General features: G+C 29.7%; 2 protein-coding genes and 1 pseudogene across 2 annotated transcripts; 2 read left to right on the plus strand and 1 right to left on the minus strand.

Annotated features, from left to right (window-relative positions):
- Nucleotides 1–28,846: 28,846 nt before the first annotated feature.
- LOC113389629 lies at nucleotides 28,847–52,649 on the plus strand. The gene is made up of 8 exons (XM_026626648.1): nucleotides 28,847–28,926; nucleotides 34,907–35,191; nucleotides 36,528–36,775; nucleotides 38,655–38,913; nucleotides 39,256–39,435; nucleotides 39,862–42,340; nucleotides 46,490–50,279; nucleotides 50,462–52,649. The coding sequence occupies exons 1-8, from the start codon at nucleotides 28,903–28,905 to the stop codon at nucleotides 52,647–52,649; spliced, it is 9,453 nt and encodes a 3,150-aa protein (XP_026482433.1). The 5' UTR covers nucleotides 28,847–28,902.
- A 3,260-nt stretch (nucleotides 52,650–55,909) lies between these two features.
- Nucleotides 55,910–57,037, minus strand: LOC113389630 (zinc finger BED domain-containing protein 4-like). Its single transcript, XM_026626649.1, has one exon. The coding sequence runs from the start codon at nucleotides 57,035–57,037 to the stop codon at nucleotides 55,910–55,912; it is 1,128 nt and encodes a 375-aa protein (XP_026482434.1).
- Nucleotides 57,038–69,547: 12,510 nt separating this feature from the next.
- Nucleotides 69,548–72,089, plus strand: part of LOC113389016 — a 24,183-nt pseudogene continuing 21,641 nt past the window's right edge.

A 72,089-nucleotide genomic window follows, 5' to 3' on the forward strand; every position in this document is an offset into this window, starting at 1 on the left:
AAATATGCAAATGTTTGTGTATGTGGCCCAAAATTTGATCTTTTCTTTTTCTTTTTCCGAGCCTTTTTGAAATTGATTTTGAAAATTTAAAAACCTTTCAAATAATGTCATTTAGGGATCGTGCTGAACGGTTTTTGGTAATGATCAGCCAGACCGTTTTTTTGTAATTGATTTTTGAAGAAAAATTGACGATTTTGATGAGCATTTGTATGGGGAATTATTTTGAATTTTTAGGCGCCAAAATTGAGAAAAATATGCAAATGTTTATGTATGTGGGCTAAAATTTGACCTTTTCTTTTTCTTTTTCCGAGCCGTTTCTTTAAAATTAGCAAAGATGCAAAAATTTTAAAAACCTTTCAAATAATGTCATTTAAGAATCGTGCTAGATAGTTTTTGGTAAAGATCACCCAGACCGTTTCATCGTGATTGATTAAATAAAAAAATATCGATTTTAATGAACATTTGTATGGGGAAAGAGAACCTGGTCTTGATAAACATCAAAAATATTATAGTTCTACGAAAAAGAGTTTAATTATAAAAATTAATTTAAATTTGGATTATTTGACTACGCATGTGTGTGTTTTCGAATAATATTGAATAAAAAAAATTCTACAAATTTGAAAAATCTCACATTATGATGCCATGAAACAACTGGGTATACTTACTACAAATCAATCATAAATTAATACATTATTTTCTTATTGATTAAGATGATTCTTTACACGTGACAAAAAGTTTATGCAACTTGCCTTAAGGCAAAATGATTGTTTTACTTGTTATTATTATTATTATTTTATCATTATTATTACCTTGATGGGTACCGGAACTTTGTGCTCCACATGCACGGGCACCGGAACCCCCACATGTTTGATAATAGTCCTCAACGGAGCCTCTCCAGACCGACCTCCAAAGCCCCCGTGAAAACTTCCAGAATAAACGCCACTAAAACTTCCCGCCGAATTAAAACCTCCTCCTCCACCTCCGCCACTGCCATATGATGATGATGGTCTATTCATATCTCCATGAGAATTGCTGTAACCAGAAGGCCCAGAGGAAAAACTGTGACCTGAAGAGTAACTTTGGCCGCCTCCTGAATGGAAACCGTGATCCGATGATGGAAAACTGTGACCTGAGGAGAAACTATTGCCGCCTCCTGAATGGTGGTCTGATGATGGAAAACTGTGGCTGGAGGAGGAGAAGCCTGAAGGCTGATAACTGTGAGATCCTGATGAAAATCCTTGGTTTGAGGATGGGAAGTTGTGGCCGCCTGAGGAGAAGCTGTGGTCGCCTGAGGAAAAGCTGTGGCCGCCTCCGAAACTTGGAGTGGAACCTGAGCTAAAACCATGACCTAAAAAAAGACAGAAGTATTATATGTAAGGGCTTATTCTCGTAAAATATAGAATAGAGAAAAGAGAAGTTTGTTTTTGTTACAAAATTTGATTTGCCAATTTTATGTTTTCTCGACGTTTAAAGTCATGTATGTCAAGTGTGTATGTATTACAGTATAGGAGGCAGCAACGTTTTCGAGAAAGCATTGTAACCAGGCTGGTTTTTAACCAGGTAGTAATTGATGCTATTGGAGAACTGACAATAATCATTATTTTTGTTGTACGCAAATATTTTTTCATCGCTAAGTTAACTGAGTCGAATGACTTCATTTTACATGGTACTTAGCTTCAGCAGCAACTAATTGTAACTCATACCTTATACTTAATACTGGTAATACTAGTTTTGCTACCTTATCAGTTACCCTTACTACTACCCCTAGAATGGAGTCTTAACATCCTAGTATATATATACAATATATATTATACAGCAAACAGTCTCCACTCTGTTTTCATTCAGCTTTTAGCTGCAAGTTGAGCAATGTTTTTTAAAAAACGAAGCGTATTTAATAATTCAAAAATTCAAATGGGATCATTTTAGATCAATATGTATCACTATATAATGATTGTTATTTGACCTAGGTCTCTTAAATCAAGATTATAATTAGGAATGTCGTTTATTCGTCTTATGGCTTCATAATATAGTAATGTAGCTACAGTTTGTCTTCTCATATGTTGGTACTAGAAACTGGCACAATTATTTAATATGATAAAACTGTTTAAGGGGCACAACTAGTGAAACCGCCTAAAAAAGATGATTTTTGGAAATTTATATTAAAAAAACTACTTTATCAATCATTTCAGAATTTTAGGAATATATTTATACATGTTTTAAGAATACATAGTAAAATTTTTGAAGAAAAAAATTAAATATTTTTTAAGTTATCGTCGATCTCCAACGGCGCGACAAAAAAAGACCCTTCACTTCTGCAGTGATTCCGGCGTTCTACGTGGATAAAATTAAGAAAAAAAATTCTTGTTGAACTAGATAATATTGTCTGTAAAATGAACTACGATAAAGAAAAAAAATCAAAAATTGACAAAATGACGGCGTTTTTTTAAAGAAAAGTGGAATTTTACTCAAAATTTTGGTCGTTTTTGAGTAAAATTCCATTTGGTCGCCAAAATTCGATTTTTGATCCGATCAAAAAATCGATGGTTTATTTTACAGAGAACTATATAAAGAACATGTAAAAAAAATTTGGTAGTTATCGGATTATTTGTTTTTGAGTAATCGCTGCAGCAAATTCGGAAAATGCTGTTTCGAGAAAAACGCGTTTATAGATAAAATGATCGTTATACTATAATCTATATATATACTTTTAAATGGCTGTGACTCAAAAACTATTTAGGATATCGGCTTAAGATTTTGGTATGTTATTTTTAAAGGTATAACCTATCGAAATATGGAAAAATTGAAAATTCGATTTTTTGAAAGTTTCACACTAGTTGTGCCCTTTAAACACTTTGATTTATACATAATTATTTTGTTTAATTTCTTCAAAACAATCAGGTATGCGACCCTCCCACACTGGTGCAATAATACTACAATGTGATATATTATGTGAAAAGACTCATTAAACTCATCTATCCAACACAAATCAATGGATTCTTATTTTTCACTCATAATTCACTTTCGATGATGTATAAAGGCTGAATATTATGAGGAATATGAATTTTTTAACTTTTCAGATGGCAATTTGTCAGAAACGGTGATTCTAAAGAAAAATGGTATAAACACAATTTTGCCGAAAAGTTTATAATAAAGACATCTGTCTAACATAGCTAATTGATTTTTCTTATGGTTTTCTGGCTAGTATACGTAATGTGCTCTTACGAGTTTAAATCCATCCATCTGTTTTTGAGAAAACGCCGACGAGAAGTAAAAAATCAGCTCACATACACACACACACATTCTTTTTCCAAATTCGGTCTCGATTCAGAATGACTTGATGAGAAAACACATAATTAGCAATTCGGACTTCTCTTTCGGAAAGTTAATAGTTCTTTCTTTGCGCTAACTCGCGTTTCAAAGTACCGCACAAGTTTCTATACTCGTGGCAAAAACAAGTGTTATATTAAATCCAATTGTAAAAACGCACGCACCTAGTGCATTTTTTGGAGCCCGTATGCTTTCAAAGCAAGGGTCAAAATTCATCATAAAAATAAATATTATATATTGATATAGGGTAGAGCGGGTCTTTACTTATTTTTGAATTATTGAGATATTGAGATCTACCCTAAAACAAACTAGTGGTGTATGGCATCGTGCCTTATGGCAAATTGCTGGAACTTCCCGTACCGTAATGAAATATTCGAGTAATTTTAAACGTTTTCAAATATATTATTACAAATACTGTAACTATCATTATTTTTGCTATCTTGTTATATCTGAGCAAATCAGATGTAAATCATAAATCAAATAATCTCCAGAAACATTAACAATCTTCATTTCATTTCGAATTCAATTTAAAAAAATAGTTGCCTAATTTACGCGAAAGTGAAAAAGTGTTCCAATAAAGTCACAGTCTAAACGCATTTGCAAATCATTCTGTGCGGCATTTTCACTTATGCTGTGCTTAACTTGGCGGCATTTTCACATTTTTTAATGGTTTTCACAAAATTGGAAAAGTGCTCCACATAAACAGTCTAAACGCACTTTGGTGAACATTTTGTGCCAGAGTAGCGCTTAGACTGTCCCTAGTCTGGGTAATTTTTAAAGTTTTTAATTTAAAATTACAAAAATATTTTATGGAAAATAAGCCTCTGAACTCCGTTCGCTCATTTGGGCTGGCATTATCTGAGAATTAAAATATTATCGTAAAATTTATTTTGGGTGTCCCAGAACTTAACGCCGAAATATAAGTTTGGAAATTATGAGCTTTTAAGAGCGACCTAGAGCTTTGATGTAATTGTGACTACTTTTTAGGTTATTGGGGCTAATTTGTATTAATTTTGTTCATTCAAACTTTGAAACCGTAACCGTGAATAACATTTTTAGGGCCACAGTAGAAAATAATAGTGCAATTGCACAGAAGTTTTAAGATTTAAGAGTTCTTGTTGAACTTTAAATACTTAAAAAAAAGTAAAAAGATGTAATGATTTTTTATCCTCAAAAGCAATTGTTTTGTCAAAAGCAGAAAGTTTTTTAGATCATTCAAAACGAACGCCTTAGTTCACTCAAAAACTACTATTTTTTGCACATTTAGCTCTGTATCTTCGAAATGGCGGGACCTGTCTTTGTCAAAAACTAATCACCTCTTCTTCCAATCATTACAAATGCAATGTGTTTTAAATCATTCAAATCGGATACTCCGTTTTCTCAAAAACTCGATTTGTATTTTCTGCACTCTTTGCTCCGTATCTCCGTAACGGCTGGACCTACCTTTGCCAAAAACTAATCAGCACATCTCCCTATCAATAGGGATCGAAAGTTTTTTAAACCATTCAAATCGGTTGATCCGTGCGCCCGGAAACGTGGACAAAAAAATGCGGACTTACAAAACACATACACACACGCACACACATCCATTTTTTCTGAGGTAGGCCAAAATGTTCAGAAACCTTCAAAACGTCGAGAAATGCAAAAAAATTCATTTGAGATTTTCGGCCCATTACTATAACTACCCTACGGGAAGTTAAATATGTAACCAAGAATACCTATTACGCTTATAGTAACATTTTGAACCAAATAAATGTTTTCTCGCCTTAGGAAGTGTAACCAAAAATACACCATTTAATTAAAAACTATACTTTATTTATTCCTTACCTTCTCCACTACCAAAACCAGAATCATGTCCTCCAAATCCTCCTCCGTACCCTTGTCCAGAACCTCCAGAATGCATGCCACCTCCGTAACTTCCACCGCCACTACTGAACGACGAATCGTGAATTATTGATGGACTGTAACTACTTGATAAATCACCTCCACCATGGCCGGAACCTCCACTGAAACTGGTGGTTGCAGGGGCACTAGATTTGAAATTATAGCTTGAACCGCCACTGGATAAGGCGGAGCTGGCGGACCGACCGTCGAATGCACCATAGTCGGAGGAATAGTCTGATGAGAGCCCTGTGTGACCTAAATCTAAGAAGAAAAAGAATTATGAGAAACAAAATTATTGTTTTTTCTAAGATATGCCTAAATGTTCATAAAATTTTTGAGACTCAGAAATATGCAAGTATTTCAGACTAGATGACCCGGCAAACGTTGTTTTGCTAAGTAAGGTATATTCTAAACAATATCTAGAGAATCAAAAATATTAATACTTGAGGTGTATAAGGATGTGTTGTTTCAATGCTATATACAATGAGGTATTATAAAAACAATAAAGCCCATTAGTTTGTCTATATTTTGTCTGGAAGTTTTATACACTTTCTATCGAAAACATGGTATAATCCATCCAAGTCTTTTTTGGCCTTTCGACTTATTGATTACGTTTCAAGTCTTTCAGATTCTTTTTGGATTCTGGATTTTGTATATAATTGTAAATAATACTACTGAGCTTATACAAAATTTTCAAATTTTTGCGAGGAGAGATAGAAAATGAATTAAGTATTTCTTCTTTGACCTGCTTTTTAAAAAGTTTCACGTAACATTCGATGAATTAAAGTAAATTTTATAAAAAGTATATATGTAGAGCAGGGCGAGGCACAAAGGTCCAATTTGACTTTGAGCAAATATTTTTTTTTTTTTTATTTTATTTTCATTCTGCAATCTATAAAAATAATTATATTTAGCAGAGAATGCTGACAAGTGTTTACAATTGGTTGTTTACAAATTAGTACATACGCCCAGTGGTGTATCTACTATAGTTAACATATAAAAAGAAAAAACTAAAGACAAATATAGAGAGAGAAAAAAAATATATATATATAAAAATAAACTATAATAAATCTCGAGGTATTTTCCTTTTAAGCCTGGTCGGCTGGCCTTCCTGGTATAAGTTGCATGCTAGTTGGTTTGGATGTGCGTCAATTCTATTCTTACAATTACAGGCAAACATTGATATATGTTCTTGAATTGTAGGTATACCCGAGCAAATATAAACTATATTGTGAAAACCAAATCAACTGTATCACAACAAAAAACACATTTCAAACGAACAATTATCTGACTACGTTCAATAAAACTGCCAGCTACTTCATTATTGTAGAAATGTGCTTTTTTGATGTCTTTCAAAAGTTTGTTATCTAGACCTTTTTACCCTATAGGCGGGGTAACTTGGAACGGCCGGTTGTCAAACTGGTGTAATGTTTTATTATTTTAATTTTAAAGGTATTTTACAAAATAATTACATTTTTAACTATATATATTTTATTTTATATATATAAATATTCAAAGATTACCGTTTATCTCCCGATAGCAGAGTCATAAGAATCAAGGTTGTACATTTTTTTCCCTCTACTTTCAAATATTGTTGTTAAACAATGCTTAACTTTACTAGTTTTTGACACATCGGTGGCGGATCTTTTTAACCCTGGATCTTCATATATTACAATCTATTCTACGATAAATTCTGGGAAATTATAACTGGGAAAATGTTATTCGACAAAATGTCCCTTTGATCGATACCAAATTTAGGTTCTGAATTTAAATAACATAAATAAAAAATAATATAATTTAGAAAATGTTTTATAAATGCGAAAGAGTATATAATTATACAAATGAGATCTTTCAGAGCACCGCGTTTGAGAAAAATTTGCCAAAAAGTGCATTTTCATATTAACATTTCAAAAAAGTTGATATTTTGTGTTTATAGTAACAGTTGCGATCCGTTTAATAACGTTTTTGTGTGTAAATAAAACTATAAACAAAACTACTTACTATAACTTAATCATAATTAAATAATATTCACGTAAAACATTGTATTAAACGTAATTAAAAAACGTTTGACATTTGACGTATTAGCCACCGTCCATTGTTTTATTCAAATTGCGCTTCTACAAAGATTTTCAAATTAAAAATGTAAAGTTTCTACGCGATTTTGAAATAATATCTCACCTTTCCGACCACCTACTGATTAGCACAAATTTTTCAAGACTAAAACTGACCAAATCGGTTTAGCCGTTTTCGAGTTTTGGCGGATCATTTTATCGAGAGCTCCATTTTATATATAAGATTTTATTAAAAAAAAATTAAAATTAGACCTGTTTGTCCCTTGGCTTTCCCATTTTACTCCGCTTATGATGTAAAAAGGACTAAGTTAAAAGAAAAATTTAAAGTATGCCAAAATGTTCAGAAACCTCTACAAGGTGAAGATATGCAAAAATTTCGTTTTACGATTTTTGGACGATTACTATAACTTACTATACTGGAAGTTGAAAAGTTAGTAATCAAACTTTAGAAGAGCAATAAATTAAAGTGCAACTATCACTAAAACAACTAGATACACAATAATGGATGTAAAAAAATACTTCAACATTGAACAAATTGACCGAGAATAATTGACCACCAATAATAAATAGTTGACCACATTTTTAGCTTCTAATTATCACTTTGTCATTTATTATTAATTAATAGTTGACCACATTTTTAGCATCTAATTACCACTGTGTCATTTATTATTAATTAATAGTTGACTAAATTTTTTATTAAATTATCTCCATCATTTATCTCTTACCAGTTAATCCATAATCTGGTAAAGTGGAGTATGACAGTGCAGCAAAACCATAAGTGCCTCTTTTATAAACGGGATGATCATGCAAATTTTCATAAAAAGCTTTGTGATTCCCAAAATATAGTCTTATTGGTTCCTCCTGGGTCCAAGCCTCGGTTCGAGGAACATCTGTGATATTTTCTGGTTCAGCCTCTGAACTTCTTTCGCTCATTTGGGCTGGCATTATCTGAAAATTATAAAAGAATTATCAAAAAAATATTTTGGGTGTCTCAGAAATTATCGTGAAAAAAATAGAAAAATAATTATCTCACGTTGTTTGGAAATTGTGAGCTTTTAAGTGCGAGTGTATCATTATTCATAAATCATCATTAATTGCACAACATTATATTGTATGAAGAAGTTTTAGATAATTTAGTTAGCTATAAAATTGTCTAAGATAGTATACACATCTTACATCTAATTTCGGAATTATCAAGAATTTTTCAACCAAAACCACTATATTTGCAAATTATTATTAAACAAAGTGCAGTATATGCTGTGTCAAATGCAATTTATTAATATAAATATTAATTTCACAACACTTTATTATGAGACAATATATATTAGAGCTTTGGTGATTTTATGACAAATTTTTTGGTTATTATGGTTAATTTTTAGAAATTTTGGTCATTTAAACTTTGGAACCGTATCTGTGAATAACATTTCTAAGATCACAGTCAAAAATAATGACACCACAATTGCCTTGAGTTTTCAAGAAATGAGACTTTTTGTTAATCTATGAATTTAACAAAAATAACAAAAATTATTTACAATATCCGAAACATGGTCACGAAAGCATAAAAGTTTTCCAAATTTATTTCCTAATTTTTTTACGATTATCTAGTTTCGGCTTGACTTTGAGTTCTGGGGTACACTTTTTAAGTACTGCTCAAAAATTAATATTTTTTATACTAATTTTTATACAAACAGTTTGATGTAATTTAAATATTTTTAGTTAAATTTAATACAAATATAAATAAAAATAAAAAAGACCAAATAACATTTTCCAAACTGATAGACTTTTAGAACTCTTTGTTTAAAAAAAGTACTAAAGTGTGTTGGCAAGTTTTATCTAAAGTTGGCACATTTAATCAGGAATATAAAATGATAAAATATTAGACAAGTTTAATCTATGAGTTTAGTATTGAAAAATTTTAAGTAAAACTTGTATTATAGCTTTCCGCAGTAGATGACACCACAATATATTTTAGTAAAGCACACAACCGTAATGTTTTTAAAAGTAAGATAAGGCGGGGAACAATGGTCCAATTTGACTTTTAACAATTATATTAGAACAAAATCAAAGTAATTATATCACAATAAATAACACATATAAAATTAACTATCGAATTATGTTCAGTAAAATTCCCAACTAATACATCATTATTGGCAAAGGTTTTTTTCACTATTTCTAAAATTTGTCATCAGGTCCTTTTTATCCCATGGGCAGAGTAAAGAGAGACCCAGAAGGAAAAACATCCACATTTTTTTTTAAACGGCATACATCATCACGTGATAGTTCATTTATGTTATTATTTTTGTATTACTGTTTTTATTTTATTTTTATTTTAACTTTTTTCATTTTATATTCAATTTATTGTATTTGTTTGTATTTTTTCTTTTTTTGCATATATCAATTTTGAAAATAAGTCATTATTAAAGTCTTGATTAACAAAAATAAATTATAACAAAAAATATATATATTTTATTAATTTCAAAGAGGTTTTAGGTTTTTAGAGATTTGGAATAATAACTGCACTATTTATTCTATTTAATTTATATATAATCTACCTGTTTACCTGTTTATGTGTCTACTTATATGCCAAACTATCTACCTTACGTGTTTATTTCTTTACTTTCCTACCTATTTACCTATTTACCTATTTGCCCGTCTATATGTCCACAAGTTTACCTGTCTACCTATCCAGTTATTTACTTGTCTACTTTTCAAACTATTTACCTGTCTATGTGTTTATCCTTTTACCTATCTACTTGTCAACCTATTTACCTGTCTATGTGTTTATCCTTTTACCTATCTACTTGTCAACCTATTTACCTGTCTACCTGTTTATCTTTTTACCTATCTACTTCTTCACTAACCTATCTATCTATCAGTTTATTAGTCTACAAGAATATCAATCTACCTGTCTACCAGTTATAACCAGCCAACTTGCTTGCCTGTCTTCTTTTTTTCTGTCTATTTGTTCTATTTGTATATGAATCAACAATAATGATTTGTAAAGATCACATTTGACCAACAAATGTCAATTTTTTTCAAAAAAATCTGTCTTTTCAAAACCTGCCTTTGCAGTAATCAATACAAGTAAAATATTTTTTGAATCATTCAATTCGGATGCCACGTTTTGTCAAAAACTGTAATTTTTAGCAGTTTTTACTCAATATCTCTGAAAAATCTGAACATGTCTTTGCCAAAAACAAATCAGCATGTCTTCCCATCTAAAAGAACTGAATGTTTTTTTGAATTATTCAAATCTGTTGCTCCGGGCTCTCCAAATCGTCGACAAAATTTTGTAACCGCACACACACACATCAATTTTTTCTAAGATATGCCAAAATGTTCAGAAACTTTCGAAACCTAAAGATGCATATTATATTTAACTTCCCGTAGTAATCTAAAATGAATCTTTGTATATATCTTTACGTTTCAAAGGTTTCTGAACATCTTGGCATACCTTAGAAAAAATGGTATTTTTGTTACAAATGTTCGTCGACGATTTTGGGAACACCAATCAACCGATTTGAATTATTCAAAAAACATTCAATTTGTATTAATAAGGAGACGTTCTGATTAGTTTTTCGTAGAGGCAAGTCTAGCCGTTCCGTAGATACGGGGCAAAAAGTGCCAAAAACAGTAACTCAATTTTTAAGAGAACGGTATGTTCGATTTGAATAATTCAAAAAACATTTTACTTGTATTGACAATATAAAGAATTGATTAAATTTTTGGGAAGGCAGGTCCAGCGGTTATGGACTCTCAATAAAAATAAGTTTAAAAAAATGACATTTGGCGGTCCAAAATGTTTATTGGACATATGTACATCAAATTATCATATATTTTATGGAGATTTTAATTGTGTGTACACATTTTGTGTAAAATTTTTTTGGGTTCCGTACCAAGATTTTTAATTACTTTTTGCCTTAAGTCACGATGCCATGCACCCCACTAAGTTTTGGATAGTTACTATAACTTACCCTATGAAAAGTCAATAAAAATATTTCTTTTACATATATTTTACAAAATCTTTTCTTTTCCCGCTTACCACCTTGACGGGTTCGCCGTCCCCGTAAGGACCGCGGCTCGGTTTGAATTTGCCTGGTTCCATTACCGGGTTCAACACGTTGTCCGGCAGAATTTTCGGCTTCTTCGGCTTCTCCGGAAGACCCTTCTCGGTGTTGAACAGTCTTTCGCTGAAAACCTTCCCTCTGGTGTAACCGTTCTCGGTCGGGGGCGCATTTCGCCAGATCTGGTCGTAGGACAACCTCAGGTGTTCGGGGTTGACGAGGGTGTTGGACTGGTCGGGGACCAGGATGTCTATGCTACGCCTAGGGAAAAGGAAATATGAAAATTAATAATTATACTTCATATGTGGAATTGACATATTATAAAACTAGGTGCAAGTGTCATTTTGCTTTAAGGCAAGTTGTACGAACTTGCAATGCAATTTCATATAAGCTTGAATTTTGAATTGTTGGTTATGTCATTATTTTTGAATGTGGTCCTAGAAATGTTACTCACAGTTATAGTTACAAAGATTGAAATGAACAAAAATGATAAAAGTTAACCACGATAAACAAAATTTCAAAATTCAAGCTTATATGAAATTACATTGCAAGTTCGTACAACTTAATTATATAATTAATTATATAATTTTCCAAAAGTTTTCAATTGTCATGACTTTTTCACTTAATTAATTCCAAATGTAATTTAGCAGGATTTTTAATTAAAAAAATGAAGCATTTATTACAGAGATATTTGTATTATAAATTTAATTTTTTAATTAGTCCATTTTGAAAGGCTTTCATTGAATGTTTGCCAACTTTTGATTCAACTTTAGTGAGCTTTTTCAAGTCGATCAATTTCGAGAATTTTAAATTCATTGTTCAACAAAAAAGTCTTAAATCCTTGGGGAAATTATTCTTGACTGTGGTTCTAAAAATGCTATTCACGGTTACAGTTCCAGAACTTACAAAAATTACAAAAATTAATCACAATAACCGAGAAATGGTCACCTGTCATTAAATGACAATTAAAATCTCATAATATTCAATATGTATTTCCTAATTTTTTCACGTTTCCCCAGTTTCGGCTTGACATTGAGTCTGGGACACCCTGTTCAAATATTACTTAAAAATTCTAATTTTATACTGATTTTTATACAAACAATTTGTTGTAATTTAAATATCGTTTTAGTTAAATTTAATACAAATTTAAATATAAATAAATAGGTTTCAGGTTGACTTAAAAAAAAAAAAAAATCCAGAAAATATTTAGCTTCTGAACAAATAATTTACATTTTAAAATTTATTTTATTTTGATAAATTAATTTACCCAAATATTTAAAAAAACGTTTTACCTTTCTGGTGATTGTAGAGAGGCACCCATAGACAAGAAAATACTGCAGATGAAATTCTGAAAAAAATATGAATAATTAATATAATTTAATCACACATATATAATATATTTTAGATGGTTAAATATATCTAATTACAATCAAAAACATGTTTTAACAGGTATATATTTAGCAAATATATTTAAAAAAATATAATAATAATCGTAAACTTTTAAAATAAAATTGGTTGTAATTTAAAAAAAATAATATTAGAAATCATCATCAATATTTAAAACAAATTAATTTAATATATATAATACAATTCAAAAAAATGTTTCAACAAGGATATTTTTAGCAAATATGTACAACGCATACGATTGGTAATTACATACAGGGTGTCCCAGAACTCAACAGTGTGAAACCAAAACGAGGTGACCTAGAAAATGGACCTAAGTCTTAAAAAAAAATTAAAAAGAAATTATCTCACGTTATTTGACAATTATAAGTGCAACCTAGAGCTTAAATGAAATTTTTGGTTAATGTTGATAATAAAAATTATGTTTCCTGGTTTTTATTTAACAATTATGACTATTTTTTTAACCATGACCATTTTTATTAAATTGTGACCAGTTTTTGGTTATTGTTGTTAATAAAAATTATGTTTTTTCATTATTCTTTCAATAATAAAGATTTTTTAATTGAATTAATTTATCAAAACCTGTTCATATGTGCACTATTTAATCTACGATTTACTAAATTGGTGCAGTAAACGGAGGGAAAAAAGGGTGTAACCTGTAAAGTTTTTTTACTGCGCTCCAATTTACATGATATTTTTGAATCTCTTGAACCGAGTTTCTACATGAAATACAATTAATTTTAATTTTGGTGGAAACGGCACTCATGAAAATATTTGATGTTCATTAATCACGTGAAGTGATAATCTTACAAATTTTTCTCGTAACTTTTGAGCACTATAAAACCCTGTCCGCCAGTTTTTGATGAAACTTCCCACACCAATTTTTCGACCAATTTTGAAAATTTTAAACACATAGATCAACAAAAAGGGTCAGATCCTAAAACTAAATTTTGGCAGGACATTTAAGGTCATCACTCTATTTTGGCTTGACGTTGAGTTCTGGGACACTCCGTATAAAGTACTTCATTTACCAAATCCATTTATTAATTACTATATTTGTTACTTATTAAACATAACAATTTATCTATATTTCTAATGGATTTGTTCCATTTTACGTTTTATTACTTGTATCATATAAATAAATAAAACAAAATCGACATATATTTCGCCCAAGGCGCCTGCATCTACTTCAACAAGTGCAATTTTGTAAAAGTGAATCAGATTCAACTTTCATAACTAGTTCAGTTCACTGTCCATTTCACTTGAAATAATGATCTTGATGCTAAACTATAACTTGATTTATTAAAAAGAAAAATCGAAGGAAAAACTTATGATTTATCCACGTGCCTTACATAGAGATACATCAATTTGTAAATGAAACTTGGTAAATTATTAGAGTTTCTCATTTGGAATAGAGATATCCAAAGAGAATGGAGATTCACAGCTAATAAATATTTTAATTATTATTAATTTTGTAAAATAAACTTGGTAAATTATAAAAGTTTCACATTTGGAATATTGAAATTCGTTACAAACTTACAGCAAATATCTAATTTTTGTCTAATTAATATTGGCTATTAATTGCTACTAATATATAGTCAACATTGTACTAATAATAGCTACTAAATTCAATTATTAATTATATAATTATTTACGAAAATTTATAATAAATTAATTATGCATTATCAATACTATTATACACATATTCTGATTAATTTGTTCCAAAAAAATTTTGTGTGTATAAAAAAACTTTTTAATATTATTTATTTTATTTGTCATATTTATTTTTATCAGCTATTTAACCATTTCTTAAAAAATTAAATGCTTTTTCACTTAATTAATTCTGCATGTAACTAATTTTACTTTTAGCAGTATTTTTAATTAAAACAATGATGTATTTATTACAGATATATTTGTTACTTATACAAATTAAATACTTTTTATTTTTTTATTAATTATCATTGGCTAATTATTTTTATTAATTATTATTGGCAATTAATATTAATTGCAATTATATGTAATTTTATATACAAATTTTAAATGTTTAATTTAAACCAAAAATTTCTCGATCAAATAGAAATTAACAATTTTATTATTTTAGATTTTAATTGTATTATATTTTTGTTAGTATCTGCCTTAACATTTTTTGAAAAATTAACTTCTGTTGGTAATTTATTTTTAACGTTAACAGCATTTTTAAGTCAAAAAATGATATTTTTATTATTATTAGATAAAGTATTCGTTGCACGCTTACAAAAATTAGATTTATTTTAATACTTTTTAGTAATTTCAATTGGCTATTAACTGCAGTTAATATAATTGAATAATATGCTAACTTCAAATAATAATCTGCTTGTTTTTAACTAAAAATTTCTTGATAATATAAAAAATAATGTTTTTTTTAAATAATTATTGGCCCTTTAAATTAAATAATTATTAAACAAATTTCTTATAAATCTTCTTCTTAATTGGTTCCAAAAAATTTTGGGTTTTATGTAAATATGACAATTAATATTTTTTTATATTAATTAATCGACTATTAATATTTATAATATTATACAAACTTCAAGTAATCTTCTGCTTGATCGGATTCAAAAAATTCTCATTTTTTTCAAAAATTAACGGATTTTTATTAATTATCATGACTGTTTTATTAATTAGCTATTGATATTATTTTTACTATTACACAAATATTATTTCTTCTATTATACAAATTTTAAATAATTTTTAGCTTAAATTAAGTAAAAAAAATCTTGTTTATTTATAAATTAAGGATTTTTTGTGTTATAGAAAGTGAACATAATACATTTTTATCAGATTTCTTAATAGTAAAAGAAATATATTAATTTTTTAATAGATAATTGTTTCTTAAAGACTTGGCTAATAGTTAATAATATATAATTTTATCTTTTTTTAATTTCCTTATTTAATACAAATAAAAAGATTAAATTCTATTATATTTTATTAATTCATTATTATTTTTATTATCAAAGTTTCTAACTTTAGCAGAATTTTCAATTTAAGAAATTAGTATTTTAAACTTATTGATATTTATTTATTACTTTAATTATAACTTTTATTGTTTATTTATTGTTATCAATATTTTTTGCATTTTTTGTTAATTTTTTTATCATTTTTTTATTAATTTTTTATTAGTTTTTTTCACATATAAACAAGTTAATAAATTCATTAATTTAATTAAAAGTTTTGAACATTTTAACCATTTAGAGAACAAACATAAAATAGCATATAACATTAAAATTGTCCTTAATTGTAAAAAATTAATGGATAAATTTAAAATTACTTTTACCTAATTTTCATAAATATTTAGTGAAAAATAACAGTTTAAATTTTAGTTCATTTTATTTAAAATTTAAATTTCCAAAAAAAAATAAAAATGTAAACACATTTAAAAACATATCAATATACTTTTAAATTAAAGTGTAGTGATTGCAATAAAAATATATTCATTAAGTTGTAATATAATTAGTTGAATTTTTTAACTAACTGATAGTTTAATTCATCATTTTATAAACATATATCAAATCAAAGAATTGAATAATAATTTCTATATGTAAATATCAGAAAATTAAAAATAAAAATATTGTATTGAAAAATTTACAAAATCTTTAATATAGATACATATTTGAAAAAAATTAAATTAGACTTTTAAAAATTACTAAATAATTGATTATTTGTTATTCTCAAAATATGGCAAATACAGAAATACATTTTTTTAGATATGCAAAATAATATTTCGATTTTGATAAGTGAAGTAAAAAAATGTGTGCGCATGAGTTGTTACCCAATTAAATAATTAATTAATTAATTTATCTAAAATTAATATATTTGAATACTCACAAAATGCTTCATCATACAAATGTTTCAACACAACAATATTCAATCAATCAATAAAAATCACATTAATCCACTTCGTACTTTATCCGAATATAACGAAATTTATTCTGAAGCGACTCCGGAGCAATTTTCCGGTTATATAGTCCGGGGAAATTATTTGAACCACCTCTCCGATTCGCATAAATTCTAGGTGAGTGTATTAATATTATTATTATTATTCACTTGCACTTGAAAAGCGAAATGCTTTTACCTTCGAAGGTAAAAAAACAATAAGACATCATAGTCGTAGTCGTCATTCCGAGGCAACTAACTGGTTCGACTGGAATTCGAAAGAAAATTGGAAAAAATATTAAATATTTACATTCTTTGCGACTGGGGTAATATATGTAAATTATAGAGATTTATAAAAAAAATCTAACACATGATTATTTGACAAAAACCGAAAAAATATCTTAAATTTTCTATTTATTGCTAAAGAATGAAATATCGAATTCAAAAGAGTTTTATTTAAAACTTTTATATGGGACTGTATATAAGTGTTTATAAGGATTTGTAGTAAATTTTATCTAGTTTTACCCTATCTAACCAACAAAGGGTGCTTTCATATAAGATTTGTGAGTTATTTGACAAAAGCCAAAAAAATGTCCCGAATTCTATTCTATTTATTGCTAAAAAATGAAATATCAATTTCAAAGTCATTTTCTTCAACACTTTTATATCGGAGTGAATAATTATCTTCTATATATATATAAAAATAAGTCGGGTTTTCCTTCCTGACGAAATAACTCCAGAACGCACGAACCGATTTCGACAATTTTGCATTCGTTGGAAAGGCCTCGGGCTCCGCAAGGTTTATAGCTGGTGGTGCATGGCATCGTGCCTTAATGCAAGCTGCTGGAACTTCACGCACCGTAATTAAAAATTCGAGTAATGACATTAGTGAGAATTATCAGAATTATGCTTCGTTAAGTCAACAAGCAATTCTTGCCGCAAAGAATAATGATGTACGCGCACTGAATTTCACCATTCAATCAAAAATTGCTGGCGATTTGGTGACATACCAATGATTCCGACTGGTCTTCCGTTTGACTTCAAACGATTGCAATTTCCAGCTCGCCTTGCGTTCGCAATAACAAGTCGCAAGGCCAATCGCTTAGTGTTTGCGGGATAAATTTCAAATAGATTATTTAGAAAATCATTGTTTTTCATATGGGCAGTTATACGTTGCCTGTTCACGAGTTGGAAAACCATCCGCTTTGTTTGTGTTAACGTCAGACCACAAAACAAAAAATGTGGTTTACCAAAGAGCACTTCAATGAAACGGATAATTTGCGGATTCCTTTTCATTTACTTAGAGAAGTTCAACTAAAAAACCCTTCATTTTTGTAATCAAAATAAATTCATTACTGTTGTATAATAAAATCAAATTTTTCCTTTTTAAATATAAAACAAACAAAAAATTTCTTCATCTTTCTCACGAAACCATCTGGTGGCGAAACGGAGTTCGTCGGGTTTGCTAGTTATATATATTATTTATAAAAAAATATTATAAAATTTCAAATAACATTATTTTTTGCTGTCTGATGTTTTATAATTTTTATCATAATACCACTCGAGTAAGTTTATTTATCTCATGTTTTTAATTACTGATTCTATATGTATTAGTACAAATTCCATCCCGGCAGGTAGTAATAAATGTGAAATTTTATACAATCGCATTTGTGCGTCTTATCTCATATAGTTTATTATTTAATGTTTAATGTTTACAGCACACGAGTTTATTCGAAATCGGACTTCTTCATGAAGACCATTGTTAAATCGTAAAAACAAAGGATGTGTCGCACTGCAGAAAATATAAACATGATAATGAAATTTTGATTAGATTATAAAATACATAGGAATATCAGAAATAAAGGTCCACCACAAATATCTCAAAAAACAAGTGAAGTTGACAGCAATATTTGAAAGTAGGGGGCAAAGATGTGTAACCACTCAGCATGACTTGATTCTTCAGGACATTTTATTGTTTTTTGTCTAATAACTCACAAATTTTATATGAAAGCATTCTTTTTCAATTAGATAGCGTGAAACTAGATAAAATTTACTACAATTCCATGCCAACAGTTATTACACTCCGATATAAAAGTTTTAAATAGAAAGACTTTGCATTTGATATTTCGTTTTTTAGCAATAAATAGAATAGAATTCGGGACATATTTTCGATTTTTGTCAAATAACTCACAAATTTTATACAAAATTTACTACAAACCTTATAAAAACTTATATACACTCCCATATAAAAGTTTTGAATAAAACGACTTTGAATTTGATATTTCGTTCTATAGCATTAAATAGAATAGAATTAGGGACATCTTTTCGATTTTTGTCAAATAACTCACAAATTTTATATGAAAGCACCCTTTTTTAGTTAGATAGGGTGAAATAGATAAAATTTACTGTAAATCTTTGTAAACACTTATATACACTCCGATATAAAAGTTTTGAATAAAACGACTTTGAATTTGATTTTTGTCCAATAATATATATAAAATTTGCTTTATTGTTTAATAGGTTCTTAAGAAAGTTTTTAAAAAAAATTTTTTTTTTAACTCTCAACATTTTTTTGTCTTAATTTTAATTCTAAAATTCATCAAATTTTCCTTTGTTGCTCAATATTCAATTACATTGATTTAATTTTATTGATATCCTATTTATTTTTCCAAAATTTTTTCATATCAAATACTTTTTTATTTAATTTTCAAATACCGAAACAATTTTTATAAAATTTTCCTAACAGTTCAAAAGGTTTATCTTGCCTTTGTTAAAATTCGATGAATTTTATTTAAATTTTTTATAATATTCAATTAATTTTATTCAATTATTTGCATGTCTTATTTGTTTCCTTTTCATTTGTTTTAATGTTCAATACTTTTTTATTTAATTTGAAAGCTCAACAATATAATTTATCATATTTTCCTAATCGCCTAAGAAAGTTATCTTGATTTTTCTCATGGTTAAATCATTTTATCTTAATAGTTATCATAAAAAATATTTATGTTAATCTTATCATTTTTATTTATGCCTAAATAACTTGTTCTTTCCAAAATTCAAATAGCTTTATATAAATTTTTACTGGGTGTAAATTGTTTTTTCTTAAGTTGTAACTTGATTTTTTTTCCAAATGACAAATTTTGTTTTAATACTAGCACACACACCCACACACACTCTTTTTTCCAAATTTGGTCTCATTCGATTCAGAATGGCTTGAAACGTCAAAAGAACATTCAATTAGCAAATCGGATTTTTTGGCGAAAACAAACTTCTCCTTCGGGAAGCTAATAAGATAAAATTTGTAATATTATCTTATTTTTACTTTTTTATATGATTAATCTACATTTACTAAACAAATTTTGTTTCAAAACTGCTACACACACATGCTTTTTCTAAACTTGGTCTCATTCGATTCAGAATGGCTTGAAACGCCAGGAAAACATTGAATTAGCAAATAGCGATTTTTGACAAAAACAAACTTCTCCTTTACGAAATTAATAAAATAACTTTCACAATTTTATTATACTTATTTTATATGATTATTTTACAATTATTAAATAAGAAAAGTTGATGTTGATTCGCTTAATTCAAATCTGAATTGTCTAGCCTCGGCCGATTCTAGTCTTCTTTGCCTGGTCATCAATCCGGTCATAATTTTCCTATGAGAGTTGACCACCACTGATCCATGAAACATTAAACCTGGGAAAAAATTAAACTTTTGAAACATTTAAAAATATGATGCATTTTAGCTCTAATATTCAAAACAAGTCAAAAAAAGAGTGCGCGTAAGGTTCACACGCGATTGAAGTAAAGGTTATTTGCTACTGTACAAGATAGCATTTAAGTAAAATTAAATACATCATATAACAATTTTGAATAATGTTTATTAGCAATATGATGGTAACACTCGTGATGCACACATTTATTGATGTCAACCATTATACACATTTATGTAATGATAAATTATCAATTATATATTTATAATAGCATTAGAAATATGTATAATATTTAAAAACAATAATGTAATTGAAGTCATACTTCAAATATGACATGATCGGTTTGTCATTATAATTAGCATTCAGAAATGAACCTTCATTAGAGAAATGAAGTAATTGCTGATTAATAAATTCTATAATATTCGTTCACACAGTGAATTATGTTAAACAACGCCTAAACAGATATTGTTTTCGTAACTTCAGTCATCATGTAATAATTGTGTTTAAAGAACTTCATGTAATTAAAATTAAGATACATTCATTGACTGATGGTATTTTTTTTACTTTTTCGCTGGCGATATAAACTCATTCTTTGAACAGCTGTAATATCTGTTTTGCCTTAAAAATATTTTCCATTTCAATAACTTCAAACATTTATACAAACTACTAAATAATTTCTAATCAATAAACTTACATTTAGTACACGGCACAAATGTTTAATTTGTTTTATTATTTTTAAGGAACAGGGTAAATTATTCTTGATTCAGGGATTTTTCAATAAATCAAGATTTGTAATACGATGTAACTTTAAAATGTTTATTTATCTATGCCGATTTCCTTGTTCATTCGGTACGCATACAACGGCAGATCTCTATTCACATATACGGCAACTAATCACAATCGACCCGTATAGAAATGATATCATCGAGAGCAAATGACGAATCATTGGCACTCTTATCTTATCTTATCTTATTTTATCTGCCGTAACGCACTTCCGTTGCATTTGAACGGATTTATACCCTAGTCGTGCTTAAAGAAGTTTTACTTTAATAAGTTATAGATATTGACAATTCGATTGGTACTAAAAATCTGGAGAGCAAATATTGAATGAAGAAGTGCAATGTGCAAATGTTTTTTTAGAGAACCATTTTCTATATATATATTGATCGAGAAAAAATTATTTAGTATTTGGAAAAAGCTAGTTGTATGATTTGTGTGCAAAGATTTTGCATTTGCGCCATACCTATGGAAATTACCAACAATTATTCAAAAAATTTTAAAACTATCATGACTATTAGTTTGATATTCGTGTATTATGAATTCTTGTATTTAATCTTAAAAATATGCACGGTGTCCCAGAAATCAACTAGATGATAGTATTGATAACAACTGTCCTAAAAAAATAGAAAAAATTGAAAAAAAATATCTCAAGTTGTTTGAAAATTAGGAACTTCTAGGTGCAACCTAGTACTTGGGTGAAATTGTGCCGATTTTGGCCTGACGTTGAGTTCTGGGATACCCTGTATATATACTAGATGACCCGACAGACGTTGTCCTGTACCCACATCTACGTTTTTTTAATATCCTATACTAATATTTACCGTTCAGTTAGAAATAACAATTATTGTTTTTCGAATTACTATTTACACCATTATATGAGTGATGTTGAATGTAGAATTGTCACAAATAAAATGATAATCCTCAATTCCCACAGTTAACACTCTAATTATCCCTTTAACAAGTATTAAAATGTGTTCAATAAAATTGTATATTAAAAATTATACACTGCAATTTATAGAGCAAATCTATTTCCAATAGCTCAATTTATTTTAATGCCAAAGATTATACAATTTTTCAGTCATACCTGTAGATGTGGATGTATAAATGAATGATTTTTTGTTTATTCACGACTAAAACATTGATTTTCCAAATTTATCACACAAAAAATCATCATCTGCCTTTGTGATTTATAGCATAAGATATACGTATTGGAAGGTATAACAAATTCAGAAAGAATTAAAATATAGCATTCGCGGTAAAGGTACAATATCACCTTGAACTTTTCTACCCAAAATAATTGCTTCAATAATGTTGCCTATAATTTTTATATATTCGTACCATATTTTAACTGGCTTTTACTAATTTTAAAATCTAAATTACATTTTTCTCACTAAAAATTTATTATGCATTATTACTTAAGTTTATATTTGAAGTGATTTAATTTGTCAAATTCTGTTCACATGTGCTCTATTCAACCTACGATCAACAAAATTATTGCAGTAAATGGAGAGGAGAAAAGCTTGTGCTCTGTGAATTTTTTTACTGTGCTCTAATTTACTTGATATTTTGAAAAAAGGGTAAACTTTATCTTAAGTTCAGAAGTGAGAGCATTTTGCACTCCGTCACCACCCACCGCATTAATTGAGTTATTACTCCTTTAATTTTGATTTTATCAGAACTTGTAATACACTATCCGAATCTAAAGGTTTTTAAATGACTCATTCCTATTTGATATTTCATGACTCACCAAGTTGACCTTGTACAGAGGTTTTAGTCGCCAACAATTCGTATGGCACGTGTATTTAGTAAAAACAAAAAGTTGGAACTGTTAACACATAATTATCATATTTTAGATTTTATTGTTCATATTTCTAAATTAATATATATATATATATATATATATATATATATATCTTCTATATATATAAAAATAAGTCGGGTTTTCCTTCCTGACGAAATAACTCCAGAATGCACGAACCGATTTCGACAATTTTGCATTCGTTGGAAAGGTCTCGGGCTCCGCAAGGTTTATAGCTAAGAAAATTAGTGGTGCATCGTGCCCTAATGCAAATTGCTGGAACTTCACGCACCGTAATTAAAAATTCGAGTAATGACATTAGTGAGAATTAGCAGAATTATGCTTGGTTAAGTCAACGAGCAATTCTTGCCGCAAAGAATAATGATGTACACGCACTGAATTTCACCATTCAATCAAAAATTGCTGGCGATTTGGTGACATACCAATGATTCCGACTGGTCTTCCGCTTGACTTCAAACGATTGCAATTTTCATTTCGCCTTGTGTTCGCAATAACAAGTCTCAAGGCCAATCGCTTAGTGTTTGCGGGATAAATTTCAAATAGATTATTTAGAAAATCATTGTTTTTCACATGGGCAGTTATACGTTGCCTGTTCACGATTCGGAAAACCATCCGCTTTGTTTGTGTTAACGTCAGACCAAAAAACAAAAAATGTGGTTTACCAAATAACACTACAATGAAACGGATAATTTGCGGATTCACTTTCATTTACTTAGAGAAGTTCAACTAAAAAACACTTCATTTTTGTAATAGAAATAAATTCATTACTGTTGTAAATTTCTGCATCTTTCTCACGAAATCATCTGGTGGCGAAACGGAGTTCGTCGGGTTTGCTAGTATATATATATATATATATATATATATATATATATATATTTAAATAAGTTATTTACCCCACATGCTGAGGGCAACAACTGAATTCCCAAAAGTGATGCCCTGCTCCGCTCTGACAGCAGACGCCGTCAATATCATTATATGATAAATGAATTTGACGCTCAAGAAGAATATCATTACTATTGAAAAAATCAACATCCATCTCACTTTTTTCTGTAAAAAATAATAACAAGGTAATTATTTAATAGAGTAACTGTGGCTTAACACATTTGCGGACATAAAAGATTCAGCAAGGTAAAAAACACTGATTATAAGGGTAGTCAGATTATATTGGATGAATGCTCTTTTTTTTTAATTACAATATTTATTACAACTGTTAAATAATTTAACATCTAGTAATAATAATGAACAATTTAAATAAAAAAGAGTACAAAATAAAGGATAGTATTTACATTAAAATGATATCCGTAGTATAATGATTTAATATAAAATAAAAGCAAACTAGCTGTTAGTGGAATTCTGTCTTGAGGCAATTATGGCATCGTGCCTTAAAGCAAATTGCTAGAACTTCCCGTACCGTAACGAAATGTTCGAGGAATACTGAATGTTTTCAAATAGATTATTATAAATATTGTAACATTGTCTAATATTTATGAGAATTATATAAACTGAATTGCAGCGTTAAAATTATTTGTAAAGTATATTAGAACTATAGTCAGAAATAAAAATAAAATCTGGAATATTTTCGATATACAAAAAACTAAAAAAAAAAAAAAAAGTTGGAACAAAATTTTTTTTCCAAAATCAATTATTCTGTTAAGACAAGCAGAAAGTTCTTTGAATCATTTAAATCGGACGCTTAGTTCTCTCAAAAATTGCCATTTTTTACATATTTAGCTCCGTATCTTCAAAATTGCTGGGCCTGCCTTTGCCAAAAACTAATAAACACTTCTCCCAATCATTACTAATTGAATGTTTTTTAGATCATTCAAATCGGATACTCCGTTCTCTCAAAAATTCGATTTCTATTTTCTGCACTCTTTGCTCCATATCTCCGAAACGGCTGGACCTGCCTTTGCCAAAAACTAATCAGCTCTTTTCCCTATCAATAGGAATCGAATGTTTTTTGAACCATTCAAATCGGTTGATCCGTACGCCCGAAAACGTGGGCGAAAATTTGTATCCATACATACATACACACACACACACATACACACACACACACACACACACACACATCCATTTTTTCTGAGGTATGCCAAAACGTTCAGAAACCTTCAAAACGTCGAGAAATGTAAAAATTTTCAATTCCGATTTTCGGCCCATTACAATAACTTACCATACGGAAAGTTAATAAAAGCAAATAACTAGCTGTAAGTGGAATTCTGTCTTAAGGCAATTAGGGCATCGTGCCTTAAGGCAAATTGCTGGAACTTCCCGTACCAAAAATGATTATTTTTTTTAAAAACGATTAACATTTTTGAAAAAAAATTATTTCGAAAAAATAAGATTTTTGAGAAACTATAAATTGGACAAAAAATTACTTTTTTTTGAAAAAAAAAAAATTTTTTTAAAAATTTTTTTTTAAAAAAAATTTTTTTAAATTTTTTTTTTTTGAAAAAAAAATGTTTTTTTTATTTTGACATATTTTGGAAGATCTGAACTTGTTTTTCAAAGCAATCGTACCGCTTTAACTGCATAGAGACAAAATATAAAGCGCGTAAGCGCAGCGTCGCTGTCTAACGGGTAAACATTGGTACGGAACCCATAGGAAAATAAACAAAATTTATACTCATTGTTAAAATCTCTATAAAATATCTGAAAATTTGATGTGCATATGTTTAATGATCATTTTTGACCGCCAAATGGCTCATTTTTTTACTTTTTTCGTTAGATCTCCGAAACCGCTAGACCTGCCTTTATGAAAATTTGATCAATTCTTTATCTTGTCAATACAAGTTGAATGTTTTTTGAATTATTAAAATCGGACGCTCCGTTCTCATAAAAACTGAGTTACCGTTTTCGGCACTTTTTGCCCCGTATCTCCGGAACGGCTAGACCTGCCTTCGCCAAAAACTAATCAGCACGTCTCCTTATCAATACGAATCGAATGTTTTTTGAATTATTCAAATCGGTTGATCCGTGTTCCCGAAATCGTCGACGAAAATTTGTATCCGCACATACATACACACACGCACACACACACACACACACACACACACATACATCCATTTTTTCTAAGGTATGCCAAAATGTTCAGAAACCTCTGAAACGTAAAGATATATAAAAATTTTCATTTTCGATTTTTTTGCGATTACTATAACTTACCCTACGGGAAGTTAATAATAATAATAAAATTAATAAATAAAATAAATAAAATTTTTGAATAATAAAAATAATACTAGAAAAACAATGAAATGGAATAAAAACAATAAGATAATAATAAATATAACAAAATAACAATATTAGAAATAACAAGATCATAATAATAATATTCAAGTTAGCGTTTACAAATGGCTATTTATGAGATTATTGGGATTTTTTGTTTTAGTCTGGTTGGGCGCGCTTCTAAAAATACTATTATTATTATCATATATTTGGATGAATGCTATAGCATCCACGTCAAGAATTTCTCTTCTATTTTACGCAATGTGCTTGCCCAAGCTGATTAGTGAAAAAACTGGACCGAAAATACCTGAAGAATCAGTTAGTCATCACCTTGACAGGTTTAATAATTACAAAAATTTAAGGTTATTTGAACATAAATTCAAAATAATTGACTTCATAGTTTGAATCATAATGAACATAAATGCTATAGCATTCACGTCCGCACACGTGTTAAGAAGTACCTCCTAAACCTGAAGGATATGATGCTGTAATATTAAGTGGAATTAAATTAAAAGAAAATCTTTGGGGTTTACTTAGCATTTATTTAGTTGACTTATGATAAGCCAGTAAATTATATGTGTTGTCCGTAAACTGGTAGACATAATGGAAAAAAATTAATATTTTTACCACATGTGTGGAACTAATTGCGAATCCTAATTGCGACATTTTTATTATTTTGTGAGAAATTTGGAAATGCTATCTGAATAAAAGAGATTTGTGTTAAGTTTATTTTGTTTATTTATTATTCTAATATTATAAATAGGCGAAAAAGATCCTTTCTATAATTCGTCGTTTAAATAATTTTGTTTTCGAATTGTAGTACAGTCGGGTTAAAAACGACTATATTATGTTTTAAAGTATTAATGTGGTCCGAAAGCATAGTTTTAAATTGTCTGGGATTTTTTGAATCACTTTTGTGTTGTTGTAAACGTTTTATCAAGTTCTAGCTCGTTTGAAGGAAATTCATGTTCAAACTTTGTTAATTTATATTATATTATATATACATATATATATATATATATGTGTGTGTGTATGTGTGTATGTATATATTACTTACGTATATCATGGCAAAAAATAGAAAAATGTGCGCGATTAAGGCTAGTAACACCAGTGCAGAATAAAGTATAATATACAGCTCGCCCTTTTCTAAAAAGCAAAACAAATTATTAGAAGATGTTTATACAACTTGCCTCAAGGCAAAGTACCACTTACATCTAGTTTTATATATACAATTTATATACATAATATGAAAACATACCCACTTTTGTGTATCCAGATATCTTTATTATATTGATATAAGTTCTTCTTGTGTACATTATCTGTAAAGGATAAAATAAATTTTAATTTATAGGGTATAAAATCATAGCAATTGTTTAAAAATTGAAAATAAAAATTATGGTGCATATTTTAGCCGTTTCAGAGGTTTCTGAACACTTTGGCATACATTAGTAAAAATGAATGTGTGAGAATACAATTTTCGGAAGTGCTGATTGGTTTTTGGCAAAGGCAGGTCCAGCCATTTCGGTTATACAAAGCAGGGTAAATAATAATAGCAATCATCTAAAAATTGTAATTATAAAATGTTGGTGTATATCTTTACGTTTCAGAGGTTTCTGAACATTTTGGCATACAATAGAACAAGTGTATGTGTGTGTGTAGATACAAATTTTCGTTCACGAATTCGAGCGCACGGATCAACCGATTTGATTATTCAAAAAACATTCGATTCGTATTAATAGGGAGATGTGCTGATTGTTTTTGCCAAAGGCAGGCACAGCCGTTTTAGAGGTATGGAGCAAAGAGTGCCGAAAATAGAATCAAACTTTTTGAGAGAACGAAGCATCCGATTTGAATGCTTCAAAAGTCATTCGATTCCTATTGATAGGGAGATGTGGTAATGGGTTTTTAGCAAAGGCAGGTCCAACCGTTTTGGAGATACGGGGCAAAGAGTGCGTAAAATAGAAATCGAGTTTTTGAGAGAACGGAGCATCCGATTTGAATGATTCAAAAATTATTCGATTACTATTGATGGTAAGACGTGCTGATTGATTTTTCGCAAAGACAGGCCTAGCTGTCTCGGAGATAGAAAGCAAAAAATGGGAACTTCGTTTTTTCGAGAACGGAGCATCCGATTTGAATGATTCAAAAAACATTGCACTTGTATTGAAAATTTAAAATTTCACATATGGTAGTGGTAGCATTTAGCTATACACCACTAGTTTTTTATATTTTCTGTGGATGAATCATATCATTATCAAGTATCATTTCCGCGAATATTGTAAACAATCTCGTGTTCGACAATCGTGTTTAATTACCAAGATACGAATGCGAATTGTTTTGATGGTATTTTCAAACAATATCGATTGTGGCAATGAAAACAAGCTTTGTTTTAACCAATGAATGTGGTAGAAAACAAATTTTGTTTAAATTCGAATCATTATCTTTGCAGAAATGTTTCACCTTTTTGCAGCAATTGCTCATTCCGAGTCGAGAGTTTGAGGTGTTAGGACATACTGTTTTAGTATTTAGTATTAAAGTGTTTTATTATTTATTGAAATAAATAAATTTGTTTAAATATTAAATAACAAATATTAATTATTGTAGGTTTAGGAAAAGTGGTTGAATTATAAAAAAAATCATTAAAGATGCTGCGCCCTTCGGGCATAGATCGTGTATATAACGATCTGTATTTTACCTTGTGCAAAATGGATTTAGATTTCTTCAAAAAAGTAAGTACTAGTACAATTATATTATATATTAATTACATAATATTATATTATACCTCAATTACATTGACTTACTTACCATTACCAATTACATTAAAATATTTTGATATTTTGCCTCAAGGTAAATTTAACCTTAGAAATTGGTAGTGCCTGACATCATCCCTTAAGGCAAATAAAATATTTAACAGAGGTTTGAAATTTTTTGAAAACCGACAAATTTGGCTCGTTTTTACTTTTTTTATTGGATCTTAGCATAGACTTGACCTGTTTCTCCAAAAATCAATGTTTTTTGAATCATAGAAATTGGTCGCACGTTCTCTCAAAATCTGAATTATCATTTCTGGCACTTTTTGCCCCGATTTAATCAACAAGACTCCCCTTCAATACGAATCGAATGTTTTTTCGAAATCGTCGACGAAAATTTGTATCCGCACATCCCAGTAAACCATAAACGTTCAATTAAGTTGAAAATAACGTAGCACAAAAAAAACGTTCGCTGGTTACGTTAATAAAATGCAAATGTTGCGTAATAGGCCTCAACGTAGATACTTCCTTTTTTTTCATTACGTAACTGTTACGTTACATGGTTTCATAGATTTATCATACAAAATGGACAAATTGTTTTCTTTTTTCATTGAATCTCAGAAAAAACTAGACCTGTCTTTGCAAATATCAGTTCTTCATTTTGTCGATACAAATGGCAACGTTTTCTCAAAAACTGAATTGCCATTTTTTGCACTAACTGCCCCGAATAAAAATTATTCAACAAGTCTCTCCTTCAATACGAATCGAACATTTTTCATTCGTCGACCAAAATTTATATCCGCACATACATACACACATGCATATACATAAACACAAACACAACAATTTTTTTAAGTTATGCCAAAATGTTCAGAAGGTTTTGAAACGTGAAGTTATATAAATATTTCCATTTTTGATTTTTTGCGATTGCTAGAACTTACCCTACGGTAAGGGGGCGTCCATTAAACACGTGTTTGATTTTTAAAAGATTTTTGGGTTATGATATTTAAAATTAACCCCCTTTCCTCACCAAACAACACATGTATTAAATATTTCGGAAGAATGTTTCGAATTTATAAAAAAATCGTATTTTTTTTTGAAGATGCTTGGATTGAATTTGATTTTTTTGAAATTCAGGTAAAAAATAAATACACGTGATATCTTCCTAGGCCCCTCTCTCCCCTCACATGATGTTTTGTAATTTTTTGTCAAACACCCCGTCACCCTAGAAGTCTCACGTGATTAATGGACGCCTCCTGAGATAAAAATGTATGTGTGTAGGTATGTGCGGATATAAATTTTCTTCGTCGATTTTGAGAGCGCGGATGAACCGATTTGAATGATTGAAAAAATAATTGCTTCCTATTGGCAGGCAGATGTGCTGATTAGTTTTTGGCAAAGGCATTTTCGGAGATATGGAGCAAAAAGTGCAGAAAATAGAAATCGAGTTTTTGAGGCATTTGACTTGAATGATGCAAAAAACATTCGATTACTAATGTTAGGGAGATGTACTGATTAGTTTTGGCAAAGGCAGGTCCATCCGTAATAATTTAGAATTGAATTTTAATTCTGGCTAAAGTTCTAAAGCTCACTTATAGACTCTAAATAAACTTTATAATTCAGTTTATACAACTCTTATAAATATTTACAATGTGGCAGTATTTATAACAATATATTTGAAAACATTTAATAATCCTTGAACATTTCGTTATGGTACGGAAAATTCCAGCAATTTGCCTCAAGGCACGATGCCTTACACAACTAGTTTATTATTTTAAATAATAATGTAAATATTCATACTCTCTATTTTACTTACTGTTAGGAAAATTATATACGTATAAATCCCTGCCGTCATATTTATTATACAGCAACATTTTTCTACGTCCCTTATACACATTTTGTAATCAAATTATTTTCAAATTGTTTTCAAAAATCAATTTTCAATTATTCAAAACACATATGTCAATACATCTGAATTTGGCGCGTTTTGTGTCCGAACCTAACGTCATGTTGGTGCTCCTGAATCCTAAATGCCACCGCGAATGCCACTTCAGGCAAAACATAAGAAATTGATCGGACTGGAGACAAATTAATAATGTTTTACCTTAATGCGTATTTATGTTTATTATAAATGTGTTTATGTGATAAGTTTTAATGCAATGAGTTTTAAAAATGTTTTGGTGGTGACATTTTAGTGTGTGGCTGTTAAAATATGATGTGCAAAACGATACAAAAATAAATGTAAGTCTATCCGCCATTTTCAGACACATTATTGAGATAGCGTAAACATTCGTGAAATTGTACGATAAGTAGATATTTATCTGTTTTTGTCGTATTATGTCAAGATATTTAGTAGTAATATGTAATACTTTGATGCAGTAGTCATAATTCACTTATTTGCACACAAAACTGTTGTGTACTTTTCCACTTTACTTGTGGTTGCTTCCTAAAAATGTAAATATCTGACTTAGGCTTGTCTTTTACAGGACACATTGATAATAATATAAATCAACGTAAGCACAGAGAGTCTTCTAAAAGCTTATCTTTCATATTTTTAGTCACATTTAATATTGGGGCTTTTCACCTTTACTTACTGAAATTGTTCGATAAGCTGGTATTTATCTGTTTTTGTCGTATTAAGACACGATATTTAGTAGTAATATGTAATACTTTGAAGCAGAAGTCATAATTTACTTATTTGCACACAAAACTGTTGTGTACTTTTCCACTTTACTTGTGGTTGCTTCCTAAAGATGTAAATATCTGACTTAGTTTGTCTTTTACAGAACACATTGATAAAAATATAAATCAACATAAGAACAGAGAGTCTTCTAAGAGCTTATTATTCATATTTTTAGTCATATTTAATTTTGGGGCATTTCACCTTTACTTACACCAGTATTTATATGTATTAGATGTACAATTTACAATTTTCTAAGATAACAAGCAATCAATATACAATAAAGGTGTGCTAAAATTTATAATTAAGTCTTCGTTTAGACCATCTTCTAAAGTTGAGGTCCTATATATCCATCCACGGCCAATATACAAAATACAATGGAGTGCTAAAATATTGTTGTCGTGTTTTTATGAAACTTGGTATTAAGTCTTCGTTTAGAGCATCTTCTAAAGTTCAGGTCCTGTATATCCATCCACAACCAATATACAAAATACGGTGAAGAAATGCTAAAATAATTTTGTGTCTTGATTTTATGAAACTTGATATTAAGTCTTCATTTAGAGCATCTACAAAACTTGAGATCCTTAATATCCATCCACAACCAATATACAAAATACAATGAAGGAACACTCAAATAATTTTGTCTTGATTTTATGAAACTTGATATTAAGTCTTCGTTTAGAAAGTTGAAGTCCTGTATATCCATCCACAACTAATATACAAAATACAATGAAGGAACGCTAAAGTAATTTTGTGTCTTGATTTTATGAAACTTGATATTAAGTCTTTGTTTAGAGCATCTTTTAAAGTTGAGGTTGTGTATGTCCATCCACAACCAATATACAAAATACAATGAAGCAACGCTCAAATAATTTTGTGTCTTGATTTTTATGAAACTCGATATCAAGTCTTCGTTCAGACTGTTTAGAGCCTTCCAAAGTTGAGGTCCTGAATATCCATTGATTTGCAGGAATTTTTAAGAAGTTTAAAAGGTTTTCTGCAAAAAAAAACAGTATCAGAGATGAAGAAAAATGTTTCACTTAGTTATAGCCAAAAATGGCTGTATTTATAAGACACCACAAATAATTAGTAACAAGTAGTATTTATAAAATAGAGGGGACAGTTCTGTGGTATTTCAATTACTGGAAAAAGAGAATTTCAATTACTAGAAAACTAGAATTATATTTTTCCTGTCATACTCTAAATCTTGTTGACCTTTTTTCCATGAGCACAAGATCCTAACCTTACTTTGCATTTTTCTTCTAATCACCCTTTTGTTACATAAGAAATATATTATTTAAATTCAAATTCAAAAACTAATTATTACTACACAAGACTTATATAAACTTGTTAAAGGTATCTCATTAAAACTCTCTTCCTCATTTAATACTTTGCATTTACTGGGTATAATGCTATTCGACAAATTGCATTTAAGTATTATGGAAGTAGTAAATAAGAACTTTTCTAAATTACCTAATACATTTTTTTAAAGAACTTGTGTTCTACCTTAACCTAAATGAATGGTTATCCTTGCACTTTTTTTCTAATCACGCTTTTTTTCATAAAAAATCATTCCAACATGTTTAATTTAAATTCAATTCCAGAAACTAATTATAATGACACAAGACGTAAAGTTGTTAATGGTCCCACATTAAAAAAAAGGCTTTGAAAAGGTATTCGATAAACTGCCACTGAGTGTTAGAGCATTAGAAAATAAGAAGCTTTTTAAATCACCTAATAAAATTTTGAAAGAATCTTAGTTTTACCTAATCCTAAGTTTGTATTTTTCTCCTGATCACCTGTTGTTTTATAAAAAAATAATTCCAATCTGTTTAATTTAAATTCAAATCCTAAATGTAATTATTACAACTAAAAACATAAGCTTGTTAAGGGTTCCACATTAAAAAGGTATTCGATAAATTGCCATTGAGTATTAGAGAATAATGAAATAAGAAGTTTTTTAAATTACTTGATAGAATTTTGAAAGAACTTGTGTTCTACCTTATACTAACCTTTTCTTACATTTTTCTTCTAATTACTTTTTGTTTTATAAAAAATAACTCTAATGTGTTTGATATAAATTCAAATCCAAAAACTAATTATGACGACTAAGGACATCAACTTATTAAAGGTCCCAGTTTAAAAAAGGCTTCCTCGTTTAATACTTTAGGTGGACTGGATATAATGCTATTCGATAAATTGCTATTAAGTGTTAGAGAAGTAGTTTTCTAAATTGCCGAATTCATTTTTTAAAGATCTTGTGTTTTACCTTATATTAACTGTCCCTTACATTTTTCTCCTTATCACCTTTTGTTTCATAAAAAATAATTCCAATCTGTTTAATTTAAATTCAAATCTAAAAACTAATTATAATGGCACAAGGCATAAAGGTATTCGATAAGTTGCCTTTGAGTGTTAGGAAATAAGAAAGAGGAAATAAGAAGTTTTCTAAATTGACTCATACATTTTTTAAGGATCTTGTGTTTTCCTTATCCTAACTGTTCCTCATATCTTTCTCCTAACCACTCTTTGTTTCATAAGAAATAATTTCAATCTGTTTAATCTAAATTGAAACCCAAAAACTACTTATGATGACATAACCTAACCCATAAGACATAAACTTGTTAAAGGTTCCTCATTGCTCATTTAATACTTTAGATGGACTGGGTGTAATACTATTCAATAAATTACCATAAGCCACTAATTTACTTAATAACGTTTTCCAAGAATTTGTTTTTTACACAATCGAGGAAGATTTGGAATAAATCTTCTCTGACACTATTATTCCAGGTTTACGTCATAGCTAAGATTTTGTTTTATATTTAATTAAAAAATAAACTTTGAATTTTGTTATATACGAGTATATGGCACAGTAAATAGACATTTTTATACATTCATTCGTTAATTTTTTTTTTTTTTATTCATAATCATGAATATATTATATTCTAATATTGTCTAGGCTCATAAGTGAATTGAAATTTTTGGCAGATGACAGTTTTCATTTGTGTTCTATGCCAAACAATGTCTCAAATATATTCAATGTCGTTTAATGCAATTTTTTCCATTTATTTCTACCATATTACTATATTTTTATAATCACATACATTCTACAAAATTTCCTTAACAAACTTCAGAAAGATTTATCAAAACCCAAATAATTGTTCAGGAGGAATATCTTTATATACATCATTACAGAAATATTCTATTTATAAGATATGTTAATTGAATTTATTAATCTATGTGATAAAATAATTACTCTCAATTTGATTTTTATTCTAGATGGAAGTCTGCGAAAATGAGTCCACAGACAGTGTGGAAAGGAAAGAGGATCCGAAAAAGCCAGAAGTGCTCTGGCTAGCAAGTTTTCTAAAATCGCTACAACAAAGCATAGACTCCCCTGAAATATGGAGGTTTGATAAATCTATCAAAGAATTTTGCAGTTACCTGAGAAACGAAATACCAGCAAATATCTCTGGAGGGTTAAAAGTTCGTTCATTTTTTATTATGAAACATGTTCAATACTGTCTGTGCTTCTATTCGAATCTGTATCAAGATGCAGCAGAGGTATGTAATAATAATTTTATAAAATGTTAATCAGAATATACAATAAATTATGTCAGCTGGTTTTTTATGAAGGGAAGAAAATATATATGTGTTTAGCACTTTGTATATTTCTATTGGGGTTCGGTTTAAATTCACTTATATGCAATACTTAAATTAATAGATTCTGCTGCTCAGTTTTTAACATTTATTTGATATGATCCTTATAAAAACCTAATAATTACAGGCAACGTCCATACAATGCGGAAATGAAACTTCTTAAACACATATTTTTTTATTGTAGGAAACGTAGGACTAGTATAAAAATAGGGATTAGGTTAAAAATTTAGAATAAAAATAAATATATACATATAACTTCTCCTAGGGTAAGTTATAATAATAGCAAAAAAATTGAAAAAAAAAAGAGTGCGCGTAATGCGATTGAAGTAAAACTTATTTGCTACTATACAAAGTAGCAAATTCAAGTTAAGTAAAAATAAATACATCACATAACTTTGAATGATGTTTATTAGTAATATGGTAACACTCGTTATGTACACATTTATTAGTGTCGAGCATTATACACATTTATATAATGATGAATTATAAATTATATATTTATGATAGCATTAAAAATATGTATAATATTTAAAAACAATAATGTAATTAAAGTCATACTTCAAATATGACACGATCGGTTTGTCATTGTAATAAGCAGTTTAACAACTTCTAAACAAATATTGTTTTCACAACTTGACATCATGTAATAATTGTGTTTGAAGAACTTCATGTAATTAAAATTAACATACATTCATTAACTGTTTGTATTTTTTTTTACTTTTTTGCTTGCGATATAATCTCATTCTTTGAACAGTTGTAATATCTTGTCTTGCCCAAAAAATATTTTGCATTTTAATAACTTCAAAGATTTATAGAAACTACGAATAATATAGAAATAATTTCTAATCAATAAACTTACGTTTAGTACAAGGCACAAATGTTTAATTTGTTTTATTATTTTTAAGGAACAGGGTAAAATATTTCTCATAGAAGAAACAAACCTTCATTAGAGAAATAAAGTAATTGCTGATTAATAACTTTTATAATATTCGTTCACACAGTGGATTATGTTAAACAACGCCTAAACAAATATTATTTTTGCAAATTAACTCATCCTGTAACAATTGTGTTTGAAGAACATCATGTAGTTTAGGTAGATACTTTGGTATAGGTGGAAATACAAACCCGTTGAATTTACACAAAGTGGGAATTTTACTCGAATTTAATAAGGCCTTAGGGCACGATGCCATGCATACCACTCTAGTTCTTATTCTATTATCATTATGATTATTATTTCTAGGTATTGGATGAGGCGGTTTACAATGTCAGGATGATGGAACTGCTTCCACTGTATTTTGATTTAGAATTGGTAGCTCATGGTGCAACTCAAATGTCGGATGAGGATTCAGCTGAAAGAATAGCAACGATATTGAATATATATCTCCAAAGGAATAAATTGCAAGCTAGTGAGATGCTGTTACATATGACAACGTATTGGTCGCCGCCGCAGTTCGAGAGAATAAAAGACTTACTAGTTTTTTTGTTTAAGTAAGTAACATTTAACATTTATAAGAATTTTTTATTTCAGTTCAAATTTGAATACATTTTTTAAGCATCATGTACATCTATCAAATTGATAATAATGCATTAAATTAAATTATATTTGTACATTCTATACATATTACACATATATACATTCAAAAATTTCAAAATAAACTATCTTTTTCAAGTCTTGGTAAAAAATATTAAAAAAAAGACCAACTCACAAAAAGACCAACTGATTTAAGTAAGTATGACTTTGAAAATGTATAAGGTAAAAAGGTCCATCATCATAGTCTATAATGGTATTTTTTAATGATACTATTTTAAAGTATAAGGGGCAAAAGATGAGCAACCATTCTATGGTCTTAAATTGGGCGTATTTAAGGGGGGAGCTTGCTTTAGAGGCTTCAAAAAATCTATTTTATTTAAAAAAATGTCTTCTAAAACTAGCCAAGAATATATCTCTAAAATTTCATAGACAAATTCAAATTATTTTCGGAATTACAGAAGAAATAGTGAGCAAGCGTCAATTTCTCGGTTTTTAATTTTTTTCGATTCCTCCCAATTGGCGGAAAAGATAGGAAAAATAATAATCGTCCTATCGAAACGAGACAAAATTCATTATTAAGGATTAAATTCTATTCTAGTTGAACCTAAATAACCTTAAAAAAAAGTTATAATTCACCCACTTTTTAAACAATATACAGTGAAATTTCGTATAATTTTTTTTTTTTTTTTTCAAGTTGCGAAAAATCGGTAAATTTCTCATTTTTTCTAGATTTTTTAAGTTCAACTAGAATCTACACTATTGAATATATATTTGTTTTAATTTTTTATTCCGGATGGAAATTGTGACCTGCATCTTTTCCGCTTGTGGTGCATCAGCAAAACGCTTGTACCCGACATATTATTAAATATATTTTAATGAAAAAATTTGAGAAGAATGTTGAAATATATAGCAATAAATCCTGTAAGTTTCGTTTCTATTAAACATTTATTTCCTGCTCTAACATTTTTTCAAAAAATGCGATTTTATGAAGCCTCTAAAGCAGGCTCCCCCCTTAAGGTAACAATGTCTATCATCATTGCCTGAATGGTATTTTTAATAATACTATTTTAAAGTAAGGGGCAAAAGATGAATTAACATTCTATTATCTTAAATTGGGTGTAATTAATGCAAGTATTTTTTTATGATAGTTTTCTTATTTTGAGCACTGTAATTTAGATTAGGATACAAGATTTAAGTATACTTTATTGAATTGTTTTATAAGATGTATTATTAATTTTAAGTTAGATTCAACAGTTTTTTTCTTCATATAACTGCTATAAAAGATAATGTGTGGTTGATATAAAAAGAACCACTTAGATGTTAACTAAGAAAAATATTAATAAAAATGTAAAATAAGTTGAAAAAAGTAATTTAACAGATAGATTTTATTAATAGTAACTCTGATTATGTATTTTTCCTACAAAGGTTTTTTGCAGTAAAAAGTGTGCTCATATAATATGTATTTCAACAATTTTTAGATTTATTTTCTGACCTAATTAAACACACACACAATAAATAGTTGGTCTTATTTGATTCAAAATGGCTTAAAACGTCAAAAACATAAAATTAGCAAAACCGATTTTTTCGCGAAAACATAAACTTCTTCTCTGAGAATAGTGACCTTTTTTAACCCTAGCTGACCCTTTTTACCCTGCCTATGGGGTTAAAAAACGACCAGATAACCTTTTAGAAAAATACCAAAAAAAAAAACATTTCTACAATGAAAAATTACTTTGAATTTTTATAAAAACATAGTTTAATCATTGATGGTTTATAATATATCATCATATATTAATTTTTGTTAATAATTAATTAACTATTAATTTCATTCACCAGGAAACTACTAAACCATAAAGTAGAGCCAGAAAACGATGTCGAGTACATACAATATATACTATTATATAGACTTTGGATGATAATAGCCAAAGAAGGCAAGGAAATCATGGACATTCAAAGGCACTGTATTTCTCATTTATCTTTTCCAAACAATCTACGAATAACCAGGTCAATGACTCAGATATTTCCACCTGGAACACCTTTAAAATCCATACAATCTATGCTCATAGTTGACATTGACGTGTTTCCTGTGACTCAGGTGATAAATATAACTCATCATACCTATTTTTTTTTACAAATTTCAAGAGAAACCTTGAAACATTATAAAAATTATATAGGATTAAATTAAATTAGAGTTTTTATACTTCTTAAAGAACTAGTCTTGAATTAATAAAATATTTCTTTGTAAATATAAGAGATGTTTGTTTAATCTATGCTTGCATTTTATTAAATTAAATTATTGAAATTTGCAATTAAATTATATTTTCATTGTTTATTATTGTTGGATAAATTTGTTTTCTTTAGGTGAGAAATATAACACAATCTCTCACTTTAATTAAATTTTAATATTTAAAATTAATCTAATTTTTTTTTATTCTAGGCCTTTTTAAAACACATGATAACACTGAGAAATAATAGTATATTGGGAATTGATTTGAATTCGGATCTGCTTATACCGATTGGAAATGCAGAGGAAAATGATGTGCAGTTGGATTCACTTGAAACTTGTTTTGAAGAATATGTGAATAATATTGCTGAAAATTTCAAACACTCGTCAGAGGTGAGTTGTGTATATTAAATATGATGGAAAATGTGGATGGAACTTAATTGGAAATTATGTAGTTTTTTTTAGGCTCATGTATGTGTACAACAAATATTATTTTATTGTTGTACATTAAATTTTTTACTTGATGACTAAAAGATTTCATAAAGTACATCAATTTTTTTCCAGAAGTAATTGTGTTAAGATAGTATTCAAAGCATGTTTTAAATGTATACTTTTGTGAACAAATATTTTTTTCATTTTTGATATTAAAAAAAATGCTTTGTATAATATGTAAAAATTAGTTATTATTAATAGTAAAAAAAATAGATAAAACAATGAATGTAGATAGATATTTTTTTAATTTTATTAAGAGATTTATTTTCTCTTCCTTTTCATGTTGGATTTAATAAATTATGTTACTATTTCTTATTATTATTTCAGATGCAAGATTCCATGAGTGATTTGATGAACCGCCTATTGGCCAATACTTCCCTGGATGCATTATCAAGTGGTGTCCAAACAATAGACAAACAAAGCAAACAGAGGCACTTGAAATCATCTCAAAGACGTGAAAGAGCAGAAGCGAGGAGGAGGCAAGCTGAACTTGAACAAAGACGCATCCGAGAGCAAGCTGAACAACAACAATTGGCCATGCAACAGCAAATTGCTCTAATGTTTGAAAGATCCCAACAACATTCTTATTTTTCCATGAGCAATCCATTGAGTACAATAATCAAATCTGATGAAGTCATTTGTTTATCAGACACGGATGAGGATGAAGAAAATAAACCTGTAGTTTCTAATTTACCAACAAATGTTGCTCCAAACATTAATCCTTCCTCATTTTTTGATATGTCTGAAAATAGTCCGCTGCGCCAATTTGTAGTTGACATTATAAATAATACTACATCGACGTTTATCACTGAAACTAAGAAACAACTTGGAATTTTAGCACTTTCAGAACAATTCTTTAACAGATGTTTAGAACCTAATAATATTGTTCGAACTGAAGATATTGCTAATAAACTTTTACCAAACTTTGATAAAGTTCTGACAAGTGTAGTGCAAAAAGTTGTTGAAAAAACTACTAACAAGAATATAGAACAAACGCCTGTGGAGGGTGTTAGTCAAACATCTGTTAGTAATGAACCTGCTCCTTCTCCAAGTAAAGCATCCACTAGTAACAATACAAGTGTAGTACTTGACAAAAAATGTGATAGCAATTCCTCAACTGAACGTGATAATAGTATTTCTGTAAGTTCAAGTGACTTAAATAAATCACCTGCTAAAACGTGTGTTTCATCTACTCAGGAGGCCAGTATCAATACTGCCGCAGAAACATCACCATCTGAAGTAGTTACATCAAAAACTAATGAAGAATCAACAGCCAACAAAGTTGCTAATGATAATAATACAAGTTTGTCTCAGGAAGAGATGTCCATGAATACTGAGAACCGTCAGGAAGACCAAACTGGTTTAAATTCAATGTTGACAGTTGATACTGAGCTCCAGCAAAACAGTTATCCTGTTGATGAAAGTTTTGTTGCAGATTCATCACAAATCACACCTGTTACTTTAGAAAGTAGCAAGCCTACAATAACTACACCTGAATTGATAAACACATGCATGTCTATATTGTCCAAAGATCAAACGAGTAAATCTACTGCATTAGTTACTACCACACAAGCATCACAGCAACTGCAATCAAGCTTGCTTTTGCCCGCTGTGACAAATGAAGTAATAAGTGAATCTGCAGCTTCAAGTAATTTACCATTATTACCTGATGAAAGCGAACCAGCAGCTGATATTGGTAGAAGTGCTAGTGATAATTTCAATGATAGCTACAACGTCATGAACCAAAATGAAAACGTTCCAGAAAACAACAGTTCTACTAATAATGATTCTAATATTAGTTTACCCCGAATTGTTGATTGTTATAGTTTAAAGTCATTAGAAATTGATCCTAATGAAAGCACAACGCTTCAAGAAGATGTCACTTTAAATGTGTCACCGTCACCTAAAACCTACATAGATAAAGGCAAAGAAGCAAAAAGGAGTTGGCGGGAAAATAAAACTCACAGCGACAAACGGAATAAATCACTGTCGCCTTTGAAGAAAGTATCTTTTCCTGATCTGGAAACTACTGATCATCAATCTCAGCCTGTAGTTCGTCGCCGAAATAGTTTTATGACTCCTGCTCAACTAAAATATATGTCTAGTGATGCTGAAATTAGTAGGAATGACAGTGATATGGAAATTGATGATACCTTTCCAACACGCGATACGTATTTTCATCATGAAGATTCAACCGATTCAGGTAAACATAAAGACTCAGTTGGTAAACTAAATACGGAAGAAAACACTAGACACAATGACGATATCACACAAAATTTAAATTATGATAATATTTTATCACCAATAAGTCCTATGCCTGAAATTCCAGAGGTCACCAAGTCCATTTTGAAACGTAGAACAGTAAAAAAGACTTCTCCGAAAAGCCGCGACATGTCTTCTATACACGTAGCTGAAAAATCTATTTTAAAAAGTTCTAAGAATCAAAAAGGTAAATCCAATCTTTACTTACTAAAACGCAGCGAGAGTCCGAGCAGCCAGGATGTGAAAAACAGGCACGTGCCAGTCGCAAATGTGACACCACAATATAAACAAGTTCATTTTCTAAGTGAAATGCATGATAATTCTAACAATAGCAGGAAGATGCAGGTTCCAAAGGAGGAGAAATCTTCAGATATTCAGTTTCGTTTGACTTTTTACAAACCGGAAAATTCTCCAAGTTCTTCTAAGAACAGGTTTGCGGCGAAACGAAGAGACAGTCAACAATCAACAACTCCATGTCTGCAATCAACATCAACAATGAACAGATCGGTGTCGCCGGCGCAAAGCAGTCGAAACTCATCAACAGGTATGAATAAATTAAGTTCGGTTAATGCTCAACGCGAAACAATTTCTTGTGATAAGTATGATCCCTTGGAGTTATTCTCTGACACTGCCTTGCTGGTGGGCGACGAGCCATGCCAACAAGTGCAGTTAGCCAATGCTACACCCGACCCCGCTTTAGGTTTTACTGATATTTACGATTCTGGTAATTTATTAACAAATAACAGTCAAGATTCAGGCAACGCCACGTTGTCGTTTGACTCGAATAATCAGGATAATTCCCTTGGGATAAACGATTGCGAATCCCCGTCCACAAGTGGAGAAACTTACACCTACGATGATAATTTACCTATAGATGCACGTACCAAGTGGTTGAGTTGTAAAGTCGAACCACCAGCTTTTTCTCCAGCCAGTCCTGCGCAATCCGATTTCGATGAGCAGAATGCTGAGGGTGGAAACGGCGAACAGCAGACTTCTTTACCTTTCAAAAAACGTAGGAAATTATCTGTTTTTCAGCCTTCCGAAGAAATTAAGACAGAACCGGTTGTCGCAGGTCCAGTGGAAGATGTTTCGTATCCGGCTACGCCCATGATGAGCATTGCTGAAGTTAAACTTCTACAAAGCATCCAACAGTTACAGGAAGGCAACAAACGTGGTTTATTCAAAACTCCTGGTCAGTTAAAATTTGGTCCGGGCCCTAGTACGCAGTTTAACAATTGCCAATACACGAGCAATAACCAAGGAAATAATATGTCCAATTTTCAGATAAACTCCCAAGTACCCGTAGTGAACAATATTTCTTTTAACACGAACCAAAATATTAACAACAATTTTGGGAGCGATATAAGTGGCGCAGGGTGCTTGAACTCTCTTCAAGGGGGCGCGGGCGGAGCCCTATCCCAATTCGATCTTAATCAAACTATGATAAACTTAAGCAACTATCATTTGAGTCAACAACACCTGACGAATTTTTTATTGAATAGCATTCACATGCCGCAAAATAACGGCTCGATTGTTCCGACTTCGTCGGATCAAATCAAACCTTCTCGTAAAGTCCAGATAAGAAAATGTTCGGATTGCAAACGTGTCAATTGTTCATGTTTTGCAGAAAGTGATTCGGATGATGGAATTGTTGAAGGGAATACTAAAAAGTCACAGAAAAAGTCTCGACGTCCCACCACAGACAGGGTTACTAGAAGTAGTAATAGAACTGTTGCAAAAAATTATAAGGAACCTGATGATAATAAAAAGCGTCGAAAATCGGGTGTAGCAAAGCGGGCTAAGTTTGAAAATTAACTTAAAAAATTGATCATACTTGTTTTATGATATTCATTTTCCTCATTTAATTAATATAGTTTTTATCATATTTATATATAAGCTAAATGCTTTTTGCTGAGTGTATCTATATATGCTGGTTTATATATGTATACATGGTATTTTATATATGTTTGCGTGTGTACAGAAAGAGTTTCAAAGATATTATTTTGCAAACAAAAACAAAAAATCATATTGGAAAATACACAACACAATTAAAACATATATTTTGGCAACACATCACTTATGAAATTTGTGCGGGACTTTTAAGCTCTTTTGTACGTGCGTGTGTTTTATACGTGTACACCCATAAAAAAGACCTTTAGGTTTAAATGTCGCGAAATTTCTCAAAACAAAAAATGTTTGCACGAATATGATCTTCAATCAACACTTGATCTGCAATCAACAACCAAGGACCGAACATCACCAATTCAACAATCAACATTTATGTTAATTAACGACGGTTTAAACTTTTTTAGTATTTTATTTATTTTGCCGGATAATAGTAACATTAATATCAATTTGGGGTGCAATTATTCGAATCAGTTTCGAAATTGTTTATAAAAAATTTCGGTATTTATAATTTGTTTCTCGCTAAACGAATCTACAGGACGACTTTGGCAAGATTTTATGCTAGCCGATTTTGGTGCAGGTAACGGATGTTTTTCTTTTTGTTCATTAAATTAATAGTCTTATCATTTGGTGTAAAAAATATTTTTAAACGGGTAATGATTGTTGTTAAAATATAAAAGTAATATCGGTGTTATAAAGAAAACATAAATGCTGACTGATGAAGTGTGATCTTCGGTTTTGTATTTATTGCGGCACTAATGATGGTACTTGTCGAAACGTTTTACCAAAGTATGGTAATTAGTTAGCGATTCCTAACTAAATTTTATTTGTCCAGTCTTTATCGTGCTATAGATATAATAACGCGGTGATTTTTATAATTTAACAACAATCATTGCATGTTTTGTGATAAAAATACTGTGATATTAGCTATTTTACTGTTTATCATACTAACCCAATGGTCTTATCTATATACTTTAGGAATATGCTAGTCAAAAAATTTATATATATATATATATATATATATATATATATATTGTTCCACTTTGAAACATATTTTTGTTTTTTTTTCAGACGAAGAATTTAAAAAAGGTAAATATTTAAACTATTTATTTTTTACGTTTCGACACTGTATGTATTTCATCATTCATTAAGTTTATACCAGGGAAAACACACATTGTCTTGTAATAAAACAAGAACGCAATATGCAATTTACATCATTAATCATGTGATTAACAATCATTTTATTATTAACATCCAATAAGATAAGTGTTTGTGTGGATACAATTTTGGTCCACGGGTGACCGAATGGTATAATTGATTATTATACCATTATTATATAATTTAGATTCATATTGTTTAGGAGGAGTCTTGTTGAATAGTTTCTGGCGAAGGTAGGTCCAGCCGTTTCGAAGATACGGCACAAAAAGTGCAAAGCATGGCTATACGGTTTTTGAGAGAACTGAGCGTTCGATTTGAATGATTCAAAAAAGCATTTGATTACCTTCTGGCAGGTTCAGCGGTCACTTGGCGGTCAAAAACGACCGCGTTTGCTCTGAACGAAGTTCAAAATTTTCTAGAAATTTAAAATATAAAAAAAAACGATAGTCAAATTTTCACAAAAATTTCATAAATCTATTTTTTAAAAAATTAATTTTTGGTACCAGATATTGAACCAATTTATTTATTTATTAACTTCTCTTATTATTAACTTATAGGGTAAGTTATAGTAATTGCAAAAAAATCGAAAATGAAAATTTTTATATATCTTTACGTTTCAAAGATTTTTGAACATTTTGGCATACCTTAGAAAAAATGGATGTATGTGTGTGTTTTTTTTGTATAGCGAAGGAAATGCTTTTATGCACCCCAGACTGGTGTTTTGTCTGGGTATGTCGGCCTCAATATGTATGTGTATGTATGTATGAGCGGATACAAATTTTTGTCGACGATTTCGGGAACACCGATCAACCGATTGAATAGTTCAAAAAACATTTGATTCGCATTGATAAGGAGACGTGCTGATTAGTTTTTGGCGAAGGCAGGTTTAGCCGTTCCGAAGATACGGGGCAAAAACTGCCAAAAACGGTAACTCAGTTTTTAAGAGAACAACGGAGCGTTCGATTTCATTAATTCAAAAAACATTTTACTTGTATTGCCGAAATGAACAACTGGTAAAATTTTTGGAAAGGCAGATCCAGCGGTTATGGACTCTCAATAAAAATGAGTTAAACACTTATCATTTGGCAGTCAAAAATGTTTATTATACATATGTGCATCAAATTTTCAAATATTTTATGGAGATTTAAATAATGTGTACACATTTTGTGTAAGTTTTTTTGGTTTCTGTACCAAAATTTTTTGATTACAGAACGGAAAGTTCCAGCAATTTGCACCCCCCTAGTTTTCATTTTTATTTCAAATTTTGAGTTTTTTTATTTTATACATACTGATTCACATACAGTGTCTTCGAAACGTGGAAAATAAATAGTTTAAGTATTTATCCTTTTTTATTTGTACAATTTTTTGTCTGAAAAAAACATTATAAATTTTTCTAAGTCGAATAAAAAAATTATATAATTTTCTTAATTAATTTTTAATATACAAATAACATTAATATGAAAATACAGTAGCATTCTTCTGATTACTTCATGCCGTAATGCGTGTATGACGAAATTTGATTATTTTAAAATATTTACAATGTCGCGCGTATGGAAGCTTTCTTTCGTTTAGGGTTACACTACACTATTTTTAGCTTTAATTTTCTATGTACTAATTTGATTATTTTTAGTTCGTAGTCCCGATTCTTCTTCCGCTGCTAGCCGCTGCGGTTTTTACGATGATGATGCGTCCGTCCATAGCGGCAAATCGAACGTGAGTGTGACCAATGCCATGATGTCCTTCGCCAGCCGATGCATTTCTGGCGAGCACATACCCAGTTCGACCCTCAAGAACATCGTCATGCTGGCGGTTGCTGAGGATTCGACGCCTCCTCCGGCCCACGTGCGCAGCTACCGGCGGTCCTACGGCAGAAGATACGGTCAGGTAAACGCCAACAGGGAAGATATTTACGGACGTAGGTTATCACAACGATCGATGTCGTGCGATTCGCGCTTCGATGACGAACCGTCACAAATTATTCAAAGATCTCGTAGTGCGTCCGCGACGCGCACTAAAGACGAAAAGCCGGTGAGCAATCGCGGCAGGCCGAGCTCTCGCGGACGACCCCCCAAAACATCACCCATTCGTAATTATAATAATACGGTTAAGCGTAGAACACGTACACGAACCCCCGCGCCCACGTTACCAGAGATTAACCCTAAAATGTTTTTGTATATTGCTCCTTTTTGCGATAAAGTAGGTACGCAGACGAAAGTTTCTTTTTATGTAGACAATCCAGAGGTCAATTACTCTGAATTGTACAACGTAGGTAACGCGGAAAATCCAGTTGTTGTTTTAGAAAACATTTGGGACAAGGTGCCTGCGGATGCGATATCTAGATTCCAAGGGTCATCTGAAAGTTCACTAACGAAACCAAAACGACCTACACGCGCCACGACTCCTCGACGTGCCAATTTGTCACTGAAAAGAAGAGGTAGGCGAAAAAGAACGGAATCAGAGGCATGGTTGACTCCTAAACCGACATTTGATGATACACCAGCAGCTGTGGAGCCCAAAGTGATAAATTTCAACGAAGAAGAAAGATATGCTGCAGACTTGTCAGAAGAGGCTTTGTCTTCGCCGCCAAGGCAAAGAACGAGTCAGTTGTTGCGCAAACGGCCTGCAGAAAAGGCAACGATAGACGCAACAGTCGTCAATACAACCACTCAACCGTTTAAGCAGAGAACATATTTAACACCCAACAAAGGAACGGACGAAGAACCATATATGCAGTCTGACAGCGATGACAGTGACCTCACTAACAAATCACTGAAAGTCGAAAATAAATTCTTAGGAGTGCAAGAGGAGGAAATGCGTCGCTCGTTTGAGAACTTCTTCTCGGAGTTCAAAAGAAGAGATTCGGATGCGACTGCAGATTCAGAAACTGACAAACAGACAATGAATTCAAAAGATAGCAGCGATTATCCGAATACGCAGGATGATATGATTAACAGAATCACAAGGATTGATAGAATTATGGGATCTAGGAGATTGAGAAGACGGGCAACGAGAACCAGAAGTTTACCTCCATCATCTTATAGACCGTTTGCTAAGCATATTGTAGGTGATGAGGTTGATGATACTAGTTGTACAACATTCGGAGAAACCTCTCAAGACGAAGACGACACAACGTCGTCTAGTGAATCTTCGCGTGTCAGTAATTCACCGTCATCGGCAACTCGTTGTTCATATTCCGCGGACAGTTCGCCATGTAAAGAGTCGGTGGAAGACACTATAAAGCGGTTAGGTCCTGCGGATATTTTGCGAATGGTAACTGGTAGCACTGTGCCTTCTAGAGTTATCACGCCCTCAATAGAAAGGGATCTAGAAATCGATATTGAGCCGGCTCGAACCATCGTTCCAAGCGTTGAAGAAAAATCTTATGGCAATTTGAGCACATCATCAATACAAAATAATAAAAAGAGCTTGCTTGAAACAACCGATCATCAAGATGCAAAACAAAGTTTACCAGACACTCCTATTTGTAACAAATCAGATGATACAAAACAAAATTTACCAAACACTATTGATATTTGTAATAAACCAGTAGCAGCCATTAATGCGCAAAAGGAAATCACACCCGTCCAGTCTGATGATGATCCTGAAAGGTTGATTATTGACGAATCGGTGCGTGAAAAGAGGGCTATACGGTTGACTAAAAAAGGAGCTAGTTATAAAAAATCTATCAGGGGCAGGAAAGCGACAGTTGCCAGTGCAAATGATAAAAAAATTAATATTGAAAACAAAGTAGTGTCAACAGTTCTCGCATGTGACTCGCAAATAGAAACAAAGACAAATGAAACGGAAGAACCACCAAATAAAATTTTAAGTGAAAATGTTTTTGCAAAAACACCAGAGGTTGAAGAAAAACTTGCGGATAAAAAAATTGAACCGTTGGATGACAAATTAGTTAATACTGTGAAGAAAGAGGAATTGAAAGAAGAATTAAAAGAAACGCCGATGCAAATCGACTTAGTCAAGGAACCTGAAAACAAGGTTGATACAGGTAAAATTTCGGATAACACAATGCAAAAAGCTGAACCGATTGAACCAACATCACAATCATCGTCAGAAATTAGAGATGAGAAACCTAATAAGGAGAAAGATCTGGAGAGTGGAGATGAAAAACTCAATAAGGAGAAAGTTCTGGAGAGTGGAAATGAAAAACTCAATAAGGAGAAAGTTCTGGAGAGTGGAAATGAAAAACTCAATAAGGAGAAAGCTCCAGAGATCAGAGATGAAAAAACTGATAAGCAGAAAGCTCCAGAGATTGGAGATGAAATATCTGATAAGCAGAAAGCTCCAGAGACTGGAGATGAAAAACCTAATAAGCAGAAAGCTCCAAAGACTGGAGATGAAAAAATTAATAAGCAGAACGCTCCAGAGAGTGGAGATGAAAAACCTAATAAGCAGAAAGCTCCAGAGAGCGCAAATGAAAAAACTAATAACAAGAAAGCTCTAGAAAGTGGAGTTGAAAAGCAGAAGGCGCCAGAAAGTACAGATAAAAAGCCTGATAAGGTGAAAAGCTCATCATCATCAGATGATGATGCCAAAACCTCATCAGACAATGATTCTAAATCAATGAAACGACAAATTGCTGATTTGCAATCAGCAGCTCTGATTCTAGATCATTGGCGTGCAGGTGATAAAATTGCTGAGCGCAAATTGAACAATTCTAGATCAGTCGCTAGTATTGTAGAAACTGCACCACCTGTTATTGCCAAAAAGTCGACAGTCGTCGATTTACCGGTGGAAAAAATATTTTACACGGCTTCTAGAAAGGATTATAGCAAGGCAGACGCAGAGAGAGATCTGTTCAAAATTGTGCAGAAAGATGAACCAAAAAATAAAACCAATGAAGATCTTTTTGATGTTTCGAAAACTGCAAAAGCTCCTGAGGCAGGCAATCGTAAATCCGATGTCGTAGCTGAAAAAGAAAAAGTTTTGTGTGAGAATCAACCACAAAAGGATGAAGATTTGGATAAATCTGGTAAAGAAGCGATGCAGGTCAAGGAATTGCCAATTAATGATACACAAAGTCATGACACAAGTGTAACTTCAGATACGGATACTCCGAATTTATACCAAGTGTCAACTTTTCTTGATATTACCAGCACACCCAATAAAGCAGCCGATGAACCTTCTCAAAATGTTACAAATGATCAACCACAACTTGCAGCAGCTAAGAAAATTGATTTCCAAGATAATAAGATTGCAGAAACAACAAAAGTTGATGTATTTGACGTGAAGAAGAAAAGTAACATGAAAGGAAAGGATAGTAGTTTGAAAAATAAAGAAAAGCCTAATAAAATTTTGTATGTGGTACGAGGAAATGCGGTGCAAAATACGAACATAACACCCACTAAAACTAAAATGACGACATTAAAGACGTTCCTTCAATTGACAATGCTACACAAATTGTGAACCACTTGGAAAACCACATAGACGATACCATTGATAAAGAAATAGAAGTAAAGCCTGCGAATCAAAAAATAGTTGAGCAAAAATTACCTGAAATCAAATCCTTTAATAATAAAAATGATATTGAATGTACAGAATCTAATAAAACCATTACCTCATCTAAACAAAATATTGCGAAAAGAATTACAAGGTCAAATGTGGTGGAGGAAAAGTTGGATCAACCACCAGGTAATAAAACTGAGTTGCCCAAAGAAATATCAAATTCCATTGAAGAACCAAAAGATTCTAAAAACGATCAGACAGATAGTATGGTAAGCGATATTTCAGATACTATTTCTAGTACTATTATAATTCCTGATAAAATAATTGAATGCGACATGGAAACAATTCAGGTTGTTGGAGCTGTCGAAGAAGTTCACACGGATGGATCAGAGGACAAAACCGAAGAAGTCGGAGAAATGGTTAGTGAAATCAAACCAGAAGTTATTAGTAAAAGTAGAAAACGCAAGGAAGTTGCAAAGAAGGATAAAAAATCTGCAAGGAAGAAGGAATCGAAATCTAGTAAGAACATAAAATCTTTGGAGGTAATCGATGATAAAAAAGCACCTGCGGTTGAGGATAAACCTAAACGCGATAGAAGTAAATCCAAAGCCACGCAAGATAAAGTTTCTGAAATTGTTTCTGAAACTACGCCTACAACTGAAACAAAGCAAGAGAGTAGTGAAAATTTGAAAAAATCATCACGTTCAGCATCTCGGGATCCAAAAAATGCACAAGTTGATGGTGATAGCTCTTTGAAGAAGACTAAAGTTAAACAAATGCCCGGTTTGATGCCCATTGGAGCAGCAAATCCTATTAATGATTCAAAGTTTAAGACGAAAACAAAAGAATTGTTGATGAATTCTGAAACAGATGTCTCAAAAATTGACAGGCACCTCAAAAAATCTAGTAATTTGTTACAAACTAAAGCTGATAAAGTTAATGAAACACCAAAAAGTGATGTACAAACTGCTAAGGATTTGGAAAATTTATTAGCAGATGACTCAAAAGTTGATAAGAAAACTAATACAAAACGCAGTAGATCAGAATCTGTGAAGTCTAAGGAATCTCTAAAAACTCAAACAAACGCTGCTGTCAAGCATCAAACAGATGATAAAATCAAGGATCAAGTCAAACCAGCTAATTTTGGAGTTAGAAAAAATAGTTATGGAGAGTTGGGTGCTGGTATTAAAACGCCTGGTCAACTCAAATATATTCCACCACTTGCTGCAGATGCAAATGCCGAAGACAAACTGTGGCATAAAACAGGAGATATTTCAGGAAACAATAATATTGGGTATAAAAAAATGGAGAATTTTAAAATCCCTAAAAGAAAAGCCAGTGTGGTAGTCGTTGACGAGGAGCTGAATTTGACGCAGGACAACAAGGTTTCTGAGAGCGAAAATCAAATTGTTTTGGTTAAAGAAAAAAAGCAAACCAAAAAAAGTGTAGCGTCTAAAGTTGTAATGGAGGAACCAAAAGATTTAAGTGAGACATACGTTGTCAGTTCTACGACCATCGATAATGACAATATTGTTTTGAGGTCGCGAAATGTAGCCACACGTAGTACACCAAAAGTGTTTTTGGTCGAGGAATATGCAGCGAAAGCAGCGGCTATTCCTGTTTTGCCAAAATTATCACGCCGGAAAAATCTTACAGTTGGGGTTGATAGGTTATCGGAAGATATTGTGCAACAAAAACTCAATAAGGTTGTTCCAAAAGTATCGAAACGTAAAAATAATTCAAAGCCTGCAGCAGTACCGGAAAAGAAACCGAAGGCTTCGGCTAAGAAGACTAAAGTAGTTGATGTTAAAGTTAAAGAGCCGGTTGTTAAAAAGCGTTCGCCGCCTAAAAAAAAGTCACCTGCCGCCAAAGGCACTACCAACAAAAGACGTTTAGGCATGGCAGTTGTCATCAATAATACTGCCAAAAAGCGAAAAACCGACACAGATATCTTACTAGACCAGATACCAGTTTGTGGGGACACTCCAAAACGCAGGAGCAACCGCCGCAAATCGGTTTTGTTCGAAAAATCACCAAACTCTGATCTGGTGAACCCCGAAGAATCAAACGAAGAAGTTGCAGATTTACCAATACCACCAGGAGCTGCTAGGGAGCTGATGTACCCATCAGACGACAGTTTGGGATCAGAATATTTTAAAAATGAATATAATGTAGATGAGTGCGAAGACTTCAGGGACGACTCGTCTCCTGAACCTCTGATTGTAGAAATCGAGGAAGTGCAGGTTAGTTCTAGCGTTGATAATCTCACTCTCGATAAACCACCGGAGTTTAGTGCTGATGAATTGAAACAGCATTTTTTCTCATGAAGAAATTGAATTTTGATAATTAATTGCTGCTGCGGGGATAATGAAATTTGAAAAATAATTCCGATTGCAGCAAGCAAATCGTGTTTGAAGATGCGAAAATAATTGCTGCTGCAAAAAGTCGTTGATCTTTGAGGAAACGACTCTGCAAATTTGTATGAAACGTATATATTTTATAAGTCATATTCTGAAATAAGAATTTTGAAAAATAATTGCTGCTGCGGTAAGCAGTTCATTTTATAGGACATGTTTTAAAATAGAAATTATAGCTGCAGTCAGCGGCATAGGGCGTATTTTAAAGTGGAATTTTCTAAAATAATTGCTGCTGCGGTAAGCAGTTCATTTTTAAGACATATTTTGAAATGGAAGTTCGAAAAATAATTGCTGCTGTAGTAATCAATTCATTTTTAGCCAAATTTTGAAATAGGAAATTGGAAATATTTGTTGCTGCAGTAAGTGGTTTATTTTTTAAGGCATATTTTGAAATGAAATTTTGTAAAATAGTTGCTGCTGCAGTTAGCAATTTATTTTATAAGACATACTTTAAAGTGGAAATTTCAAAAGTAATTGCTGTTGCAGTAAATATGAAATGGAGAAACAATATGAATTTTTTTAACTTTAATGGAATTTTATATATATCAAATTTAATTTAATGATTTTTAACTTTATTTATTTAATTTTGTCGATTTTAACATTTTCTAACTTATATTTTGAAATAGAAATTTAAAAATTAATCATTGCTGCGGGTCATTTCATGGGCCATATTTTAAAATAGTAGTTTTTTATAATATATACATTTATAATAACACACATTTTTAACTTTATCTATTTGAAATGAAATAGGAATTTGAAAAATACTTGCTGCAAAAACGTTCTTGTTATAAAACATATTTTAAAATGGGAATTTGAAAAGAAATTGCTGCTGCAGTAATTATGAAATTTTATAGTTTATGGAATTGTAAATATATCAAATTTAATTTAATAATTTTTAGCTTTATTTATTTAATATAATCGATTTTAACGAATTAAAGTAATTTATAGGAAGAATACTTGCTGCAAAAACATTCAGTTCATTTTATAAAACATATTTTAAAATAACAATTTAAAAAATAATTGCTGCTGCAGTTACTATGAAATTGTAAATATATCAAATTTAACGATTTCTAACTTAATTTATTTAATAATTGATTTTAACAGAACAAAGTAATCTTGCATTAAAAATTTTGAAGTAGGAATTTGAATTTAAATGAAGAATTTGAAAAATAATTGCTGCTGCAATAAACAGTTCATTTTATTTTGAAATAGAAATTTTAAATTTGAAAAATAATCAGCAATCAGTTCATTTTTTTTTCAATTTTAAAATAGGAATTTTAAACAGTAATTGCTGCTGCAGAAATAATGAAATGCAGAACCAATATGAAATTGTAAATATATCAAATTTAATTTAATGAATTTTAACTTATTTTATTTAATATTGTTGATTTTTGAAAAATAATTGCTTTCGCACTAAGCAGTTCATTCAATTCAATTCAAAAATAATTACTGCTGCAGCAAACATTTTATCTTTTCTGTAAAACATAAATGAAATTGTAAATAATCAAATTTAATTGATTAAGTTTTAACTTTATTTAATATAATATAATCGATTTTAATGAATTGAAGTAATTTTATAAGACAAATTTTAACATAGGAATTGGAAACATAAATGCTGCAGCTTATTTTATAAAACGTATTTTGAAATATCTATTTTATTGCTGCTGCAGCAAACTGTTCATTTTATAAGGCCCATTTTAAAATAGTAATTTTAAAATTAATTACTGCTGCAGCAAACAACTTATCTTGAAGTCATTTCGGCAAAACATATATGGAATTGTAAATATATCAAATTTAATTTAATAATTTTTATCCTTATGTATTTAATATAATCGATTTTAACCAATTAAAAGTAAAATTATATTTTTAAGTTTACCTTATAAGACATATTTTAAAATGAAAATTTTAAAAATAATTTGAGAGATATTTACTGCTGCAGCAAACAACTTATCTTTGAGGATACTTTTCTGGAAATTCATATGAAGTGAAATTTGTAGAATTTTTCAGATTTTAATCGTGACAACTTGGTCAACGATGACCACCAGTCTAAATAATCTTTATCAAAGACATTTTTGAAGCATAAAATAAATAATGAAATTGAATAGAAACACTATGAAATTTTATAACGCTTATGAAATTGTAAATATATCAAATTTAGTTAAATAATTTTTAACTTTATATAATTAATATAGTCGATTTTAACGAATTAATAGTAATTTTATATATTTAAGACTTTCTAGTGACCCATTTATTTTATCGATTATCATTTTAGTCAAACAGATTGCAATATTTTTACTGAATATGTATAATATATTGTTTTACCCAATTGTAAATATGTAATATTAAATTAATAACCCATCAACTTTTGTAAAGATATATATAAATGTGTGTAAATAATTAATCGTAGAGTTTCTGAAAGAGCTTATCGTCTGCTTCGTAAGGGGAGGTTAGTAGTTGGTTTTTCATGTGCATTCTTACTGTGATATTCCGGTTGGTACAACTGTTATATAAATTTTAATAAACTATTAAATAATGTTTGGATTCGAGGGCGTGCGTGTGGGACGTGTACATTTTATAAAAAAAACTGGATATAAATATATATATGCTGGGTGTATAGTTTTGCGTACTAAGGTAATGTGCAGATTAAGTTTTTTACTCGATTGTGGTCTACGTACTTGTTTTATTGCCATTTTTTGTCGTTACAGTTATTTTTATGAGTAGGGAAACCTTTCGACAATCTTAAGACCAAAAAGTTTATCATGTAATCCAAGAACGATATCATCATTATATATATATATATATATATATATATATATATAGTTCATTATTATAGTATAGGCTTTTAGTTCATAACGATATTTATTAATAATTTTTTGTTCCTTAAAATTTTTATTTGCAGCCAAATAGTCGAAATAAAAAGCAATATATAATTAACTATATATTATGTACGTTTCGACACTGTATGTGTGTCATCATTCAGCATGTTTAATAAATTTAAATCAGGAAGAAAAACTCACAACCACTTTATTTGAATATTTTGAATTTTTTTGAATAATGTCTTTATTTTTATCCAATTTTAATTTTAAGTATAGATAAGTCATTAATTGGTATATATTTATTAAACTTCAATATAATCATTACACAAATTATGGATATAAATAAACTTATATTCAATCTGCGTTGCTAGCAATAAACTGCAGTTCAGCCAAATATTTCGACCCCAAACTTGCCCTTCGTTCATTCAGTTCCCTTGCAACTTTTGTAAAAATTCTTTCACCAGGTATAGAATTTCCAGGAATATTTAATCTTTTTAACACAACTTCATATAAATGTGGATAAACCTGTTTTCGCCCAAGGTTTAAAACCCACCACATCAATGGAAATTTATGAAGACTTACAATTGGTTCTTCGATGTATCTCGATAATTCATTAGCACCTGAACCATCATATTCAGGGACAGAGGTTTCGATGATGTACTGCTCCCATATAGATCCTGGAAATAAGTTCTGGGTTTTTTGAATCGGTGCACAGTTTTCTTCGAAGGTTTGTTTTAAGTTTGCCAATGCTTTGTGGTATTTTGTTTGATCGCTGAAACCGTTTTTCTTGAATCTTGGATCCAGGATTGTAGCTTCAGCGTACAGTTGATTAGATTCCACATCATGATTGATGTAAAAGGTTCGATGCATGGAGTCTATTAGTTGTTTTATCAGTTTTTTAACAATTGGTACTGTTTCTTTGCGTTTATGCATATCCAAGTGTTGGCATAAAAGGCGACAGTACACGATAATTTTGGATAATGACACATATTTATCAGCAGATATTTCCATAGTGACTTCGTAGAATGGTTTGAGGATTTGTAGACTATGCTCTGCTATCTCCCAATCTTCTTCTGAGAGATGGTCCTTACTTGCAATGATACGATTCAGCATATCATATAACGAATTCCATCTGTACGTCATATCTTGTATCAACTCTGGCGGTAGCAGGCTTTCTTCATAATTTTCTGCAACTTGTTTCATTTTGACAACTGCTGCATGGAGTTCACCAATTCCAGAAAGTAAGATGTGATTTAAGATATGCGCAAAGCAAGTTATTTTAGACCATCCTCCGATAGTAAGTGCTTTACCGATGGCTGAGTTGATATCACTCACCACAGCCTCTATTTTTTCCAATATGTCCCACTTGTTTAATTCATTTTTTAATAAAGCGTTTAATTCTAATCCGGTGTACAGCAAGCTGCTTAATAACTTGGCACACCGATTATGATCTTTATCTATGTAATGTGCTGTTAATACCATATAGAATTTACCTTTGAACGATGTCCATGTTTCAATTGAGATGCATACTGAGGTCGCATTTGATATTTCGTTGCCCACACTATTCAAAGTCTGTTCATAAATTTGTGGCAACAAAATTTGCGTCAAAGTTTCTCGAGTTGGGACGTTGTATCCAGGATTTAACAATATTAACAGCTTTCGAACTTCAACTTCTTCAATTATTAGTATTCCCTTGCAATCATTTTGACTAATTGTGCATCTATTTCAGATGCTTCGTGCATAAACAGAGGATCTGTATTTTGCATGTAATCATAATTATCTATATGTTCCATTGTATGATCATGCTCTGTTTTCGATGTCGAAGCTTCTGAGGATGTTTTGTCCAAGAATCCGGACTCACGCTTTATGCCCAGACAAAATGCTACCGCGGGATGTTTTCTTTTTAGATGTCTCGCTAAATTCCAGTTTTTCCAGTATTCATCTTTAAACACCAAAACAACTTTAATATTTTTTTTAAATAACATACGTTGCCCGTAAATTATTTTTTTATTAATAACAAATTGATATATCGTTCAAATTATATATTATATATTCATTTATACTTTAAAATAAAGCTTTATCTAAATTTAAATTTATTATCTATAAATATATTTTTTAACTTCTAGTTCAATAAAAAAAATCCAGAGTTTAAAGACTTTGTTGAATAAAAAATAAACCAATAAATTAAAATAATAAACTAAAAATTAAATAATAAAATTTAGTTTGTCATTTTACAATTTGCTAAATAAATGTGGCTAGGTAAATAATATTATTAATTAACTTTATTTTATCATTTTATTTTATTCAATAGTTTGTATTTTTCATTAAACGTCTTTAAATTCGTGTGTGTTTTTTTTTTCCTAATTTGTATTTGTTAATGTGCTGAATGATGACACACATACAGTGTCGAAATGTACATAATAAATATATAATTATTTACTACTTTTTATAAAAACATAAATCAAGTTTGTTAATAGTTAAACATCTACAAAAAAACATTTCTCTTTTGTAAACTTTTTTTTTTAAATTAATTTTTTGGAAAAGTATCAAACCAAATTCTTGAAAATTCTGGATATATATATATATATATATATATATAAATAATTATGAAATATGAACAACAATTTACAATTTTTTGAGACTCGGTTTGTCTCATCATCAGTATAAAAAATTTAGGATATATATAATTAGGATATATATATACACATATATATATATATATATATATATATATATATATATATATAATGAACTATGAAATAAAAACACAAAACACTCATTTTTGCACTATTTATGAAGCATTTTAAATTTTATAAACTTTTTGAGACTAGGTTTATGTCCCATCATCAGTATAAAAATTTTAGAGATTTAATCACTAACATAAGACAAGAAGGTCCATGTTATCCGATGCATGATGAATATGACTCAGTAATAAATAACACATGTGTGTTTTAGACTAGATGACTTACTTATCTTATTAAATTCAAGATAAATCGCTTTTCTTTGACTTTGGGATTATGATACAGAAAATCGGTTATACACTGATGATGTGACAAACCTAGTCTCGAAACGTTTGTAAAATTAAGAATATTTTTGATAATGATATTTATATATTTATGTTTATATTTTGGATACCGGATTAAATTTAGTAATTACAGAAAATAATTATCACACTGAAACGATATTAAACTTAACATTTGTATTATGTAATGCAATAACTTGAACAAAAAATGTTTTTGATATTGAAATAGTTTATTTAAGGCTTGTAGATCTTGAGATTCTTTTTGATGGTAAAAAAATCCTTTAATTTTTTAAGTCCCAAATTTGGAAAAATAATAATTAAGAGCAGTATCAAGAAAAAATATTATATGCAAATAATTGTAATGATAAAATACTTTGGGTAGAAAAAATACTTTGGAATAAAATTAACTTTTTTGGAAAAATAACAACATTCAATGAGTAGTGCCAAAAGAATGTTGTGTGTTCATATATCATTCTTATACATACATATATACATATACACATATTATATATATATATATATATATATATATATATATATATAATAAGCCTATTACTACTCATTGCATTTTTATTGTATTTTTTTTTTAAGTTTATTTATAATTTTTATTCGGGATCAAATATGTCATCGAAGTGTATGTTATTGTTGCCTGATTGACGATCGTTGTGATAAACCAGTTTTAATTTAAAAATGGCAAAATTTATTTTAAATTGTTAATAATGAATTGTTTAAAAATTATATTTTAACTGTTGGCGTTTATTTGACTGCAACAATTGATGTTGATGTGTTCCCGCCTAAAATAATAAACCTAATCAAGGAGCTATACTGTAATAAAAGATAAAAGATGTTATTGAACTTTTTAAAATTTGTAATTCTTTAACTGGAAAATTGAAACCAATATTGAAGTGCTTGAAGTTTTTAAAATTATGGTATAGCTTTGTTTGATGTGTTTCAAGGCAAAATATATTTAAGGAATTTTTCACAGTTTTGTTTGAATCATTTAATGAAATTAATTAATAAGATTTTTTTTAACATAATTTTTATTTCTCGTGTTGTTTTTATCAATTTTATTACTCAATGAACATGGTTAAATGTTTACTGTCCCAAATAATCATGGATTACACAGTGTTTAAATGTAAAGTAATACTAAATAAATAAATCAATGTTATGTTTTTATCAAATTTTATTACTCGATGAACATGGTTAAATGTTTACTGTCCCAAATAATTCATGGATTACACAGTGTTTAAATGTAAAGTAATACTAAATAAATAAATCAATGTTACCAAAAAATCCATCTGTTAATTATAACTATAAATTCTCAATTTTATTAAGTACCTCAATATAAAGAATCACATTTATAATTTGTCATGTATCCATATTCTGTCTGTATGTCTGTTTGTTTGTTTGTTTGTTTGTTTGTTTTGTATGAAATTGCTTCATTTACTTTGTAATGAGAAATAATAATTAATTTATTACTATTTCTCTTGTTTGTGAGTTTTTAGATTTTATACACACACACAACAGTTATGCTATTTGATGAGATACACTTAATTTTATAGTAACCGATAGTTTAATAATATATTTTTATAAAAATGATCGATCGACCCCTTTTTTAGTATTCCTAAAATGAAGAATTCTCATTTTAATGTGTATATACCTTAACTTACTTTATAAATATGTTTAATAAAAATAAATATTATGAAAAGGGAGTTTTATTGACTTTTCCGAGGAGGGGTTTGATTTTGCTAAGTAATCATTTGTTATTATAAATGTATTATAAAGGCAATTAAAAATTGATGAAATTTTACTTAAATAATAATATTATTAAAATTGTTTTAGCAGAAATTGAAAATTGGTGAAATTTTTACTGAAAAAAACATTTATTAACAATATGTTTTAGAAGAAATTCATAATTAGTAAAATTTTATCGAAAAAAAAAAAACAAATTTTACTTTATAAAATCATTTGTGATAGAAGAAATTTAAAATTTTTACTTTAAAAAAAATATTATTAATAAAAATGTAATAGAAGAAATTCAAAATTGATAAAATTTTGACTTAAAAAAAAATATTATTAGGGATGTTTTAGATGAAATTGAAAATTGGTAAAATTTCTAAATAAACAAAAAACATTTCTTATTAATGATATGTTAGAAGAAATTCAAAATTAGTAAAATTTTATCTAAATGATAATGAAATTTAAAATTTACAAAATTTTACTTAAAAAAATTAATTATTAATAAAAATGTGCTAAAAGAAATTCAAAATTGATAAAATATCTATAATACTCTTAAAAAAGCAATTTGTTATTAAAAATATGCTAAAGAAAATTTAGAATTGGCAATATTTCACTTTAAAAAATCATGTTTCATTAAAACTGTAATAAAAAAAATTAAAAATTAGTAAAATCTTACTTTAAAAAATCATGTTTCATTAAAAATGTGATAGAAAAAATTAAAAATTGGCTAAATTTTACTTAGAAAGATCATTTTTTATTAAAAATGTGATGGAAAAAATTGAAAAAAAAACCAAAACAATACATTTTTTAAATCACTTTAAAAAAATTTGAAATCTTTAATAATAAGCAAATATAAGAATTATAATTATTCACCTTTTATATATAATATTTAATTATAAAAATGTGTCCTAAGGTAAAAACTTTTTTTATAAACATACTATTTAAAGTCTAGTTGTTCTAACAAAAAAATCGTTTTTGAAATTCGCGCCAATATAAAATTTCAAATATCACTGAACTGTTTCATTTATATTTAAAATTTAATCAAATTTATTACTTTAAATTGTATTTTTTCTTCAAATTCTTAATGTTTAATTGAATATACGTATATATCATTATTTTAAAAATGTAGAGTTCCATAAATCTCTTTCAAATTAAACCTTTTTTGAATTTCGCGCCATTACAAAATTTTGAACAGCAGTTGGAACATTACTTTATATCATTTATATTACAATTTTAATCATATTTAATAACTTAAATTGCGTGTTTTTTTTCAAATTTAATACTTTTTAACAATTTTAGTTTGGTGATAAATAATTTTTGGTTAGATCGGAGTCTTTTTATTAGTCACTACGCAAGACAGGAGCACATGAGGTAGTTATTTTAAAATAAATTTGTTAATGTCTAATTATAATTAAATACATAAGTAATAGTTGTTTTAATTATGTTTTAGATTGTGGATACATACATTATTATTAAAATCAGGGAAGGAAATTAATGGACAATAATTCTGGTAAGTGTTTTCAAAATTTTTCTAGAACATGACTCTACATTATTATTAGTAGTTAATATACAATTATAGTTAAATACATTTATAACAACTGTTTTAATTGTATTACAGATTGCGAATAAATACATTATTAACATCAGTGAAAGGAATTAATGGACAATAATAAATTCAGGTATGTGTTTCAAATTTTTTCTAAAACCTAGTCTAACATGACATATAAATGAAATTTTATTTAGGCTACCAGTTGTCTTCAATCAACATTTGCAATATCTAGATTTTAACATAACTTTTACTATATCATGTAATATTGTTTTAAAAATATGAGTTCAAGTGAAAGTTCCCCAAAGTCATCAGATTTTGATTTTAATTCTCAACATTATTTAAACGAACATCTTGAGTCTAAAAATAAGTCTTGCTGTTCATCGAGTTCCTCAGATAATAATTTAATGAACAAATCAAATTTATCTCAACAATCTGGGAGCAACTTAGTCAACAATCAACACGAAAGCTTCAGGCAGCCTTTAGAGAAAATTGATTCTTATAAAAATAAAAGTAGTATTTTATCTCAACAACCTTCAGCTGAAATTAACACTATCAACAATCAACAAGAAGCCGAAGTAAGTCCACCAGTTTATTTTTTACCAAAGCCGATAGAAAAGCATGATTTTTATCAAAATCAGTCTCAAAGTAAGTATAGAAATATTAAACAACGCAAGCCTCCTGTTTTGGTTAATGAATAGGATAAGAATGTTTCCAAGAATAGTACAACCAGTTTTGGTAAAATGGATTCTTTTGCATATTTTGCAATTCTAAGTATAATAAAACTACATCATCATCGGCAGTTACTACTGCTGATTTGGATACTTCAAATGATGCAGTTTATTATCTTCCTGAGTTTAAATCGCAAAAAAATGGTTTCAAGCTTAAAAGCAGTAGTAAGTATAAGAATATCTTGAGGAATGTCGATGCTGTTTGTGGTGCTTCTACTAAAAGAATCAATAGAAGGGTTTCTCAGAAGAAGTCTTTGCGTAGCAGTCTGCCTTTGGAGGAACAAGTTGATGCTCAAATAAATTGCTTGGAAGTTGAAGACTTGGATAGAATTGATAGGAATAAGAGTACTAATTTGGATGAGAAGAGTAAAACTAATGATGCGCGCACAATGGAAGTAGAAATGAAAACTTCTGAATTGGATTGTGAATATTCTGGACAAACCAGGAGTTCCAAGAAACTAAAATTTGCCCGAATTAAATGTCTGGACTTGGAAGACTTGAACAGAATTGATGGTATCAACCAGAACAAAATTAAACAGACTAAATTTAATGATGAGGGCACAATGGATGTAGAAATCTTTCCAACTGTGAAAGCAAAGGATGTAGAGAATATTTCTACAAATAAAGATGAGGATTTATATAAAAATACTGAACAAAATGATGGTGCATATTGTAGACAAACCAGAAGTTCCAAAAGATTGGAAGATACCAAAGATAAAAATAAATTGCCAGCACAAAAGACCAAAACAAAACCCAAAAATAAAACATCAGATGATAAAAAATCATCTGTAGGTGATGGAAAAACCATAACAGATGGTGGAAAAATACTTACAGATGTTAAAAAATCATCTACTGATAATAGTTCATTCACAGACGATAGACAATCATCTACTGGTAAAAGAAAATTATTTACAGAAGATAGAAAAGTATCTACAGAAGATAGACGGTCATCTACAAATGATGGAAAATCTACTACTAATGATGGAAAATCTTCTATTAATGATAGATCATTTACCAGTGATAGAAAATCAGCTATAGATGATAGAAGATCATTTGGGGATGATAAGGCGTTTTCAAATGGTGAAAAATTGTCTACAGATGATAGAAAATCTTTTAGGGATGATAGATCATTTAATAATGAGAGAAAATCATCTCCAGGTGATAGAAGATCAATTGCAGAAGATTTTTCAATTACAGATGGCAGAAAAACAACAGCAGATGAAAGAAGATCATTTGTAGAAGATAGAAGATCATTTAAAGGTGATAGAAAATCATCTGCGGATGATAAAAATACATTTACAGATGATATATCAAGTACTGATGGTAGAAAATCACTTGGAGATGATGGAAGATCATTTGTAGAAGATAAAAGAATATTTACAGGAGGCAGAAAATCTTCTACGGATGAAAGAAATTCATTTACAAATGATAGATCAATTATAGACAATGAAATATCACCAGGTGATAGAAAATCGTTTGCAGATAATAGAAGATCATTAACTGATAGAAAACTATGTACAGGTTATAGAAAATCATCTACAGATGAAAGAAAATCATTTACGAATGATACAAAATTTTCTGCTGATGAGAGAAATACATCTGCAGGTGATAAAAAATCATCTACAAATGATAGAATATCATTAGCAGATAGAAAACTATATAAAGATGATAGAAAATCAAATGCAGATGAAAGAGATTCTTCTAGAGACCATCGAAATACATCTACTGATGATATAAAATTATTTACAGATGAAAGACAATCACCTATAGATGAAAGAAAATCATCTAGAGATGACAAAAAATCAAGTACAGTCGGTAGAACATCTTTTACAGATCATAGATCATCTACAAATTATAGAAGAACATTTAGAAATGATAGAAGATCATCTACAGATGATGAAGAATTATCCATAGATGGCAAAATTTCAGATGCAGATGATAGAAATGCAGACGAAGGAAATACATTTATAGGAGATGGAAAATCAAGTGCAGATGATAGAAAATCTTCTGCAGATGATAGAAATGCCTTTACAGGGGAAAGAAATATACTTGCAAGTGATGCAAAATTATCTGCACATCGTAGATCATCTGCAGATAATAGAAAATTACATACAGATGATAGATCATCTACAAATGATAGAAGAACATTTACAAATGATAGAAGAACATCTACAAATGATGAAGAACTATCCACAGATGACAGAAAATCAGATGCAGATGATAGATCCTTTACAGGCGAAGGAAATACAATTAGAGGAGATAGAAAATCAACTATAGACGATAGAAAATCTTTTACACATAAAAGAAAATTATCTGCAGATGATAGAAACTTAGATAGATCCTTTTCAAGTGGTAGAAAATTATTTGCTGCTGAAAAAAAATCATCTACTGATACAAAATCACCTAGAAATAATAGAAAATCATGTGCAGCTGATGAAAAATCAACTACAGATTATAAAAAATCAGCCACAAGTGATAGAAAATCATTTACTGATGCTAGAAAATCATCTACAGGTGAAAAGGAAAAACTTACAGATGATAGAAAAACATCTACAGATAGAAAATCATTTTCAAATGATAAAAATACATTCATAGATGATGGAGAATTATCTGTAGATGATAGAAACTTAGATGCAGGCGATAGGTCATTTACAAGTGATAGAAAATCATTTATTGATGATAGACCATCTACAGATAATAGAAAAGCATTTGTGGGTGAAAGAAAATCATCTACTGATACAAAATCATTCAATAATGATAGAAAATCTTTTGCAGCTGAAGAAAAATCAACTACAGATGATAGAAATATACTCACAGATGATAAAAAATCATTTATAGGTGAAGAAAAATCACCTAGAGATATTAGAAAATCATCTACTGATAGAAAATTATTCATAAATGATAGAAAATTGTCTACAGGCGAAGAGAAAAAATCTACAGGTGGTAGAAAATCATCTACAGATGATAGAAATATATTTACAGACGTTAGAAATTTATCTGCAGATGATAGAAATACATTTGCAGATGATAGGTCAGTTACAGGGGATAGAAAAACATCTACATTTGAAAGAAATTCATTTGTGGACGGTAGAAAATCATATACAGACTGCAGAAGATCATCTACTGATGATAGAAAATCATATACAAACCATAGAAAATCATCCACAAATGATAAAAAAGCATCTAGAGATGATGGCAAAACAGCTACAGCTAATAGATCATTTATGGATTGTGATAAATTATCTACAGTTGATAGAAAATCATTCACAGACGACAGGAAATCAACTACAGATGATAGAAAATCATTTACAGACCATGGAAAATCATCTACAAATGATCAAAAATCATCTAGAAATAATGGAAAAACATCTACAGCTAATAGATCATTTATGGATTGTGATAAATTATCTACAGATGATAGAAATTCATTTACAAACAACAGGAAATCAACTATAGGTGGTAAAAAATCATTTACAAATCATGAAAAATCATCTACAAATGATAAAAAATCATCTAGAGATGATGGCAAAACATCTACAGCTAATAGATCATTTATGGATTGTGATAAATTATCTACAGATGATCAAAAATCATTCCCAGATAGTAATGTAGAAATGCAAGAAGAATTACAAGACAAACAAGATTCTTTTCCCTTGCCTATTAAAAACCAAAACAACATAAAAATCAATCACATCAAAACCAAGTTATTAAAATTGCATGAAAAAATGGCGAAATGCATTTCCAAAACAATTTACAAACCTAATATCACAAACTCACCTGAAATTTGCAAGAGATACGCTTTGGCTAATAGAAATTTCACTGTTTTGGACTCGATGAACAAAGGTAAAGAAAATAGCAACATAAATCCTCTTGATTTAAGAATGCCGGTTACTGATAAGGAAACTGATGATATGGATACTGGTGAAAATGGAATGGATATAGATATATATGATAATAATGAAGGAATTATATTAAAAGACGTAGAGGCTCAAACAAGTTTCTTATCAAACATTTTAGAAGAACAAGACCAGGAAGTAACCATTACAGACCAGAAAAGTGTTGAACCAATTATTTTAAACACTGATCAACAAGATGGTTCCAATAATATGGTACTTGAGAATGAAGATATTTTTGGACAAAAGGATGCAAACGTTCAAACAAGTATGATTTTTGAAATCAATAGTCAAGAAGGACAAGGATTAATCAAATCAATGCGTAATAAATCAATAATAGTCAATACTGATAATTATAAGTTGCAGGACAACACCTTAAAGGACATCTCAAATAAAAACACCAATGACTCAAGTTTCAAAACAACAGAAAAAAGTAAAAAAATCATAGAAACAATAATTTTAGATATCCTAGAAACTAACATCAATGTCATGGATTGGAAAAAAAGTTTGTTCAAAAACAGTATTGATCTGATTATCGAAGAAGTTACCCAACGTTGCGCAGCAAAACAGCAAAAACGTCTTGGAGGCTCCAAGAAAAAAATCACCAAAAAGAAAACAGTCACCAGGAAAAAGACTTTAGTAAAACCTGCTGCTGCAACTACACCAAATACGGATCAAGTTGATGTACAAGTAGATGAGAATGTGATGCCTGCACCAGCAAAATCTTGCAATAAAATCTATGAAAGTCTTGAACATTTAACACAGACCATCAGGGCTACTTTGGACGACTTGGGAATTAATGAAGTCATCCCCAACTCCCAAGAATCGAATACTGTTGTTGATAAAACATCGGACACAAATTGGATGAATTTTAATGACAAAGTTGGACCAACAAGTACACCCATTGATAGAAACATCGATTATTCCAAATTAGTGCAGGGAAATAAAAATATTTTAACTAATCCAGTTATCCCTAAGTGTACCAAACAAGCAACACTAACCCAAACCTTTAAACTACAAAAACGACCAATTTTCCAAAAACCGGTAAACTGTGAACTCATCATCAATAATAATGATACTGATGAGTCAAGTGATGATGATTCCAGGTCCAATATTTGGAAGAAAATCGAAGAGTACATAAAACATGGTGATCCATCTAAATTTGGTATAGTTTATGATGACCCTTGGATTTTTTACCCGAGTACAACTGTTAAATTTGTTAACAGCCAGGATACGACCATCTGCCATGATTTACCTTGTAACCAGGAAGGTTTTAATAATTGATGCAAAAGAATGAACATCAATAATTTTTATGAAGTTTTATATGTAGCTATTGGAGAAATAGCTACAAAATTATTGAACAATGCATTTAATTTGATAACAAATACTGTAAAACCCCGTTAAGACGATTACTACCATCAATACTATAATTGTCCTTCTACTTTCTTGCTTAAAACGTGTTTTGTTACCGCCTAAACGGGGATTTACCGTACTAGAGTATTTATGCTATAAATTTTAATATATGTGATCTAATGAATTGTGATACTAATTTTAATAAAAGTTTATTGTTAACCTATGTAGTTTATATTTTTGCCAGAAAATCCAATTTGTTAATTTTTTCACATGTTTTGAGTCATTCTGAATCGTTTCGGACCGAATTTGGAAAATCTATCTGATTATAATGATTTATTAAATCTGCTTTATTATTAATTTCCCCAAGAAAAAGTTTATGTTTTCGCCAGAAAATCTGACTAATTTTTATTTTGCAGACGCTTTTAGTCATTCTGAATCGATTGACATCGAATTTAGGAAATCTATCTGATTTAATAAATTTTCTTTATTATTAATTCCCCCAAGGAGAAGTTACTGTTTTGCCAGAAAGTCCGAAATGCTGCATTTTTGTTTGCTCGACGTTTCAAGTCATTCTGAATCGTTTCCGACCGAAATTGGAAAAACTATGTAAGTGTGTATTTTATAATATATATTGAAGAGTATATAATTTTTCGATTATTGTTTAGATTATGACAATTTAATAGATCTTTAATCAGATTTGTTGATTTTATATTTTCCCGACGTTTCAGGTCATTCTGAATTGAACACTTATCATGTATTATTGTAAAAAATTAAATTTGCTCAAATATTAATTATTAAAAGAAAGTTTATAGAGGTTTTTGTTTTCGCGAAAAAATCCGATTTGCTAATTTTACGTTTTCTCAAGTCATTCTGAATCGTTTGCCATCGAAATTGAAAAATCTATGTATCTGATATTATTATAATAATTTAATAAATCTTTCGGAGGAAGTTTATAGGTTTATATAATATATATTATATTTAAAAACCGACCTACTTTTTTATATTTTGTCAATGTTTCAGATCATTCTGAATCGTTCAACATCGAAGTTAGAAAAAGTATGTGTGTATAAAATATAAAAATTACAAGAATAAACTGGAAAATGTGGAAAAAGCTGTAGTTTCAAATTTTGCAAAGTTTTCAATGAAATTATTCTAAAATTGTATTTGTTGCAATATAAATTTGAATGTTAGATCTATTGTACCATGATATAATATATCTACTAGAGCAAGAAATAACTAGTGGTGTATGGTATCGTGCCTTTAAGGCAAATTGCTGGAACTTCGCGACCCGTAACGAAATAGATTAATCTATTTGAAACCATTTAATATTCCTCGAACATTTCGTTATAACTTATTAGACAAATGTTACAGTATTTATGATAATTATTATAATATTACAAGGTATAATATATTAATTGAATTAAATTTAATCGTTAACGAGTGTAGTTTGAAATTTAAAATAACCGCTTTAATAAATATTATAGTATTTTATTTAAATTATTAATTTAAAAACGCCTAATTTACTGTAAAAAAATAATATTATAAGTATTTTTGAGCAAATAGATGTAACATAAATAAATAGTTTTTAGTTTGAAATTTGAAATTCGCGCGCGCTCTTTAACTCCACCATCTTCTATCGTTTCAGACAAACTTCACACTTGTCATACAAAAAAACGTCAAAGTTGTCATAATGTCAGTGCTTGATTCTACAGAATAGTTTTTGCAAATCAGTGCCGATTTCTGACAAAACATACATCTCAACATCCAAATATCTAATTTAAATATTATCTCCATTACCCATCTATAATTTGTGCAATATGTGAAAAATAATCCAATTACTTTTGTAGACCTTAGAAAATCTCTGTGTGTTAATTTGAAGATTCTTAGAAAAATGTGCTAACGTGATAGTCGTCAGCATAACATCAGCATGAATTGATGTTATGGAATCCCCGCCTTCATTTTCTGGTTGGTCTGAAACACCTATCAGCATTTCTGAAGACAGTGGATTACCTCTGACCTGTGGCTCGGTCTCCAGTGGATCTGTCAGCGGGGAACGAGTTATCTGTGAGGTAATAATAATAATAGACATGATAGTTATAATATAGACTTGTATGTAAAGACAATTCTGAGGTGGAACTTGAGGAGACCTTTGCTTGGATCAAGAATTGCTTAGGGTTGTTAAGGTTAGGTTAGTATAATGTAGCTGCAATAACATTTAATTCATCAATGATGTGTATTTTTGATTTGCCGAGCAGTTTCAAAAGTTGAGTACCATAACTCGAGATTGGAGTAACTACACTTTCGTAGACTTCAAGAGACATGTCCAATCAACCACATTTTTGACTCTTAGTCTGAATTGTTTTATTTTGGTGCCAATGTAGTGCTTGTATGAATACTAAATGACCCGATAGACTTTGTCCTGTACCCACGTCTACAATTCAAAAGTTCCAAATTTTTTAATATCCTATCCTATACTTTTTAATATTCCATTTGATGTCCTGCCTTTGTGATTCATTTATGGTCTTAACATAAGCAGTATAAGAATTTTAGAGAAAAATAAGTATCTGCGGTAAAAGAACTTGATCATATTTGATTTTACCACACAACATGATTGCGTCAAAATTTAGTCTATAATTTTCATATATTAGTTGCTTTTTGGCAATTATAATTTCTAAAGTACATTTTTCTTACTAATAACTAAATAAACATTATTGTTTATGTTCAAATCTTAGGTGAATTAATTTGTAAAATCTAGTTCTTATGTGCACTATTCAATCTACCATCAACTAACTAAATATATTCCATGTCCGATGCCAAACAAATGAATTTTTGACAAATTAAACAAAATTCTAAATCATTTTTTTATTGAGTAGAAGTATTGTTTTGTATTGTTAAATAATTTAGTGAAGTAAACCAAAATGTGACATGCACAAGTTTAAAAAAATAATTTATATGCAAATTTGGACTTGTTGTGTTATTTATTAAACTGAATAATAATAATAGGAATTATATAATTTCATCTGCCAAACATATACTGTTGACTGTATCTTATATTATTTTAATTTCTGGCACATCTCAGGTGCTTTTTGTCAATAATAAAGTAGACGTTACATTTTTCTTGTGTATTACATTCTAATATTATCTTGGCTCATAATTTCAATTGACATTTCTAGCAGATGATAGTTCAAATATCAAACAATGATTAGTGGTTTTTTGTAGTTTTAGCCATTTATTTCTCCAATATTACTATAGTTTTATTGTTCATTAAATCTTAAAAATTTCCTTTGACAAACTCTAAAAAGAAAAATCAAAATCCGAATAAACGTTTAGGAGAAGTATCAAACCATACACCCACACAGAAGAATTTTATATATAAGATACATATATTGAATTGTATATTGACACTGATTTTACATTTAGAAGTTCATTTTGGCACCAACAGAGACACTACTATTGAAAGATGTTATTGTTTATAGAACAAAATCATTGATTAAACAGTCAATTGATAAAATCCTGCATCTTGGATGAATATATTTGTGTTGCCAATGCAACCAAGGCTTGTGGAGACTTATTCCTGTGTCCGAACCATGCTCCAAATTAACCTAACCTTACATGACTCATAGGAGTATCTCTTTGCTATAAAAGCAGTTGAATCATATGATATATGCACATTCAGGTTATATTTAACTGGATAATCTCCAAAATCCATATTGATCATATAAAATGTGATCTGCGTGCAAAAGTGCATCACCTTGCTTTAATTAATTAATTTAGAGTCAAGATGAAGCCTATATATTTGTTATGTGGGTTGATTTACATTCATTGATGATTTCTAGCCACTTGTTTATCCATTTCTTAATGATTTTTACTTTATACTTTACATAGAAGTATATATACATAACTTCTCTTAGCAGCTTCTTAAATTAAATTGCACTTTTGTGTTACAGGACAAGGGGCTTAATGTTTCAATATCAAAATAACAAAATAAAGAACTATAATATGTACAACTATTTAATAAATATTAAATTTATTGAATTTTAAATATGAACAATACAACACTCAGATTTTTAACACACTTTATTTAGTAATTACAGACGTTTCGAGACCGTGACATGCCTCGTCTTCTGTGTAATTTCAAAATAGTTACTTATGTACTAACACATTCTTTAATTTTCTATTTAAATGACATTTAATTTTTGAAAATACAAAAAATACCAACTATTTCTTACAAAGCTTGCCACTGTATTTT

Source organism: Ctenocephalides felis, unplaced genomic scaffold (assembly GCF_003426905.1).
Source record: "Ctenocephalides felis isolate EL2017-DRISC unplaced genomic scaffold, ASM342690v1 CF-g0.4_SCAFFOLD_03573, whole genome shotgun sequence".
Lineage (NCBI taxonomy): Eukaryota > Metazoa > Arthropoda > Insecta > Siphonaptera > Pulicidae > Ctenocephalides > Ctenocephalides felis.

Excerpts from the sequence above, each read along its gene's own strand:
- LOC113389629 (XM_026626648.1), top strand. The coding sequence starts at position 28,903 with ATGGATTTAGATTTCTTCAAAAAA. Across the intron at positions 42,341-46,489 it reads CAGTCGAAACTCATCAACAG|TTCGTAGTCCCGATTCTTCT; the intron begins GTATGAATAAAT and ends GATTATTTTTAG. Across the intron at positions 50,280-50,461 it reads TTGACAATGCTACACAAATT|AATTACAAGGTCAAATGTGG; the intron begins GTGAACCACTTG and ends TATTGCGAAAAG.
- LOC113389630 (XM_026626649.1), bottom strand. The coding sequence starts at position 57,037 with ATGGTATTAACAGCACATTACATAGATAAAGATCATAATCGGTGTGCC.